The sequence below is a fragment of the Salvia splendens genome, chromosome 6 (assembly GCF_004379255.2).
Source record: "Salvia splendens isolate huo1 chromosome 6, SspV2, whole genome shotgun sequence".
NCBI lineage: Eukaryota > Viridiplantae > Streptophyta > Magnoliopsida > Lamiales > Lamiaceae > Salvia > Salvia splendens.
Genome location: NC_056037.1, coordinates 24,712,682 through 24,784,770, shown reverse-complemented (window position 1 = coordinate 24,784,770; position 72,089 = coordinate 24,712,682). Strand labels below are relative to the sequence as shown.

The window sequence follows — 72,089 nt, the reverse complement described above, 5'->3', positions numbered from 1 at the left end:
AGATGACATTCTTCTAATTGGAAACAATAAAAAGATGTTGTCATCAGTTCGAACATGGTTAATAAACCAGTTCGAGATGAAGGATATGGGAGACGCGGGACACATCCTCAGGATCAAGGTTCTTCGGAATCGAGAGAAGAAGATGTTGTGCTTATCTCAAGAACCTTACATCGAAACAGTACTTAGTCGTTTTAGCATGTAGGACGCCAAGAAAGGTTTCTTACCTTTTAGACATGGCATCCATTTATCTCAAGAGATGTGCCCTAAAACGCCGTCTGAGATACAAACAATGAGAAGGATTCCATATGCTTCGGCAGTTGGAAATCTCATGTATGCTATGCTTTGTACTAGACCAGATATTTGCTTTGCTATTGGCATGGTGGCAAGATATCAGTCGAATCCAGGCCAAGGACATTGGACTGCCGTAAAGAACATACTCAAGTACCTTAAACGGACTAAGGACTATGCTCTGGTTTACAATGCAGCCGAGCTCTGTCCTTTGGGATATACTGACTCAGACTTTCAAGCTGATCAGGACTCGAGAAAATCTACTTCAGGATATGTGTTCACCTTAGGAGGTGGAGCCATAATTTGGAAGAGTGTGAAGCAGAAATGCATCGCGGACTCGACCATGGGAGCCGGGTATGTGGCCGCTTCGGAGGCTGCAAAAGAGGCTGTATGGTTCAAGAACTTCCTTATGGATTTAGGTGTGGTTTCGAATCTGCCCAAGAGCATCACCATTTATTGTGACAATTCTGGTGCTGTGGCAAACTCGAAAGAACCAAGAGCTCACAAAGCGAGCAAACACATAGAGCGGAAGTATCATATCATTAGAGATATAGTGCAGAGAGGAGACATAAAAGTGGTCAAGATTGCATCAGAGAACAACCTGGCAGATCCTTTTACAAAGGCTTTGGCGGTAAAACCGTTCGATTGCCATGTTGAAGGGATGGGAGTTCGACTCATTCAAGATCTCAACTCGCTTTCAGTATAAGTGGAAGAAATTTAGACGTGTGCACTACTATTTTGTATACTCGAAAGCTGTTTTGAGTATAAGTGGGAGATTGTTAGAGTTTTGTATACTAGAAATCACCTTTCGAGTGATTGGATACTGTAAAACTCTAATGGTTATTTTCCAATAAATGCAACATATTATTTTTGTCATAATGTGGTTATGTTTTACATTTAATGGTTGTTTATTACATATTTAAATGTATGAGCAAACGGAACAAAGTCTAAGTCTTTGTTTTAGTAGACCGGTTGTGGGCGTCGTCCAATTTAAGGTAATACGGTCAGTTCTAAACAAAAAATAAGAATTTCACTACCTAGATAGACCTAGACTACCTATCGCGAAAGGTTGCAATGTCAGTCCTATTATTTCTAAACCTTATTGAAAAAAGATGACGTTGGTGTGGTATAGCACTGAATGGATCTAACAGCAAGACGAGTCTTTATGCGATCTACTGAAAGACGAGGTCTTGAAAATTAATTTCTTAATCAATGTACGTTAGCATTGAGCATACGATATTGTGGATCCACTACTTTGACATACCAAAGGTGCGGGTTTTTCGTAACCCAATGATCCAGGTATATTGGGTAGTGGTGATCATTATCTAGAGGTGCTAGGATTGCTATTATGTTGAAACGTGCGCGAGAAGAGTCTCGTTTGATAACATCCACAAGAGGAGCTCGAAACGAGGTTTTATTATTCGGAACCTAGCTAGTGGGAGTTTGATTACTCTATGAATAATAAATAAGAGTTTCTTGCTAAGTCCACTCTTTGAATTCGAAATATGTTAATTAATTAAGTCTATAGCAGACATTAATTGATTAATGGATGTTTCCATCTTAAGCGCGGGAAATGAATCAAATGCAATTAAAGGAAATCCGGAATACTTGTAATTTCGGATTTGGAAGGCAGTGCAATATTACTTCTGTAGTGGCTGCTCGTAATATTCCAATATAAGCTTAATTAAATTGTGGGTTCAATTTAATTAGTAAAAATCTAATTGGGTGAGGCATGTTCCAAATTCTTCCTTAGATCCCTGACTGGGCCCAATATGTGACTTATATAAATAGGAGAATAAAGGAGACATAAAATAGAACAATTTATTATCAAAATTTTCGTCCCCCTCTAAAGAGAGAGCTTGAAATTTGTGCCTCCTCCGTGAGCTGAGTTCTGTCTTCCATTATTTGAGTCCTAGTACGTTGGTGAGATTTGCCCACACAAATATCAGCGTATAGTCCGGGACACCGGTCAGAAGATCCGACGGGGTCTTGTATTGAAGATCTTCATGTGGAGACAGAGCAAGCCATCATCAATTCTTGATTGAATCAACGAGGTTAATTAGCTAATTCCGTAGTAAGCATGTTTTAGGGATTTTATGTGCTAAAGCATGTTTTAATTCAAGTTATGAGCATGATACATGTGATAATTATGCGAATAGATTTTGTCTAAATAATCTGCTAAATAGATCAAATTCATGTGATCCGTTTTGAACGCACGCTTCCGCTGCCAGCCCCTTCACACACTTGTATTTATAGGCAGAGAGAGGACACCCCCCTAATTCTAAAACATTAATGCCCTTTCCATCAAAGTGGCTATTAAAATAATTAGTATAGACGTTCCTTATTGATCAAGAATATAATCTTCCATCAATTGATACTACTAATGGATCACAATCAATTCTAATCAAATCATAATAATATGTACGCACGTGTCTTTCCTTGATAGACAAGGGAATGAAATATTCATTCCATAAAGACTGTGTAATCAATCTTTGCCAATTAATGGCAATCAACGGCGCACATATACATTCACATATATTCCCTTAGATATTAGTCAGTCTTATAATAACTAATGAATTTGGAGAAATATAACATGATTATTTAATTAATTGACAAGTGACAATAATTAATTGATAGTCAATTAATTAGGGTAAAATGTGTCGTATTTGGAATGTGTCTTATATCAAATATATGTATTATACTAAAACCCAATTCTATTTAGGATTCTATCACACGTCACATATGTGGGACACAAAACTTACATTCTCCTACTTGGCGAACACGTGGGACACAAAGTTTTCGATTCTCCCACTTGTCACACTTGATAGAGCCATAATAAAATAGACATAATAAACATAAGGCGCGCATAATATTGGATTTTATAAATACTTTCATCATTGGCAAACATAAGTATTAAATTAGAGAGACTACTAATGTGGGTCATGGCGGGCATATATCATTCGATCGATATAGTTCATTCCATGTACCACATAACTAATAACCACTCCAATATAATCTATAAATGACACAATGTCCATAATTGTCTTATTTCAAGACCTCCAGCATTAAAACTATAACATATATACTCATAAAATAATAAGCTTAAGCAGGAAAAGTAGAAACAACATTTATTGGATTCAAAATATCTATAACATAAGTGTCTGGACCAACATGGATGCATAAAGATTAGACATTTCCATACCCAATACCCATTATGTTAACTTGTTCCATAAGGCGGTAATGCCTTAGTTGATGGATCAGCAACCATAAGTTGTGTGCTTATGTGTTCTATAGATATTCTTTGTTCCCAAACTTCATCTTTGACAAAAACAAACTTTAATTCCATGTGTTTATCTCATTTTGAATACTTGTCATTCTTAGAGAAAAACACGGCTGCACTATTATCACAATACAATTTCAAGGGCTTGGATATTGAGAAGACAACACCAAGTGCTGAAATAAAATTTCACAACCATGTAGTTTGAATAGATGCTTTAAAGCAAGCTATAAATTCATCTTCCATGGTGGATGTCGAAATAGAACCTTGCTTGAACCCTGCTTTGCACTCTTCCATGATATGGCTCCTCCAGCCATAAGAAAAATGTAACCAAAGGTTGATTTTCTAGAGTCAACATATCCAGCATAATCTGAATCAGAATATCCAATCACTTCTAATTGATCAGATTTTCTAAATGTGAGCATAAAATCTTTTGTCCCCTTTAAGTATCTCATTGTCTTATTTGCAGCTCTCCAATGTTCAACGCCAGGGTTACTTTGGTAACGACCTAACATTCCAACTGCAAAGCTGATGTCTGGTCTAGTACAAAGTTGAGCATACATCAAACTTCCCATAATAGATGCATAAGGAATATTTTCAATCTCTTTAAGTTCCAATTCGGTTTTTGGACATTGATCCAAGCTGAATTTGTCACCTTTATGAATTGGAACAACACTTGGAGAACATACACTCATCCCATATCTCTCTAAAATCCGATATATGTAGCTTTTCTGAGACAATCCTAACATTCCACGTGATCGATCACGTGATATTTCTATTCCAATCACGTAGGATGCCTCACCCATATCATTCATGTCGAAGTTTTTGGAGAGATAATTCTTAGTATCATATAGTAATCCAAGGTCACTACTAGCAAGCAATATGTCATCAACATACATAACCAAAAATATGAACTTGCTCCCACTAACCTTGAGGTATATACACCAATCAACGGTGTTTTCTTTAAAACCAAAAGCAGTAATAGTGTCATGGAATTTAAAATACCATTGTCGAGAAGCTTTTTTCAGTCCATATTGATTTCTTAAGTTTGCAGGCAGGTTGTTCCATGTAGACTTTTTCTTCCAAATCACCATTCAGAAAAATAGTTTTCACATCCATTTGATGTAGTTCTAAGTCAAAATGGGCTACAAGTGCCGAAATAATTCTAAGTGAGTCTTTCTTTGATATAGGAGATAAGGTCTTTTTATAATCAACACCATCTTTCTGAGTGTAACCTTTGGCAAAAAGTCTGGCTTTACACCTAATGCACTTGTGTCCATCAGGCAATGCGACAAGGTCCCAGACATTCGTGACCCAAATCATACATCATATGGCATAATTACATATTTTATTATATATTAGTTATGCAAATGTGTATGTGTGCTTAATACTAAGTGTCTTGTGCATGGAAAATGTGTGCATGGGATTTATAGTAATATGTAGTGAGAATATGGAAAGAAAAGAAAGTAACTCTTTGTATTAGTTTAGCTTCTGAGGTAAGCTTCGTATTTAGCTTCTGAGGTAAGCTTCGTATTTAGCTTCTGAGGTAAGCTTCGTATTTAGCTTCTGAGGTAAGCTTCGGTTTAGCTTCTGAAGTAAGCTTCGTCATATATATAAAGGAGTTGAAAGAGGTTAAAAAAAAGGGAAGAATGGGGAAAAAGAGAGAGAAATTCTACACTTATGAATTTTTGAGAGGATCAAGGAACGTAGATCGGGAATCAAGAGCTAGTGTTCGACCAGGTTATCTATCCTAATCAGGTGTGTATAAATCACACTTTTAGTTTTACATGTGTTATGTGGTTGATTGTTATATGTTGAATTGGAGTGAATTATGTGATTATACGATGTGAAGTTGATATGATTATGAATTATTTGATATTGATGGTCGAATATGATATGAATATTTGATTGCTGAAATGGACATGTTTGTTTAGATATATTGGATAATTTGATGGAATATGGTATGAATATGTTATTGGTGCAAATGATATGTTTATGATACTTATGATGTGAATCATTGGATTGAAAAGGATCTGTGACGCTTTTGCCCTGGATCTGAAATTACAGTGGATATATTGGGACCTTCGGGTCAACATATTGGGACCTTCCGGTCAAATCATAGTGGGACCTTCGGGTCAACATATTGGGACCTTCGGGTCAAATCATATTGGGACCTTCAGGTCAATCATATTGGGACCTTTGGGTCAAACATATTGGGACCTTCGGGTCATATTACAGTGGGACCTTCGGGTCAAATCATAATGGGACCTACGGGTCAATTATATTGGAAATCCCGGCCAGATACCAGGCTTGACTGTCACAGAATAATAAATTGATCAGAGAGGCATATGCATATGAATATGAAATGGTTTGTTTTTAAAGTATGATATGTATTGTTTCTGATTATATGTTTCGATAAAAGAGTATGCTTGATATTGTATCATGTGAGAATAAAGTGTTATCAGGTTTGGCGGCTGACGCATATTGGCAACTTTCTCCTCCTCATCAGTTTCGCATGTAGATAAATGTATAGTATATAGAGTTGTGAGAGGGTTCCACTATTTTACAGGATGTTTTGAAATATGTGCTGGATGAATGTTGAATTTTAGAGTTATATAATATGTGTGTTCTATGAATTAGACACGTGTATCGATTGCTTTTATGATAAGAAATTTATTTATAGTAAGTGCATACATCAGAGGGGTTGAGGTGTCACACTTCGGCATCATCATTAAGTGGTTGGTCATTCAAGTGTTCAATATTGTTGGGTTGTTCAACTATATTTGGCACACTTGATTCTTGAGGAATTAAGGGAAGAGGGAATTCTACCCTTATTTCACTAATGACCGCATTACGAGTGTTAGAACTCCCACTGATCTCACTATTCTCGAAGAATCTTGCTTTCCAGTTTCAACAATTCTCATGCTATGATCAGGACAATAAAACCTATACCCTTTGGATTTTTCTGGGTAACCAATAAAGTAGTCACTAACTGTTCTGAAAAACTATAGACAAGTCTCTTGCAGGAAAACTTAAGAAGGATCTCATGAGCATGCGATATGATGGTTCACAGACCATGTACAAGCATGTGATGGACGTGAACAACATCGCTTCCAAGCTGGGAAAGTTAGAATTACCGGTGGACGAGGGTTTCCTTGCCCAATTCATTCTAACTTGCCTACCTCCTCAGTATGGGCCATTCCAAATTCATTACAACACTATAAAGGATAAGTGGACTCTAAATGAATTGGGAAATATGTTGGTCCAGAAGGAGCAAAGGCTGAAGAAGTATGGAATGAGTGCATCTCATGGTCATATTGCAACTGAAGGAGCATCTAAGAAATTTGGGAATGTGCCGGACAAAGGCAAGAAACGTGCACCTCCCAAAAGGAATGTAAACTCTCAACCAAGATTAAGAAGAAGGGCAAATAACAAGTGCCGTTTCTATGGAAAGGATGGACACTTTCAGAAGGACTGCGACAGACGTCGTCAGTGGTTCGAAAAGAAAGGTGAATTTTTAGGATTCACAAGCTTTTTTGAATCAAATATGATTGTTGTTCCATCTAATACTTGGTTGATTGATTCTAGTGCTAATGTTCATGTTTCGAATTCCTTGTTGGGATTCCTTATGACCCAAACCACAAGACCAAATGTGAACTTCTTGCTTATGGGAAATCGGAATAAGGCTCTAGTTGAAGCTATTGGGACATACCGATTAGTTTTAGATAATGGTTGCCTCCCAACAAGCGCTTATTTTTCGCCTTTAGCTTGACGTTCTTTGAAGTTCATGAGTTATCCCCCATCGTGGGAATTTCTTTGGGATGCCTTTGTACCAACACTCTTAGTCTCTGTCACCGTAAATGGGATAACTTTCTGAGAACTTTCTTCCACCACTTATACTTCCCGTTCGAGGCTTTGATCATGTAGACCTCGGAGTCGACTAGAAGATGAGGAGGCTTCTTCTTCTTGGTTCGTTCCTACAAATGAGGCTTATCAAGCTTAGGCTAGCCCTTTTTGGGAGCTTGAGGTAAAGGGTTAACAATAAAAATTGAAGGTTGAGAAAGATCCTCCCCTTCTAATGGCCTAAAAGGCTTTGACTTGTCACACATCATGATCACCCTGCATTCATACTCCAACTTGACTCTTTGCGCCTCTTCATACTTAGGAATTTCACTCTCGATTCGGTAGGTGTACTTACTGTAGTTGTCAATAATTGTAATCTCGCCCCTACCTACATCAATGAGAGTATTGCAAGTGGCTAGAAAATCTCTACCTAAGATTAGAGGTACATTTTTTTCTACTTTCATGTCATGTATAATAAAATCGGCAGGGAAAATAAAATCATCAAGCTTCACCAAGATATCTTTAATCATTCCCACTGTTTTGATCGCCGAGTTGTTGGCCAACCTTATGATCACATCCGACTTCTTGAGTGGTCCGATGTTTAGCTTATCATAGTACTTTTGTGGCATGATGTTGACGCTTGCTCCTAAGTCGAAAAGGGCTTTGTCCACCTCGCCATTCCCAATAGAGCACCTAATGATGAACTTATCAGGATCTCTTTGCTTCACGACCCTCTCCTTTTGAATGATCTCGCTGAGAAGAAAAGGAAACTTGAGGTCGGCCTTTGTGAGCTTTTTCTTCTTCGTCACGGTCTCCCTTAGTAGCTTAGAATATTGGCGGGCCTAACGATCGCGGTCTTTTTCTCTTGGATTCAATTTATATGGAAGAGATAACTGAACCGGATGGATCAATTAGCAAATGTCGTTGCCACTTGATCAAGTTGATCTCGCTATCGCATGCCACCAATGTAATTTATAAACTCTCAATTTTGCACTACTTTAACAGTAAATCGGCAAGTTGGGGTCGATCCCACAGAGAAGCTAGTGTATCAAGTGTGTGAGTAGTGAACAGGGGGTTGGTTGCTGCCACGCTTTAATTTGGGAGTTTTTAATTACTGATTTTTACTGTAGACAGAATTTAAGTCACTAACTTGATCAAGGAAATTTTAACTACTGGGTCAAGTGAATTTCATACTGGAAAGAAAATTAACTACGTGAAACAGTAAACACCATGATGAAAATGAAAACAGCTTTGATTAAAACTAAAACTCAGAACAGTACAGCGTGAAATTTAAAGTAAGCTAACACTTTGGAAATATGAAAGAAAGTAAAACCGGGGAGATCCTCGGCGGGAAACTTAAGAATACGCCGACAGATATCAAGTATTCTGCAGCGCTCCTTCGATCGCCCTTTCTAACTAAGCGTTACTTTATCTAAGCTATCTAGAGAACTGAACTAGACTAGAGAGCTAAACTAAACTAAACTAAAGACGGAAAGTAAAGGATCAGATTTTTTTGTGTGATGGCGCATCCTCTATTTATAGGCTCAGCACGACTTCCAGTTGGATAACGATCTTGGCAGGAAATATTCACTCATGTTGAGAGTGAGCGACTCATTGATTGCTACGTGCTTTCCTTCTTGAATGACGATGCTTTTCTGTAACAAATTTGTGACTCAGCTTCGTCCTTGCGTCTCATATATCAACACATGTCCCCTTGTAGAACGTTGTCCTTGATAACAGAATACTGCGCACCATCCAGCTTATAGCCTCACGTGTCCTTCTTCTGGAAGCCTGTGGTCCCCTCCTTGCCTGCTTGATCAACTCCCCTTGATCAACTCCCCTGCTTTCTGGCCTTTTTCGCCTATTGTACTTGCTTGATCAGTCTGGCCTTGTTGCCTTGGTCAAGTGGCATTTCTGCACATTTAACACTTGTTTTGCTCGATAAAACCGATAAAGTAGCGTACATTTTACCCCCAAACCGATGTATGAAATGAACCTTATCAAACTGCTCACACTTAAAACATACTTGTTCCCAAGTATAAGAAAAAAGAAAAGAAAAAGATAAGGCAAATTTCAGGCATGGTTTACTCATTAAAAGAAAACGAAAAAAAGAAAACAAGACTCGAAACATTAGATCGAATAAATTTCCAACAATCATACCCGAGGTCGAGGTCAATCCATTTGCCAATAGCTTATGTTTCTTCCTTTTTGCTTTTACTTGATCAAGGTGTCAGTTCATCAAGATTGCTCAATTTAAAAACCACTGTTGGATTCACTCAGTCACTCATTTCTCACCAGAGATGTTAGGACTGTTCACTCGGTATTGCCACAAATTTAATACCTCGAATCGGATAGCACAAGATAGTTCCTTAAGGTCCTTGTTTCGGGTGTAATGAGGCTTAAGGGTAGTGGTGTATCAAGGTAGGGTCCTAGGGGTTCTAAGTTTAAAAATATAAATTGTAAAAAGAAAAAAACACGTGAGTGAAGAAACCAAAGATTTGAACCATTTATTTCGTCACTAGATATCTAACTTGGTCAAGTGGCGACTTCTAGCCTTGAACTTTTGGCTTATTTTTTCTAACTTCCGACTTATCGGGTCAGGTTACAACTTTTCCTGCCCTCTTTTTCTCAAACATTTGTCGATAACAATAATTTTTTTTGACTTGATATCTGACTTGATAAACCTGATTGACTAAATCGCTCAACCCGGCTACCCTTTTATTTTTACTTTCTGTCGTACTACCCCTTTCTTTGAAATGACTCATCTCTCTGACCCCTTTTCCTCACGTATTTATAAAAAGTATATGGATGTGGGTCTCGGTTATCAAAGAAAGGGTAAAAGTGTATGGGCTCAACTTGGTTAACTAAGGGGTGCTTTGCTTGACGAGGCGGGTTCGTGGAGCGAAAGAAGAAAAGACTCAAATTGGTTAAGTCCTAATGCCTTTAGTCCTTACTACTTGTGCAATTTTCATCTAGATATCAAAAATTCAGCCTCTCGTAAAAATATTTTTCTTTTGTAAAATTAGTAGAAAGTGTTCTACTATGGCTTATAACTCACATATAGTGGGGCTTCACAGTAAGTTTAAAAATTGAGCATTTCCATCATACTTACGTCGTTCAAACTGATCAAGTTTTTTTTTGCAATCAAGTTTCTACATGTAAACATGCTGATTTCTTTTTCTAACTCTTCCCAAAGTAATCAAATCTTCCACTTATCCGATTTCATGCATATTGCCTATTTATTACTAACCGATATTTTGTGTTTTCAAAATTTCTAACATGTATGACTTTTATTTTCTGGAACTAACCCTCCCCCTCCCAGTGCATATGAACTCATCCTCGAGGGACTGTATGCAGTGAAAAAAGGGTTAGGCAACGGCACAACAGAAACCAAGGAAAACTTCTCACACTTAGACCAGACACTGGGCTAAGTGTGAGAACGGAAAAGAAAACAACAATTTACAAAAATAAACTAAGTTAAGGGTGATACTACTGTCTTTGAGATGGTTGAACAGGGGATGTTGCAAGCCTTCCTTATTGCCTCCATTTCACAGGCCTTCCTTATTGCTTGCAGGGCATTTGCGTTCATCGGAGCTCCTTATCCTTGGTATCTTTTCCTTTATCTCCTTCGCGTGGAGGGGCATGCTGGGCAGCGTCAGTAAGCCCCATACCTTGACTGGTATGGTGGCCCTTCTTGGGAGGAGGAAGGATACTCTCTTCTCCCTTCCTCTTGCTTTCTTCCTCTGCTCTCACCCGGCTGTCCTCCACAGCCTTGCTTGCTTCTACGGCTGCCCCGGTCCCTCGGGTCGCTTGTCTCTTCTCATTCACCTGCCGCCTCAAAACCTCAGCTTCCTTCAGCAGTTGATCCGTCATCCGGCGGCACGTTCTTCCTGAGACACAGTCATCTTCCATAGTCGAAAAGAGGTTCCATTCTGCCTCCCTTCGTCGTAGTAGGAGATAATTAGGGAGAGGCAAAGAATCTTTCCTCTCAATATTTACCACTGGGGAGACAGAGTCCAGACGCCTTATGTAAGCCGGGTCTACATATTGGAGTGGACCGATGAATCTGGAAAGTGATAATGGGGTTCTGGTGGTCGGTGGGGAAAGGTTAGGGTTATCTGGGTTGGCTGGTGACAAGGATCTCTGATTACGACTGTTGCTACCGGCTCCTGAAGAAAAAGAGGAAGTATTGAGTTGAGTGCTTTCCATTTTTTTTCTGGTGATGATTTGTGGGTGATTCCTTAGGGGGGATTTGAACTTCGAGAGAATTAGATGAGGATGGCACGAATGTTCTGAAGGCAGTTAATGAAAAGTAGGATCAGAGAGACCCCTTTTATATTGAAATCCCGATTGTTGAGATCCCTGCCTGTTGAGATCTCTGCAACCCTTCGCGTACAGGCGTGCCTTTTCAGAATGCCAGATGGCAAAGCTTCTCCGATACGCTTCCTCCTTCTCTCTAAGACGTCCTTTCATTGCGACAGTTGGCGCCGTCTGACACCTCTCTAATGACTGCACACGTCCTATCACCTGCCCTTTTCAACTCAATCACTGTACCACCAATTAAATTCAAATTGCACTAATCAAGTGGACAATTGATCCAGAGGAAAACCCACATAATTTCACTTGATCAGTTTCTTTCCTCCACTTCCGACTTTTAATTCTCTAAGAAAAAAAATACACTAAAAACTATTTACACTAATAAGAACCGGGTTCCCCTGGGATGTCACTTGATCAGTTTAAAAAGATTAAGAATTTAATACTTGATCAAACAGATTACCCATGAGTACCTGATCACTCCTTTTACCTGCTTACTGTCGAGAGTTAGGCATGAGTAGTGGAATGTCGTCCACCACGAATGCCTCCATTCCTTCTCTGTATGGCTTCACCCTGTGACCATTTACTATGAAGGAAGGCAATTCTGGATCGCTCCCCTGGAGTTCGATCGCTCCATTCGTTCGGATGGCGATAATGGTATAAGGGCCTATCCATCTTGACCTAAGCTTCCCTGGCATCAATTTCAGTCTGGATTGGAATATCAGTACCTTCTGGCCCACCTTAAGTTCCTTCTTGCGAAGGTTCTTATCGTGCCACATCTTAGTCTTTTCCTTGTACCACATGGCAGAGTCATAGGCATCCAGACAAAGCTCTTCAGACTCTTGTAGTTGCATTCTCCTTTCTGTAGCTCCAGCCTCGGTATTCATATTCATCTCCTTGACTGCCCAGTAAGCTTGATGCTCCACTCCCACCGGCAGATGGCACATCTTCCCAAATACCAGCCGGTATGGGGACATTCCGATAGGTGTTTTGAATGCTATCCTGTAGGCCAAGAGTGTGTCCTCCAGACGACGGCTCCAGTCTTTCCTCGTGGGATTGACCGTCTTCTCTAAAATAGCCTTGATTTCTCTGTTTGATACTTCGGCTTGGCCATTGGACTGCGGGTGATAGGGTGTGGAGAGGCGGTGGTGGACTCCATATTTTCTCATCAAGGCTTCGATGGTTTTGTTGACAAAGTGAGTTCCCTGGTCCGAGATAATAGCCCGTGGCACCCCATAGTGGGTAAAAATGTTCGACTTTAAGAACTTCGCCACTTCTCTGGACTCACATGTCCTTGTTGCCTTTGCCTCGATCCACTTGGACACATGGTCCACCGCTACTAAGATATAGAGATTGCCTTCAGAAGATGGGAAAGGTCCCATGAAATCCATTCCCCATACATCAAATATTTCACAAACAATAATGGGGACCTGAGGCATCTCATCTCTTGTAGATATCCCTCCAGTAAGCTGGCATCGAGGGCACCTCTTGCAGAACTCATAAGCATCTCTATGGATGGAAGGCCAGTAGAATCCGTTGTCCAGTACTTTCCTTGTTGTTTTCTTTGGTCCGAAGTGACCACCACAAGCCAATGCGTGGCGGTGGACCATCACATCTTCTTGCTCCCAGTCTGGTATACATCATCGGATCACTTGATCTGCTCCCATTTTCCATAGGTAAGAATCATCCCAATAGAAGTATCGGGAGTCTCTTTTAAGTTCTAGCTTCTGTTCCCTTGTAGCTGCATCAATTCCAGGTAGCTTACCTGTCACCAAGTAGTTGGCCATGTCTGCAAACCATGGCTCTTTCCACGTGTGTTGTCCCTTGCTTCCTTGTTCGTCTTGATAAACCTCTTCCACTTGGTTGACCCACGGTCGGTAAGATGTTGACTTGAGCAGGTAGAGGTGCTCCTCAGGGAATGCGTCTGGAATAGCTTCATCGTTACCTTCTTGCAAAATTCAGCTTAAGTGATCCGCCACTTTGTTTTTGCATCCCTTCTTGTCGACTGCCTCCCAGTCGAATTCTTGTAAGAGGAGGACCCATCTGATTAGTCTTGGCTTTGACTCTTTCTTAGCCAACAGGTACTTGATCGCAGCATGGTTGGTATAGACTATCACTTTGGACCTTAGCAGGTATGGCCTGAATTTTTCAAATGCAAAAACCACCGATAGCATCTCCTTCTCGGTCACGTCATAGTTCTTCTGTGCATGATTCAACATTTTTGACGCATAGAAGATGACATAACTCTTTCCCTTGATTTTCTGCCCTAATACTGCCCCCACCGCATAGTCGCTAGCATCGCACATCACCTCAAATGGGTGATTCCAGTCAGCGGCGCATATTATCGGAGAACTTATCAATCTGTCCTTAAGAAATTGGAATGCGGCCTTGCAGGTATCAGAGAAGTCAAACTCCACATCGTTCTGGAGAAGCTTCGTCAGAGGCTGGGCTATTTTTGCGAAATCGTTGATAAACCTTCTATAGAACCCAGCGTGGCCTAAAAAGGCTCTGATCTCCTTCCGATTGGTAGGATACGGCAGCTTTGCAATGAGCGCTACCTTTGCTGGGTCGACCTCTATCTCCCTGCTTTACACTACATGGCCCAGGACTATTCCTTCAGTAACCATAAATTGGCATTTCTCGAAATTCAGTACCAAGTCCTTCTGGCGGCATCTTTCCAATACCCTGTTCAGGCTACGCAGCCCTTGATCAAAGTCGTCCCCATAGACAGTAAAGTCGTCCATGAAGATCTTAATGCAGTCTTCCAACAGGTCAGAGAAAATGCTCATCATGCATCTTTGGAAAGTGCCCGGAGCATTGCAGAGGCCAAATGACATCCTCCTGTAAGCGTAAGTGTCAAAGGGGCAGATAAATGTCGTCTTTTCTTGGTCATCTGGATTTACAGCGATCTGGAAGTAGCCACTATAACCATCCAAGAAGCTGAAGGACTGGTTCCCTGCCAATTTCTCCAACATTTGATCAATTAATGGTCGAGGGAAATGATCCTTCTTCGTAGCTTGGTTCAACTTTCTGTAATCTATGCACATCCTCCACCCCGTGACCGGCCTAGTCGGAATCAACTCATTTTTTTCATTTTTCACGACTTGGATTCCTCCTTTCTTGGGCACCATGTGTATTGGGCTGACCCAGTTACTATCTGGAATGGAGTAGATAATTCCGATTGATACCAACTTGACAATTTCCTTAAGCACTTCTTCCCTCATATTGGGGTTGAGTTTCCGTTGTTGGTCACTGTGTGGCTTGGCTCCTTCTTCCAGTCGGATGTGGTGCATACACAAGTCTGGGCTGATGCCCACCAAATCTGTCAGCTTCCAGCCGATAGCCTTCTGATTATTTCTTAACACTTTCAGCAATCTATCTTCCTGCCCATGGGTCAACTGACTGTTAATGATGACAGGTATTGTTTCTTCCTCCCCCAAGTAGGCGTACTTAAGATGTGCTGGAAGGGGTTTCAACTCCTTCGCGGGCTTTGGTTCTTCAGTAGGTAGAGGATTTTCTGCCACTTCTTTTTCCAGTGGCTTGCCTTGATCAATCCGCTTTCGTCTATCTCTCCGACCTTCATGGTATAATACCACTCTTCTACTTCTTTCTCGACCTCCTCGTCTACAGCGGAGTCAGTGAACTGCCTCTTTAGGAATTCTTCCTCCAAAAATTCCTGTACTAAGGGTTCTGTCACATCTACTGAGTATATGTTATCGTTGTCGGCTGGCCTCTTTATGGCTTCATCGATATTGAACGTGAACTGTTCTCCATTGAAGTCCAAGATTATCGTAATGTTGCTGGCTGTAGACAGGAACGGCCGTGTCCCAGTATGACTCCACTCGACTCCCTTACTGCTGGCTCCGTCATCTTGATTACAAAAAAAATTAGCTGGGTACAAAAAGTTATTCACCTTCACAATAACGTCTTCCAGAATTCCTTCAGGGTGAATACACGATCTGTCGGCCAACTAGATCATTATGTCAGTGTCAACGAGCTTGGCCGCTCCCAGCTTCTCATAGATAGTATATGGCAGCACATTGATGGATGCCCCGAGATCGGGAGAGTGAACACCCCTGGGTCGGTCTTCTTTGAAGGAAGATCACTTCGCTGGATCACGGCAGAGATATTTTCATCTGAAATCATTCTACCTTCCTCATTGACCATCCCTGCCAGGTAGTCTTTAATAAATTTGCTGATCAGGGGCATCTTTAACGCCGTCAAGAGTGGTACCTTCATTTCTACGTCCTTGAACATACTTGCCACATCCATTGTGGCATTCCTCTTTCTTGTCACCATTCCACGGTACGGATATGACTTAATTTTCTCAGTTTCCTCTCTCTGACTTTCCTCTGAGGATTCACCTCCCACTTTTGCCTTGCCCTTTTCACTCCCTTTTGCTTGCTCTGCTCACTTGGATTCTCCTTCTCCTTCATGGCTCAGCCCAGACATAGATGCTGGAGATTCCGCAGGTGGAGTAGGGCCCTGGTAGGCTTTTACTGATCTCAGGGTTACTTTGCTAATGTTTTCTCGACCGGGTGGCTACACAGTGGCTGGAATCCTACCTTCATTTCCTCTCAGCTCGCCCAGTGACATCGCAACTTGCGAAAGTTGCTTTGTTAGCATCTCCCACGCCGTTCGCTGCTCCTTCTGAGCCTCTTGGATTTCCAGCATCGCTTTGTTAGGATGGTGCGGTACTATCATATTCCCCTGACTATCGTTGGGGTGTCGGTTGTATCTTTGATCCGGCGGTCCCCCGCTGTAGTTGGGCTGCGGGTAGTCATATTGCCCCTAATGCTCTTGCTGGTATTGCGGTTGATTGTGCTGTTGATTTCCAGGGTACAGATTTCTCCGTTGGTGTGGTGGAACGTAGCTGACCATCTGGTTGTTTGACTGTCTTCCCTAGTTGTTTGACTGTGGGCCCTGGAGTCTGTATCCCCAGTTCCCGTCCTGTTGTTGGCTTGACCAGTTGGGCTGTCCTCCACTGGACTAGTTTCCTTGGGGTCCATTTGACCAACCTGCCTGACTTCCCTGCATTCTGTTCCCTCCAGTGTTTGCTCTATCCTCAATCCGAGCAGGCCAGTTGGGCTGCCCTTCAGAAGGTTGCATCTGTTGTATCGAGGGTTGTGGTGGCTGGCTTTGATTCTGGTCAGTCCATCGAAAGTTTGGATGATCTCTCCATGGGGCGTCTATTTGCTTTACCTAAATCCAATTGCCATTTGCGTTCCAGTGGCCAACGCATTTATTTGGGGCAGCGGCTCTACCGCAGGGGGAATTCGCAAAAGTAGTAGTGATGCTCTTCTGGCGGAGGCGGTGGCGGTGCATACTGCGTCTCTTTCGGTGTAGCTGGTGGAGGCGGTCTGGCTTTCTCCACTGCCTCAAGCCGAGCCTCTAGCTTTTCGTCATTGCGTGCACCGCACCCCTTCTGTACTGGCCACGGGACGTCTCGTATGAGCGTTTGGCCTCGATAAGCCTTTCCAGGATGTTTTTGGCTTGGCTGAATGGGGTCTTTGAGAAATCTCCTTGGGCTGCGAGGTTTAGATCATTCTTGCTATCGACTGTCAGTCCACCATAGAAGATCGAATAGATCTCCCGCTCCCCCAGCTTGTGGTTGGGGCATGCTTGAAGCAGCCTTTGGAATCTATCCCAATACTGGCCGAGAGGCTCATCGTATGTCATGGCCGACCTTACTAAGGATAACAAGACGGGGAAATCACGACTAAGGGGAGGGACTAAGAAGCAGGGAAGAAATGGGGGGCATTAAAAGTCGACACTTAAAGCAAAAGTTAATTAATTTCCAAAAAAAAACAATTGTCTAGACTACAAAATATTTTAGTTTAAAGAAGGTAAGCAACAGAATTTAAAGTATCCAAGTGTTTTACACAATCAAAACCATACGAAGTAAAGTAAATGCTTATGACATCAGTTTCAAAAAGTAGCAGCGGAAATAAGTTATCAAGAGAGTCATAGGATGATGCCTATGTATGAAGACACAACGCATCCAAATTTCCTAAGCCGACTCAACATCCATCGCAACACCCGGCTCAACCTGCACATAAAGAAAACATATGCAGGGCTGAGTACTTGTTGTACTCAATGGGCTCATGCTGAAAACATTTTATAACAGTTATGTCATCCATACCAGTGAACTCGAGTTTTACATGTATTTAAGAAAAGTCATCTAGAACACAAAAACATTTCATAGTCTGGCCAGACAAACAATCTCCCCACTTTCTCAACAGTCCAACAATCACATCATAATTCCACAGTGTGACGAAAGCGTGGCCACACTATTCGCCCACGAGACCAGCCGACTAGCAAGGACGGCTCCCAATCCCACCAGTGTACGCAGCCTGATAGGGTTTCCGGCCCTACTCAGACCCGAATTCGTTTCACACATAGCCATATAGCCTAACGGAGTAAACTCAGACGAGCTAGGCATCAGACACACAATCTCAATCAAAATAATCCATGGCATGACATAACACTTTAAACCATCCTTATAGCTCCACAATCATACTTTGGAAAAATAAAAGAGTTTTAGTAAATAAAGCCCACCTCACTTGCTTAGACAACACAATACAGAACTCAAAAGCAACCCTCGTTCCTTGTGCCCACGTAGGCACAACAACCCTTGTCAACACCACAATACAATCATCCTTTCATCACAACAATTATCATGCATGCCCTAACTTCCTTTCATCGTCTCCTTAACTTACCCATCCCAAACGTTCACCAACATAAAGAAACACACCATAGCATACATCAACGTACAACATATCACTACATCATAGGATAGGTTCCTTAACATATATGCATCATATATATCATTCAAAACTTAACAACGAAGATTATTTTTGTATGATAGAAATCTGGCAGAACAACGCAGTCGTTTTGTAAGAATCATTAAGCATTTGTCCGACCTCCGTTGGGGCTGAAATTTTACTACAATACAGTAGACAGATAAAAGATCATTCAGTTAAAATTTCACATCAAAATCACATCTTTAGTCGGTCAAATAAAAAATGAAACTCACTGGACGAGAATACAAATTCTGGCAGAACTACGCAGTCAACTTCAAAAATTCATTAAATATTCCTCTTTTGTCCAAAAAGGCTGAAATTTACACACAACACAGAAGACATCCCAAAATTTACTCAGTTAAAAATTCGAACTAAAATAAGATCGTTTGGTCAGTCAAACACATGTCGGAATCTACTGTCCGAACACCACAATTTTCATGTTTCACAATTTCGAATTAGGGGTTATCAATCATTCATCCAAACACATATATTCATTCTTCCAACACATAATCACGCTTCAAAAAGATCTCACAATTATTTTTTCATATATTCACATAGCATTCACCACAAATCATCCACAAGTTCATTCATTCACATCAATAAACACACTCTTATATTTTCTCATGCAACCACCAATTCCACCCGATTAATTCTTAGATCTACGATCCCTACACTCACTATATGCATGAGGGAATAAAAAACAAGGATTCAATGGAAAGGATGAGGAAAAGAAATTCAATTATACCTTCCTTGATAAAAAACAATCGGTAGAAGTGATAGTGGATGCTATTCTTCGGTGAATCTTGAAGTTCCAACTCCAAATTAATGCAAGAAAAAAGAGTTTGTGAAGGATTTTTGGAGAGGATGAAGAGAGGGGGAAGGAGGCGTGTGAAGGAGAAAATGAGTGAGGGGAGGCGTGTGAAATTAGGAGGCTAGGGTTAAGGTTTAGTTTAATATATGCATTAGGTTTAATTCACACCCAATTAAAATAATTAAATGGTGGGAGAATAAAATAAAATCCCACAATTTAGAAGAACAAATAGGCGTGTGATTGAGGGAAGAGAAATTCAAAAATTGCCATTTAATTAGCACTGAGTTGATTTGGTATTTACTTGGAGAGAAATATATTCACAACTTAGGGAATAAAACAATGAGTATTTCATAAATAAGGGAACAAAATAAATTAAACCTCCAAGTAGGAAATAAAAAGGGGGCATCTATTTTTGAAGCATGGAAGGAAAAAGAATATTTAAATCCTCAATTAAATGGGAATATGATTTAAATTTGGTAATTTTTTTTTATTTTATAGGAAAAGACTCCCATAAGATAGGTAACAATTAAATTAATTTCCACAAGGCAAATAAAGGCATATGGGCGTGTAGGATGGAGAACAAAATAAAACGAAAATATTCACATCCCCAATGGATTAGCCATAGGTATTAATTTGGCACTTATTTGAATAGAAGGAATTCCACAAAATAGGAAACAAATATATTTTCCTCCACAATAAGGGAGGGCCGAAAATTGGCTTTAATCTCCACAAGGAAATAATTCAAATCTTGATTTAATTAGGGTGAGGAGACAAAATGTGGCATGATTTAATTGGATTTGGAATAAAAGAAGGGAATCAACAAAGCACCAATTAAATCAAGGAAAAGAATTCATCCTCCTAATTAGAATAGGGGATTTTCGAAAACTCACAAGATTAGGCTATGATTCGAATTTCAGGTAGCACAAATTAGAGGTAATTCGATTTGGATTTAATTTGGATAAATATCCCAACACAATTAATTAAATCCAAGAAGAAAATATTTATTCCAATAATTGAAGGGGTCGAAAATTCCCAATGAATTTGGCTAGAACAAAATGCATGATCTCATTTAATTATTTCCCCACATTGGAAAATATAAAGTATATAACATTTCATTCCACATCACTCAAGACAATTTATTTCACATAATCAACTCAATCACATAGGAACAACTAAATTCCATAAAGAAAAAATTTCCACTCGACATCCATATTAAAACAAAAAGTCGCAGGAATTTTTGGGATGCTACATCGTACTCCTGTCTGGCTTCTGTAATCTCCCGCTTGAGGGCACTAGTTTTTTACGTTGGAAAGAAGTGATCAAGGAATATCATTCGGAACTCAGCCCATGTTTTGATGGACCCTTCTGGCAGTCTCGACAGTCATACTCCAGCATCACCCTGCAAGACGAAGGGGATGGCCTTCAACTTATAGTCCTCAGACGTAGATCCAGCCGGTACAGGCTGTATATCACAGTATCGGCAAAACTCCTCCAGGAAGGCGTACGGACATTCTTTTGAAAAGCTGTAAAAATGGGACAAAACGACCAGTACTCCTGACTTGATCGTGATAGTCCGCATCCCAGGAGTAACGGCGATGGCGTGTGTGGGCTCCTTCTCATCATGAGCGTGCAGAGAGTTCCTGAGTCGTCGGCGATGAGGGCCATCTCTGCTTCTGCTTCTGCTTGTTCAAGTGGTGGTGGTTTAGGTTGCGCGTTCTGTTCTCCTTCTTCTTCGTTGGTCAGTTGATCAGCGGCTATTGCTACTGCTAGCGTGGCTCTGTAACGAGTGGTAACTACGCCGGCTTCCTAGACTCTCCAACGCGCGTTAGTTTCTCTGTATAAAAAGGGATATTCCAGTGTCCACCGCGTTGGTACCTTCTCATCAACAGAAGAAAAAAACAAATGAGAAAAGAAGGAAACAAAATTATATACACCTATGCGCTACACACAAACATAAAATAACACCATGCTTCCCCGGCAACGGCGCCATTTTGGCAGGCCTAAATATCGCGGTCTTTTTCTCTTGGATTCAAGTTATATGGAAGAGATAACTGAACAGGGTGGATCAATTAGCAAATGTCGTTGCCACTTGATCAAGTTGATCTCGCTATCGCACCCCACCAATGTAATTTATAAACTCCCATTTTTGCACTACTTTAACAGTAAAGCGGCAAGTTCGGGGTCGATCCCACAGAGAAGCTAGTGTATCAAGTGTGTGAGTAGTGAACAGGGGGTTGACTACTACCACGCTTTAACTTGAGAGTTTTTAACTACTGATTTTTACTCTAGACAGAATTTAAGTCACTAACTTGATCAAGGAAATTTTAACTACTAGGTCAAGTGAATTTCAGACTGGAATGAAAATTAACTACGTGAAATAGTAAACACCATGAAGAAAACGAAAACAGCTTTGATTAAAACTAAAACTCAGAACAGTACAGCGTGAAATTTAAACTAAGCTAACACTTTGGAAATATGAAAGCAAGTAAAACCGGGGAGATCCTCGGCGGGAAACTTAAGAATACGCCGACTGTAACATCCCAAAAATTTGTGATGTTTATTTAATAAGTTGATTTGAAATTTCAATTATGAAACTTTTGTTTCTATGCGATTAAGTGAATTATGTGAAATAATTGTCTTGGGTTATGTGGAATGAAGTGGTTGACATTTTTTTATTTTCCAATGTGGGGAAATAATTTAATAGGATCATGCATATATTTTTCCGAGCCAATTCATTGGAATTTTTGGCCCTTCCTAATTTTTGGAAATAGTATTACATTTCTTGGATTTAATTAATTGTTTTGAGATATTTATCCAAATTTAATCCAAACCAAATTATCCCTAATTTGTACAACATGGAATCCGAACTCTAACCTATTCTTTTGGAGTTTTCAAAAAATCCCCTATTTAATAGGAGGATGAATTATTTTTCCTTGATTTAATTGGTGTCTCATTGATTCCCTTCTTTTTAATTAAATCCAATTAAATCATGTCACATTTTATTTCTTCACCCAAATTAAATAAAGAGTTGAATTATTCCTTGTGGCTAATTAAGCCAATTTTTGCCCCCCCCTATTTTGTAGAGGAGATTATAATTGTTACCTAATTTATGAAAGTCTTTTCCTATAAAGAAACTACCAAATTTAAATCCTATTCTATTTAATTGAGGATTTAAATAATTTTCTTGTGCACACTCCTTGAATTTTCGACCCCCTCATTATTTTTCCTACTTGGAGATTTAATTTATTTTGTTCCCTTGTTTATGGAATATTCATTGTTTTATTTCCTAAATTGTGGATCTATTTCTCTCCAAGTAAATACCAAATAATTCCTTGTTAATTCCCAGCCATAAATTTCGAAAGTTATGCCTTCTTTTTAATTGTGGAATTTTAATTACTGGCCTCTATTTTATTCCTCCACAATTAATTAATTTTGTGGGATTAAACCTATGACTATATAATCACCTAAACTAAACCCTAGCCCCCATTCCCTCAAAATTTTCGCCACTCTCCTCTCTCCCTCTCTCTCTCACACGCCTCTCCTCTCCCACACACTTTCTCTCCAAAAATCATCCATTCAATCCTTGTTCTTGCATCCGTTGAAGTTAATTTTCAAGAGTCTCCGACGAATCGCGTCAATTCTTGTTTCTACCGATTCGTTTTCATCAAGAAAGGTATATTTGATTCACTTTCCCTCAATCTTTTCATATAATCCTTGTTCTTGAACCCTACATGCATATAATGAGTGTAGGAATGATAGATCGCAAAATTATTCGGTGGAAAAGTGTGTTTGCATGAGAACTTTGATAATTATGCGATTTTGATTGAGTTTATGTGAACTTTGATTTGAATCTTCAGTGAATGATGTGAGTTTATGTGCAAACATGATTATGAGAACCTTTTTGAGCATGATTTTGTGTTATAAGCATGAAAAATTGTATTTGGATGATTGAGGAAGAAACCCTAATTTCGAATTTGTGACCATGAAATCTGTGACGTTCGAATAGCGGTTTCTGATGTGTAATTGACCTATCAAACGATCGAATTTTGATGTGAAAATTTTACTGAGTAAATTTCAATGTGTTTTCGGTGTCTCGTGTGAGTTTCAACCCTTTTGGTCAAAAAAATGGATTTTTAATAAATGTTTGAAGTTCACTGCGCAATTCTGCCAGAAACTTGTGTTCTCGCCCAGAATGTTTCGTATTCTGTTTCGTCTGAGTCATGTAAAATGTTCAGCCTCATTGGACGTCGGATGAGTTTATGGTTAATTTTTCAAATGAACTTCGCAATGCTGCCAGAATTTTTATGTTCCGACCAGAGAGTTATATAAATGTTTTGACTGACCAAATGCCATGATTTGAGTGTGAAACTTTAACCGAATGAACTTGAATGTGTCTACTGTGTTGTGACCAAATTTTAGCTTCATATTAGGTCGGATGAAATTTTGGTGATTTTTACAAACCAACTGCGCAGTTCTGCCAGTTTTGTTGTTATGTGAAAATATCACTTGTTGCTAACTTTGATGAACTATATGATGCATGTATGATTTGGGAAAGTATCCTATGACGTGATTATGTGTGACACGTTGAGAGATATTATGGCATGTTTTTCCTTATGTCGATGAATGATGGTATGGGTTCTATGCAATGCTTTGCAAAAGAAAAAGAAGAATTTCACAACCTAGATAGGCTTTGGCTACCTATCGCGAAAGGTTGCAATGTCAGTCCGATTATTTCTAAGCCTTATTGAAATAAGATGACGTTGGTGTGGTATAGCACTGAATGGATCTAACACCGAGACGTGTCTTTATGCTATCTACTGAAAGGCTAGGTCTTGATAAATATCTATTTCTTAATCAATGTACGTTAGCATTGAGCATACGATATTGAGTATCTACTACTTTGACTTACCAAAGGTGCGGGTTTTTCGTCACCCAACGATCCAGGTATATTGGGTAGTGGTGATCATTATCTAGCGGTGCTAGGATTGCTATTATGTTGAATCGTGCGCGAGGTGAGTCTCGTTTTATAATGTTCTCAAGAGGAGCTTGAACAAGGTTTTATTATTCGGAAACTAGCCAGTTGGAATTTAATTATTCCATGAATAATAAATAAGTGTTTCTTGCTAAGTCCACTCTTGGAATTAATAAGATATTAATTAATTAAGTCCATAGCAGTCTTTAATTAATTAACGGACATTTATATCTTAAACGCGGAAAATAAATAATAAACAAAATGGAAACCCGAATTACTTGTAATTTCGAATTTGGATGGGGAGGTCAATATTACTTCTGTAGTGTAGAGCAAAACGAAAGACTTTATCACGAACGATTCGAAACAAGGCAGCGGAATAAAGGTGTCTAGAGAGTCATAGGAGACGTCTATGTATGAAGACACGACGCATCCGAAATTTCTTAAGGCTCGACTCAACATCCGCCGCAACTTCACCGCTCAAAACAATCTCCCCACTTTCTCCACAATCAATCAATAACATCCGCTTACCATAGTGCGACGAAAGTGTGGCCACACTATTCACCCACGAGACCGAACGACTAGCAAGGACGGCTCCCGATCCCACCTATGTACACAGCCTGATAGGGTTTGGAGCCCTACTCAGACCCGAATTCGTTTCACACATAGCCCTATAGCCTAACAGAGCAAGCTCAAATGAACTAGGCATCAGGCAACAATCTCAACATCAAAACAATCACAGTCCTATAGCCTAACGGAGCAAGCTCAAACGAGCTAGGTATCAGGCAACAATCTCAACATCAAAACATTCACGGCATGACAGAACACTTTAAACCACCCTTATAACTCGGTAATCATATTTTTGAAACGTAAAAGAGTTAAATAAAAGAAAGCCCACCTCGATTGCTTACAAACATGGTTCACAACTTTATTGAAATCCTTGCTCTTCGTACCCACGTACGCACAACAACCCTTATCAACATCATAACCACATAATACAACACAATCAGTTTTCTATCAACACATTACTCATGCATGCCCTATCGTTCCTTTCATCGTTTTATCATATTGCCAATCCCAACGTTCACCATCATAAACGATACGAACCCTTTGGCATATATCAATGTGCAACGCATAATCACATCATAGGATAAGTTCTTACTCACACGTGTATCATGTATTTCATTCAAAACATGCCAACAAGACTATTTCAATCAAGACATGAATCTGGCAGAACAGCGCAGTCGTTTTGTAAAAATCATTTAAACTCCATCCGATATAATTTGAAGCTAAAATATGGTCACCACACAAATGACACATCAAGGTTCATCCAGTTAAAAATCCACACCAAAATCACATCATTGGGTCGGTCAAAAACAAAAACGAAACTCACTGGACGAGAATATAAATTCTCACAGGACTGCGCAGTTCAATTGAAAAATTTGTTAATAATTCATCTTTAGTCAAATGAGGCTGAAAGTTTTACACAACACAGAAGACACTTAAAATTTCACTCAGTTAAAAATTCGTGCCAAAATAAGATCGTTTGGTCGGCTAAACACTCGTTGGAACCTACTGTCCGAACACCACAATTTTCTTGCTCAACATTTACAAACTAGGGTTTTTCTATCATTCATCGACACATACATATTCATGCTTTCAACACATATTCCCGCTTAAAAAACGACATCAAAACCTTGTTCTCTTATTTACACATAGCATTCACAAATGAATCATCCACAAACTCACACACACACATACATACACGCACATACACATACTTTCTCATGCAAACATCCTTCCCAACCGATTAATTTTTAGATCTACGATTTCTACACTCACTATATGCATGAGGGGATCAAGAAACATGGATTCAATGGTAGGAAGGAGAAAGATGAATCAAAGTACACCTTCTTGAAAAACAATCGGTAGGAATGATGAATGCTGCGATTCTTTGATGAATCTTGAATTTCCAACTCCACAATGATTCAAGAACAAGGAATTGGTGAAGAATTGGTGGAGAAGGAGTGGAAGAGAGAGACGTGTGGTATGGAAAGAAGAGGGAGGCAAAAATATGAGGGCTAGGGTTAGGGTTCTTTTAAGCTATTAAAATTGTGGAAGAATAAAATAGAGGTCAATGAATAAATCCAACCATTAAAAAGGAAAATAGGCGTGTAGTATGTGGGGGAGTAATTTTCAAAAATTGCTTTTTAATTAGCATAGATATTTATTAGGTATTTACTTGGAGAGAAAGATACTCACAAAATAGGTAAAAAGATATTGAGTATCTCATAAATAAGGTAACAAAATAATTCAAGCATCTCCAAGTGGGGAAATAAAAAGGGGCGTGTATAATGGGAAAAATCAAGGAAATATACTTAAATCCTCAAATCAAATAGGAATAAGATTTAAATTTGGTAATTTCTTGTAGCAAAAGACCTCCACAAAATAGGTAACAAATAAATTAATCCCACAAGTAATTGAAAGGCATATGGGCGAAAATTATGAGGTTTTAGGGAAAGAAAGAATCAAATCCTAATTAACATAGGATATGGAGAGATTTGACAAGATATGGTAAGATTTAATTGGACTTTAATTCAAGGAAAGAGATAAAAAAGATACCAATTAAATCTACAAAAATAATTCTCTCTCCTAATTAATTGGAGATTTCAAAAATCTCAAGGGATGGCCAAGGGGTCGAAAATCATGTAGAATAGCATAGGGATAATATGGTTTGGATTTAATTTGGATAAATATCCCAAAGCAATTAATTAAATCCAAGAAAGAAAGTATTATTTCCAATAAATAGGAGGGCCGAAAATTTCAAATTAAATGGCTAGAATGGTTATGCATTATCCCATTTAAGTTAATTCACACATTGGAAGCTTAATCACATTAACTCACATAACTCACAACAACTAATTTCACATAATTAAATCAAACACATAGAGACTCAATTTCCACAAAAGAAATTATCATTCAACTTCCACATTAATTAAAATAAAATAAGCCATAAATTAAAATAATTAAAAAAAGTCACAATTTTTCGGGGTGCTACATCCTTCCCTTCTTAACAGAAATTTCATCCCGAAATTTGGTCATTTCACAAAAACAACTCGGGGTACTTTTCTTTCATCCTATCTTCTAACTCCCACGTGGCTTCCTATGTTCACATGCTTACGTCGTAGTACTTTCACACATAACACATACTTATGACATCATGTAATTCATGCTCACGCTACAACATAATAACACCATCACATTGTCATATTGACTCATAACTTTCATACACATGCATACTCTTGCCAAAACATCCCTATCATCACATCATCGATTTCACATTCTTTCAACAATTTAAAACATTCCTCACTTTCTTTTGGTTGAGCGTGATGCTTCGGATGTTGAGCCTTCGTGACACTTCTAGTCTAGAGGTACTAATCTAGACTTAAGCTAAAAGAAGACTCTCGGACCAGAGCGAAAGAACGAAGCTCTGATACCACTTTGTCACGCCCGCCATAACTAAGGATAGTAAAGACGGGGAAATCGTGACTAGGGAAGGGAGGAGCGGGGAAGAAGAAGGGGAAAACAATGAAAGACAACATCTTAAACAAATCTTCAAAAGAAAAGTTTTAATCGATTAAACAATTAAGCAGCGGGTTAATATCTCAAGGTAATTAATGTCATAAAGTAGTGTAGAGCAAAACGAAATACTTTATCACGAACGATTCGAAACAAGGCAGCGGAATAAAGGTGTCTAGAGAGTCATAGGGAGACGCCTATGTATGAAGACACGACGCATCCGGAATTTCTTAAGGCTCGACTCAACATCCGCCGCAACATCACCGCTCAACCTGCACATAAAGAAAACATATGCAGGGCTGAGTACTTGACATACTCAGTGGACACACGCCAAAATATTTGATAAAAGTTATGTCATCCATACCATAGTGAACTCGAGTTTTAACATTTTAGAAAAGAATATCATCGAGTATCACAAAACATTTTCGTAGACTGGCCAGTCAAAACAATCTCCCCACTTTCTCCATAATCAATCAATCACATCCTCTTACCATAGTGCGACGAAAGTGTGGACACACTATTCGCCCACGAGACCGGCCGACTAGCAAGGACGGCTGCCGATCCCACCTGTGTACACAGCCTGATAGGGTTTGGAGCCCTACTCAGACCCGAATTCGTTTCACACATAGCCCTATAGCCTAACGGAGCAAGCTCAAACAAACTAGGCATCAGGTAACAATCTCAACATCAAAACAATCACAGTCCTATAGCCTAACGGAGCAAGCTCAAACGAACTAGGCATCAGGCAACAATCTCAACATCAAAACAATCATGGCATGACATAACACTTTAAATCACCCTTATAACTCCGTAATCATATTTTTGAAACGTAAAAGAGTTTAGTAAAATAAAGCCCACCTCGATTGCTTACAAACACGATTCACAACTTTATTGAAATCCTTGCTCTTCGTACCCACGTACGCACAACAACCCTTATCAACATCATAACCACATAATACAATACAATCAGTTTTCCATCAACACATTACTCATGCATGCCCTATCGTTCCTTTCATCATTTTCTCATATTGTCAATCCCAACGTTCACCATCATAAACGATACGAACCCTTTGGCATACATCAACATGCAACGCATAATCACATCATAGGATAAGTTCTTACTCACACATGTATCATGTATTTCATTCAAAACTTGCCAACAAGACTATTTCAATCAAGACATGAATCTGGTAGAACAGCGCAGTCATTTTGTAAAAATCATTAAAATTCCATCCGATATAATTTGAAGCTAAATTTTGGTCACCACAAAGTAGACACATCAAGGTTCATCCAGTTAAAAATCCACACCAAAATCACATCTTTAGGTCGGTCAAAATCAAAAACGAAACTCACTGGACGAGAATACAAATTCTGACAAGACTGCGAAGTTCAATTGAAAAATTCGTTACAAATTCATCTTTCGTCAAATGGGGCTGAAAGTTTTACACAACACAGAATACACTTAAAATTTCACTCAGTTAAAAATTTGTGCCAAAATAAGATCGTTTGGTCAGCCAAACACTCGTCGGAACCTACTGTCCGAACACCACAGTTTTCATGCTCAACATTTACAAACTAGGGTTTGTTTATCATTCATCCACACATACATATCCATGCTTTCAACACATATTCCCACTTTAAAAACGACATCACAACCATGTTCTCCTATTTACACATAGCATTCACCAATGAATCATCCACAAACTCACACACACACATACATACACGCACATACACATACTTTCTCATGCAAACATCCTTCCCAACCAAATAATTTTTAGATCTATGATTTCTATACTTACTATATGTATGAGGGGATCAAGAAACATGGATTCAATGGTAAGAAGGAGAAAGATGAATCAAAGTACACCTTTCTCTTGAAAAACAATCGGTAGGAATGACGAATGATGCGATTCTTTGATGAATCTTGAATTTCCAACTCCACAATGATGCAAGAAGAAGGAATTGGTAAAGGATTGGTGGAGAAGGAGAGGAAGAGAGAGACGTGTGGTATGGAAAGAAGAGGGAGGTGAAAATATGAGGGCTAGGGTTAGGGCTCGTTTAATGTCACGGCCGCCCTTACTAAGGATAGTGAAGAAGGGGAAAAAGTGACGAGGGGAGGGACTAAGGAGCGGGGGAGAAAAGGGGGAAGCAAATATGAAAAACCCAATTAACTTCAAAAAGAAATATTTTAGTTTATTGAAAAGTTAAGCAACGGATTTTAGCCTCAAAATACTTAATGTCCTAAAACGGTATTAAATAGTGCGGAAGACTTCTAGAAATTTATTTCACACACGGCAACGGAAAAACAAGCATTCAAGAGAGTCAAAGAGAGATGCCTATGTATGAAGACACGATGCATCCGGAATTTCTTAAGGCTCGACTCAACATCCGCCGCAACATCCCGCTCAACCTACACATAAAGAAAACATATGCGGGGCTGAGTACTTGATATACTCAGTGGACACACGCCAAAACACTTGATAAAAGTTATGTCATCCATACCATAGTGAACTCGAGTTTTAACATTTTAGAAAAGAATATCATCGAGTATCACAAAACATTTTCGTAGACTGGCCAGTCAAAACAATCTCCCCACTTTCTCCACAATCAATCAATCACATCCTCTTACCATAGTGCGACGAAAGTGTGGACACACTATTCGCCCACGAGACCGGCCGACTAGCAAGGACGGCTGCCGATCCCACCTGTGTACACAGCCTGATAGGGTTTGGAGCCCTACTCAGACCCGAATTCGTTTCACACATAGCCCTATAGCCTAACGGAGCAAGCTCAAACAAACTAGGCATCAGGTAACAATCTCAACATCAAAACAATCACAGTCCTATAGCCTAACGGAGCAAGCTCAAACGAACTAGGCATCAGGCAACAATCTCAACATCAAAACAATCATGGCATGACATAACACTTTAAATCACCCTTATAACTCTGTAATCATATTTTTGAAACGTAAAAGAGTTTAGTAAAATAAAGCCCACCTCGATTGCTTACAAACACGATTCACAACTTTATTGAAATCCTTGCTCTTCGTACCCACGTACGCACAACAACCCTTATCAACATCATAACCACATAATACAATACAATCAGTTTTCCATCAACACATTACTCATGCATGCCCTATCGTTCCTTTCATCATTTTCTCATATTGTCAATCCCAACGTTCACCATCATAAACGATACGAACCCTTTGGCATACATCAACATGCAACGCATAATCACATCATAGGATAAGTTCTTACTCACACATGTATCATGTATTTCATTCAAAACTTGCCAACAAGACTATTTCAATCAAGACATGAATCTGGTAGAACAGCGCAGTCATTTTGTAAAAATCATTAAAATTCCATCCGATATAATTTGAAGCTAAATTTTGGTCACCACAAAGTAGACACATCAAGGTTCATCCAGTTAAAAATCCACACCAAAATCACATCTTTAGGTCGGTCAAAATCAAAAACGAAACTCACTGGACGAGAATACAAATTCTGACAAGACTGCGAAGTTCAATTGAAAAATTCGTTACAAATTCATCTTTCGTCAAATGGGGCTGAAAGTTTTACACAACACAGAATACACTTAAAATTTCACTCAGTTAAAAATTTGTGCCAAAATAAGATCGTTTGGTCAGCCAAACACTCGTCGGAACCTACTGTCCGAACACCACAGTTTTCATGCTCAACATTTACAAACTAGGGTTTGTTTATCATTCATCCACACATACATATCCATGCTTTCAACACATATTCCCACTTTAAAAACGACATCACAACCATGTTCTCCTATTTACACATAGCATTCACCAATGAATCATCCACAAACTCACACACACACATACATACACGCACATACACATACTTTCTCATGCAAACATCCTTCCCAACCAAATAATTTTTAGATCTATGATTTCTATACTTACTATATGTATGAGGGGATCAAGAAACATGGATTCAATGGTAAGAAGGAGAAAGATGAATCAAAGTACACCTTTCTCTTGAAAAACAATCGGTAGGAATGACGAATGATGCGATTCTTTGATGAATCTTGAATTTCCAACTCCACAATGATGCAAGAAGAAGGAATTGGTAAAGGATTGGTGGAGAAGGAGAGGAAGAGAGAGACGTGTGGTATGGAAAGAAGAGGGAGGTGAAAATATGAGGGCTAGGGTTAGGGCTCGTTTAATGTCACGGCCGCCCTTACTAAGGATAGTGAAGAAGGGGAAAAAGTGACGAGGGGAGGGACTAAGGAGCGGGGGAGAAAAGGGGGAAGCAAATATGAAAAACCCAATTAACTTCAAAAAGAAATATTTTAGTTTATTGAAAAGTTAAGCAACGGATTTTAGCCTCAAAATACTTAATGTCCTAAAACGGTATTAAATAGTGCGGAAGACTTCTAGAAATTTATTTCACACACGGCAACGGAAAAACAAGCATTCAAGAGAGTCAAAGAGAGATGCCTATGTATGAAGACACGATGCATCCGGAATTTCTTAAGGCTCGACTCAACATCCGCCGCAACATCCCGCTCAACCTACACATAAAGAAAACATATGCGGGGCTGAGTACTTGATATACTCAGTGGACACACGCCAAAACACTTGATAAAAGTTATGTCATCCATACCATAGTGAACTCGAGTTTTAACTTGAGAAAATAATCGAGAACACAAAAACATTTTCATAGCCTGGCAGGCAAAACAATCTTCCCACTTTCTCAACAATCAATCATACACATCCTCTTACCATAGTGCGACGAAAGTGTGGCCACACTATTCGCCCACGAGACCGGCCGACTAGCAAGGACGGCTCACGATCCCCTCTGTGTACACATCCTGATAGGGTTTGCGGCCCTACTCAAAACCGAATTCGTTTATCATAGCCCTATTGCCTAATGGAGCGAACTCACAAACTAGGCATCAAGCACAATCTCAACATAGCCCTATACCCTAACGGAGCAAGCTCAAACGAACTAGGCATCAGGCAACAATCTCAACATCAAAACAATCACAGTCCTTATAGCTCCACAATCATACTTTGGAAAAATAAAAGAGTTTAGTTAAAGAAAGCCCACCTCGATTGCTTACAAAACACTGTTCACAACTTTATTGAAACACTTTCTCTTCGTACCCGCGTACGCACAACAACCTTTGTCAATACGATAAATATATAGCACAATCAGCCTTCCATCACAACAATTATCATGCATGCCCTAACGTTCCTTTCATCGTCTCTTTAATTTACCCATCCCAAACGTTCACAACCATAACGAAACAAGACCCTAGCATACATCAACGTATAACACATAACCACGTCATAAGATACATTCATAAATCATACATGCATCATATAATTTACTCAATCTTGGCAACAAGTGATATTTCCACATAACAACAAATCTGGAAGAACTGCGCGGTTGGTTTGAAAAATTCACCAAAAATCCATCCGATGTCCAATGAGGCTGAAATTTTCATGCAACTCAGAATACACTTCAAATTTCATCTAGTTCAAAATTTCACATCAAAAGGAGGCCATTTGGTCGGTCAAATAGAAAACGAAACTTTCTGGGCGAGAATACAAGTTTCTGGCAGAATTGCGCAGTCAACTTCAAAAATTTATTAAAACTTCATCTTTCGTCAAAAGGGGCTGAAATTCACATACAACACAGAAAATACCTTGAAGTTTATTCAGTTAAAATATCGTGTCAAAATTCGATCGTTTGCTCAGTCTAACACACGTCGGAATCCACTGTCCGAACACCACAGTTTTCAGGCTTCACAATTTCGAAATTAGGGTTTCTTCCTCATTCATCCAAACACAAATTTTTCATGGTTCCAACACACAATCATGCTTCAAAAGTTTCTCACAATCAAGTTCTCATATAATCACACATCATTCACAAATGATTCATTCAAACTTCACCCATATTCATTCAAAATCGCATATTCATAATTGTTCTCATACAAACACAAATTTCCACCGATTAATTATGCGATATAATATTCCTACACTCACTGTATGCATGAGGGAATCAATAACAAGGTTTCAATGGAGAAGATGAGGAAAATTTTCAATTATACCTTCTTGGATCGAAAACCAAAAGGTAGAAGCAAAGATTGATGCGATTCGTCGGGAACTCTTGAAAATCAAACTCCAATGGATGCAAGAACAAGGATTGGAAGGAATTTTGGAGAGGATGAAGAGAGGGAGGGAGAAAACGTGTGGGAGGGAGAGAGGGAGGAGGAAGGCGTGTAGAATGAAGTAGGGTTAGGGTTTCTCCCCTTTTATATTCAAGGATTAATCCCACACTTAAATAAAATAATTAAATTATGGAGGAATAAAATAGATGTCAATGAATAAGATTCACAATTAAAAGAAATAGGCAAAAATAGGCGTGTACTTAGGTCGTAAGCAAAGGAATATTTAAATCCACAATTAAAATAGGAATAGGATTTAAATTTGGTAATTTCTTGTAGGAAAAGACTCCCACAAAATAGGTAACAAATAAATTAATCCCACAAGGTAATTGAAAGGTATAAGGGACGAAAATTTAAGGGTCTTAAAGATGGAAGGAATTAAAGTACCAACTAAATCTACAAAGTAATTTATTCTCCCAATTATAAGAGAAATTCAAAAATTCCAAGGAATGGGGCAAAGGTCGAAAATCATGGAAAATAAATTAGGAATATTTTGATTTTGGATTTAATTTGGATAGATATCCTAAAACAATTAATTAAATCCAAGAAAGAAGATATTACTTCCAATAAATAAAGAGGCCGAAAAGAATTCGAATAAAGTGGCTGGCACAAATATGCAAGATCCTATTTAATTAAATCCCCCCATTGAAAAACATATCATATTATTCCACATAACTCTCAACCATTTATTTCACATCGTTAACACAACCACATAAAAATCAATTTCCAAAAATGCATTTCCAAATCAACATCCACATTAATAAAATGAAAATAAGCCATCAAATAAAAAAATAACATAAAAAAAGTCAAAAACTTCCGGGGGTGCTACATTTGATTTATAGTCTAGGATATATCCCACAATAAAGCAATTAAAATTGTGGAAGAATAAAATAGAGGTCAATGAATAAATCCCACCATTAGAAAGGAAAATAGGTGTGTAGTATGTGGGGGAGTAATTTTTTAAAATTGCTATTTAATTAGCATAGATATTTATTTGGTATTTACTTGGAGAGAAAGATACTGACAAAATAGGTAAAAAGATATTGAGTATCTCATAAATAAGGTAACAAAATAATTCAAGCATCTCCAAGTGGGGAAATAAAAAGGGGCATGTATAATGGGCAAAATCAAGGAAATATACTTAAATCCTCAAATCAAATTGGAATAAGATTTAAATTTGGTAATTTCTTATAGCAAAAGACTTCCACAAAATAGGTAACAAATAAATTAATCACACAAGTAATTGAAAGGCATATGAGCAAAAATTATGAGGTTTTAGGGAAAGACAAATCAAATCCTAATTAACATAGAGACTCAATTTCCACAAAAGAAATTCTCATTCAACATCCACATTAATTAAAATAAAATAAGCCATCATATAAAAATAATAATTAAAAATTCACAATTTTCCGGGGTGCTACATCTGTGGTCTAGTATTGAAGATCATCGTGGAGAAGGCACGAGCAATCGACGATTCTTTGGAGAATCAAATTGGTAACTCTAAACCAAAGTATTCATGTTTAGGATTTACATTCTATGAGCATGAATTATTTGCGTTCTAACATGCAATTATATGTTAACATGTGAATAGATTAATCTCATAATCTGTCAAATAGATCCTACATCTTATTTATTTGTTTTGTACAAGTCTTTCGTTGTGCAAGGGGCTACAAACCCCAACAATGCTCACCGAGTTGGGCGAGGCCACTGAAGTACAAAGGGGGCTGCTGGATATCAAGACGGGGAGAGAATAACTAAGGCCCTCTCCTTTATGGAGAGGACGATCATTTTGGTTGAGAAGAACTCCCAGATTTCCTAGCAGTTACTGTCCTCCGCCTCTGCATCGAAGGAGAGCCAGCCCCAAAAGCCACCTCGAACGCCACCCCTGTCAGATTGTTAAGGAAAAGGAAGGATACCACCACCACCACCACCACGACCAACCAACCAACCGCCAAGGAATCAGAGGGGCTTGCACCATCCGCCCTCAAAAGAGTCAAGCTGGAGCGCACCATGGAGCTGACTAGGCAATCTAGCTCCCAAGGGAGCCAACAACAGAATTAAACCCCCCAAAGAACCAAGCAAATTTTAATTTCAGTCTTTTTCTAGTTTTTGCCTTGGAAATAACTTCTGTGTGAATGGATTTCTGCCTTTTGTTTGTTTTGTGTTCTTCTCCCATTTAGCCTACTGCATGGCTTAAATGTTAGAATTTTTATGTATATAGCATATGTTGTTTGGGTGTTGTTACTCATTATGTTCCTTCTCCCATTTAGCCCAATGTTTGGTCTAAGTGTGAGAAGTTTGCATGTCCATATGTGGCTGTATAAATGCTTCTGTGTTATCTTCTCGCACTTAGCTCATTGCTTGGCCTAAGTGTGAGAAGTTTGTGTTTTTTCTGTTCAAACACTAACCACCCCGTTTTCCACTTCATCAAGTTAGCTTGAGGGCAAGCTAAAATGATGTGGGAGGGGGGGAATTTATTATAGTTAGTGTTTTCAGAATCAAATGCTGAGTTAGGACTTATATGTTTTTGGAATGAACTGGTTTAAAGAAATAAGGCATGTTTTCCTTAGTAAGAGTGATTGTAGAGAAGATGCATGTTGATTTGTGAGATTCTCTCCTTTAATAAACCAAAGTCGTTTGGAGGATGTAAGAACGATGAAAATTCATTAATCTAAGTCATCTGTGAAACCCTCTAAAAGCGAGTTAAAAACCTAGAGTAGATGTAACGCCTCACTTTTCAAACCCTAATTTTGGAATACTAAGACGTTGCATTTATTGCTTTGATTGTCACGAATTAAATGATGAACTGTTATGTGATTGATTCGATGACCTAATTTTGATTTGACCTAGTCAATTTCGTTGATTTTATGGCGTGGCTTAAATTAATTGACGTGGAATGAAATATATTGCGGTGAATTATATTTTTAAGGGGAGTGAGATTTAAGATAGAATCATAAATAATTACCTTGTCCTTTTATTGTGGAAATATTGGCCACTACCAAATTATTGGAGAGGAATTCTATTTCTTGGTTTTAATTATTTGTTTTGGGATAATTATCCAAATTAAATCCTAAAGCCTAATTACCTTACTTCCTTCTTGATAAAAATCGGGCCCCTAATATTTTTCTTAAGGGGATTCGAAATCTCCTAATTTTTAGGAGAACGAAATTATTCATTATTTATTTTGATCCCTTAATTATTTCTTTCCATGTTTTAATTGGAATGTCCTAGCAAATCTTTCCCTACTCTATTTTATTAAAGATTTGGAAATTATTCCTTGTGGGAGGAATATTTCACACGCCTACTATCATATTATTTGGGAGGATTTTTATTAATTAATTAAGTCTATAGCAGACATTAATTGATTAATGGATGTTTCCATCTTAAGCGCGGGAAATGAATCAAATGCAATTAAAGGAAACCCGGAATACTTGTAATTTCGGATTTGGAAGGCAGTGCAATATTACTTCTGTAGTGGCTGCTCGTAATATTCCAATATAAGCTTATATTAAATTGTGAGTTCAATTTAATTAGTAAAAAGCTAATTGGGTGAGGCATGTTCCAAATTCTTCCTTAGATCCCTGACTGGGCCCAATATGTGACTTATATAAATAGGAGAATAAAGGAGACAGAAAATAGAACAATTTATTATCAAAATTTTCGTCCCCCTCTAAAGAGAGAGCTCGAAATTTGTGCCTCCTCCGTGAGCTGAGTTCTGTCTTCCATTATTCGAGTCCTAGTACGTTGGTGAGATTTTCCCATACAAATATCAGCGTATAGTCCGGGACACCGGTCAGAAGATCCGAGGTCTTGTATTGAAGATCTTCACGTAGAGACGGAGCAAGCCATCATCAATTCTTGATTGAATCAACGGGGTTAATTAGCTAATTCCGTAGTAAGCATGTTTTAGGGATTTTATGTGCTAAAGCATGTTTTAATTCAAGTTATGAGCATGATACATGTGATAATTACGCGAATAGATTTTGTCTAAATAATCTGCTAAATAGATAAAATTCATGTGATCCGTTTTGAACGCACGCTTCCGCTGCCAGCCCCTTCACACACTTGTATTTATAGGCAGAGAGAGGACATCCCCCTAATTCTAAAACATTAATGCCCTTTCCATTAAAGTGGCTATTAAAATAATTAGTATAGACGTTCCTTATTGATCAAGAATATAATCTTCCATCAATTGATACTACTAATGGATCACAATCAATTCTAATCAAATCATAATAATATGTACGCACGTGTCTTTCCTTGATAGACAAGGGAATGAAATATTCATTCCATAAAGACTGTGTAATCAATCTTTGCCAATTAATGGCAATCAACGACGCACATATACATTCACATATATTCTCTTAGATATTAGTCAATCTTATAATAACTAATGAATTTGGAGAAATATAACATGATTATTTAATTAATTGACAAGTGACAATAATTAATTGATAGTCAATTAATTAGGGTAAAATGTGTCGTATTTGGAATGTGTCTTATACCAAATATATGTATTATACTAAAACCCAATTCTATTTAGGATTCTATCACACGTCACATATGTGTGACACAAAACTTACATTCTCCTACTTGGCGAACACGTGGGACACAAAGTTTTCGATTCTCCCACTTGTCACACTTGATAGAGCCATAATAAAATAGACATAATAAACATAAGGCGCGCATAATATTGGATTTTATAAATACTTTCATCATTGGCAAACATAAGTATTAAATTAGAGAGACTACTAATGTGGGTCATGGCGGGCGTATATCATTCGATCGATATAGTTCATTCCATGTACCACATAACTAATAACCACTCCAATATAATCTATAAATGACACAATGTCCATAATTGTCTTATTTCAAGACCTCCAGCATTAAAACTATAACATATATATGCATAAAATAATAAGCTTAAGCAGGAAAAGTAGAAACAACATTTATTGGATTCAAAATATCTATAACATAAGTGTCTGGACCAACATGGATGCATAAAGATTAGACATTTCCATACCCAAGACCCATTCTGTTAACTTGTTCCATAAGGCGGTAATGCCTTAGTTAATGGATCAGCAACCATAAGTTGTGTGCTTATGTGTTCTATAGATATTCTTTGTTCCCGAACTTCATCTTTGACAAAAAGAAACTTTAATTCCATGTGTTTATCTCATTTTGAATACTTGTCATTCTTAGAGAAAAACACGGCTGCACTATTATCACAATACAATTTCAAGGGCTTGGATATTGAGAAGACAACACCAAGTGCTGAAATAAAATTTCACAACCATGTAGTTTGAATAGATGCTTTAAAGCAAGCTATAAATTCATCTTCCATGGTGGATGTCGAAATAGAACCTTGCTTGAACCCTGCTTTGCACTCTTCCATGATATGGCTCCTCCAGCCATAAGAAAAATGTAACCAAAGGTTGATTTTCTAGAGTCAACATATCTAGCATAATCTGAATCAGAATATCCAATCACTTCTAATTGATCAGATTTTCTAAATGTGAGCATAAAATCTTTTGTCCCCTTTAAGTATCTCATTGTCTTATTTGCAGCTCTTCAATGTTCACGCCAGGGTTACTTTGGTAACGACCTAACATTCCAACTGCAAAGCTGATGTCTGGTCTAGTACAAAGTTGAGCATACATCAAATTTCCCACAATAGATGCATAAAGAATATTTTCCATCTCTTTAAGTTTCAATTCGGTTTTTGGACATTGATCCAAACTGAATTTGTCACCTTTATGAATTGGAACAACACTTGGAGAACATACACTCATCTCATATCTCTCTAAAATCCGATATATGTAGCTTTTTCTGAGACAATCCTAACATTCCACGTGATCGATCACGTGATATTTCTATTCCAATCACGTAGGATGCCTCACCCATATCATTCATGTCGAAGTTTTTGGAGAGATAATTCTTAGTATCATATAGTAATCCAAGGTCACTACTAGCAAGCAATATGTCATCAACATACATAACCAAAAATATGAACTTGCTCCCACTAACCTTGAGGTATATACACCGATCAACAGTGTTTTCTTTAAAACCAAAAGCAGTAATAGTGTCATGGAATTTAAAATACCATTGTCGAGAAGCTTTTTTCAGTCCATATTGATTTCTTAAGTTTGCAGACTAAATGTTCATTACCTTTCTTAATGAAGCCTTCAGGTTGTTCCATGTAGACTTTTTCTTCCAAATCACCATTCAGAAAAATAGTTTTCACATCCATTTGATGTAGTTCTAAGTCAAAATGGGCTACAAGTGCCGAAATAATTCTAAGTGAGTCTTTCTTTGATACAGGAGAGAAGGTCTCTTTATAATCAACACCATCTTTCTGAGTGTAACCTTTGGCAAAAAGTCTGGCTTTACACCCAATGCACTTGTGTCCATCAGGCAATGCGACAAGGTCCCAGACTTCATTAAAATCCATACATTTCAACTCTTCTATCATGGCATCAACCCATTTATTAGAATTATAACTCTTAATGGCTTGTAAATATGAAACTGGATCGTTGTGTATCCCTATATCACATTCATATTCTTGGAGATATACCAAATAGTCATAAAAAATTACCGATCTTCGTTCTCGTTGAGAACGCCTTAGTGGCACTTCTGGAGGTGGCTCGACCACATCTATTTCAATGACTTCGGCATCATCATTAAGTGGTTGGTCATTCAAGTGTTCAATATTGTTGGGTTGTTCAACTATATTTGGCACACTTGATTCTTGAGGAATTAAGGGAAGAGGGAATTCTACCCTTATTTCACTAATGACCGCCTTACGAGTGTTAGAACTCCCACTGATCTCACTATTCTCGAAGAATCTTGCTTTCCAGTTTCAACAATTCTCATGCTATGATCAGGACAATAAAACCTATACCCTTTGGATTTTTCTGGGTAACCAATAAAGTAATCACTAACTGTTCTGAAAAACTATAGACAAGTCTCTTGCAGGAAAACTTAAGAAGGATCTCATGAGCATGCGATATGATGGTTCACAGACCATGTACAAGCATGTGATGGGCGTGAACAACATCGCTTCCAAGCTGGGAAAGTTAGAATTACCGGTGGACGAGGGTTTCCTTGCCCAATTCATTCTAACTTGCCTACCTCCTCAGTATGGGCCATTCCAAATTCATTACAACACTATAAAGGATAAGTGGACTCTAAATGAATTGGGAAATATGTTGGTCCAGGAGGAGCAAAGGCGAGTATGGAATGAGTGCATCTCATGGTCATATTGCAACTGAAGGATCATCTAAGAAATTTGGGAATGTGCCGGACAAAGGCAAGAAACGTGCACCTCCCAAAAGGAATGTAAACTCTCAACCAAGCTTAAGAAGAAGGGCAAATAACAAGTGCCGTTTCTATGGAAAGGATGGACACTTTCAGAAGGACTGCGACAGACGTCGTCAGTGGTTCGAAAAGAAAGGTGAATTTTTAGGATTCACAAGCTTTTTTGAATCAAATATGATTGTTGTTCCATCTAATACTTGGTTGATTGATTCTGGTGCTAATGTTCATGTTTCGAATTCCTTGTTGGGATTCCTTATGACCCAAACCACAAGACCAAATGTGAACTTCTTGCTTATGGGAAATCGGAATAAGGCTCTAGTTGAAGCTATTGGGACATACCGCTTATTTTTCGCCTTTAGCTTGACGTTCTTTGAAGTTCATGAGTTATCCCCCATCGTGGGAATTCCTTTGGGATGCCTTTGTACCAACACTCTTAGTCTCTGTCACCGTAAATGGGATAACTTTCTGAGAACTTTCTTCCACCACTTATACTTCCCGTTCGAGGCTTTGATCACGTAGACCTCGGAGTCGACTAGATGATGAGGAGGCTTCTTCTTCTTGGTTCGTTCCTACAAATGAGGCTTATCAAGCTTAGGCTAGCCCTTTTTGGGAGCTTGAGGTAAAGGGTTAACAATAAAAATTGAAGGTTGAGAAAGATCCTCCCCTTCTAATGGCCTAAAAGGCTTTGACTTGTCACACATCATGATCACCCTGCATTCATACTCCAACTTGACTCTTTGCGCCTCTTCATACTTATGAATTTCACTCTCGATTCGGTAGGTGGACTTACTGTAGTTGTCAATAATTGTAATCTCGCCCCTACCTACATCAATGAGAGCATTGCAAGTGGCTAGAAAATCTCTACCTAAGATTAGAGGTACATTTTTTTCTACTTTCATGTCATGTATAATAAAATCGGCAGGGAAAATAAAATCATCAAGCTTCACCAAGATATCTTTAATCATTCCCACTGTTTTGATCGCCGAGTTGTTGGCCAACCTTATGATCACATCCGACTTCTTGAGTGGTCCGATGTTTAGCTTATCATAGTACTTTTGTGGCATGATGTTGACGCTTGCTCCTAAGTCGAAAAGGGCTTTGTCCACCTCGCCATTCCCAATAGAGCACCTAATGATGAACTGATCAGGATCTCTTTGCTTCACGACCCTCTCCTTTTGAATGATCTCGCTGAAAAGAAAAGGAAACTTGAGGTCGGCCTTTGTGAGCTTTTTCTTCTTTGTCACGGTCTCCCTTAGTAGCTTAGAATATTGGCGGGCCTAACGATCGCGGTCATTTTCTCTTGGATTCAATTTATATGGAAGAGATAACTGAACCAGATGGATCAGTTAGCAAATGTCGTTGCCACTTGATCAAGTTGATCTCGCTATCGCATGCCACCAATGTAATTTATCAACTCTCAATTTTGCACTACTTTAACAGTAAATCGGCAAGTTCGGGGTCGATCCCACAGAGAAGCTAGTGTATCAAGTGTGTGAGTAGTGAACAGGGGGTTGGTTGCTGCCACACTTTAATTTGGGAGTTTTTAATTACTGATTTTTACTGTAGACAGAATTTAAGTCACTAACTTGATCAAGGAAATTTTAACTACTGGGTCAAGTGAATTTCAGACTGGAAAGAAAATTAACTACGTGAAACAGTAAACACCATGATGAAAATGAAAACAGCTTTGATTAAAACTAAAACTCAGAACAGTACAGCGTGAAATTTAAACTAAGCTAACACTTTGGAAATATGAAAGAAAGTAAAACCGGGGAGATCCTCGGCGGGAAACTTAAGAATACGCCGACAGATATCAAGTATTCTGCAGCGCTCCTTCAATCGCCCTTTCTAACTAAGCGTTACTTTATCTAAGCTATCTAGAGAACTGAACTAGACTAGAGAGCTAAACTAAACTAAACTAAAGACGGAAAGTAAAGGATCAGATTTTTTTGTGTGATGGCGCATCCTCTATTTATAGGCTCAGCACGACTTCCAGTTGGATAACTATCTTGGCAGGGAATATTCGCTCATGTTGAGAGTGAGCGACTCATTGATTGCTACGTGCTTTCCTTCTTGAATGACGATGCTTTTCTGTAACAGATTTGTGACTCAGCTCTGTCCTTGCGTCTCATATATCAACACATGTCCTCTTGTAGAACGTTGTCCTTGATAACAGAATACTGCGCACCATCCAGCTCATAGCCTCACGTGTCCTTCTTCTGGAAGCCTGTGGTCCCCTCCTTGCCTGCTTGATCAACTCCCCTTGATCAACTCCCCTGCTTTCTGGCCTTTTTCGCCTATTGTACTTGCTTGATCAGTCTGGCCTTGTTGCCTTGGTCAAGTGGCATTTCTGCACATTTAACACTTGTTTTGCTCGATAAAACCGATAAAGTAGCGTACATTTTACCCCCAAACCGATGTATGAAATGAACCTTATCAAACTGCTCACACTTAAAACATACTTGTTCCCAAGTATAAGAAAAATGAAAAGAAAAAGATAAGGCAAATTTCAGGCATGGTTTACTCATTAAAAGAAAACGAAAAAAAGAAAACAAGACTCGAAATAAAAACACATATTCACATAGATGCATTAGATCGAATAAATTTCCAACAATCATACCCGAGGTCGAGGTCAATCCATTTGCCAATAGCTTATGTTTCTTCCTTTTTGCTTTTACTTGATCAAGGTGTCAGTTCATCAAGATTGCTCAATTTAAAAACCACTGTTGGATTCACTCAGTCACTCATTTCTCACCAGAGATGTTAGGACTGTTCACTCGGTATTGCCACAAATTTAATACCTCGAATCGGATTGCACAAGATAGTTCCTTAAGGTCCTTGTTTCGGGTGTAATGAGGCTTAAGGGTAGTGGTGTATCAAGGTAGGGTCCTAGGGGTTCTAAGTTTAAAAATACAAATTGTAAAAAGAAAAAAACACGTGAGTGAAGAAACCAAAGATTTGAACGATTTATTTCGTCACTAGATATCTTACTTGGTCATGTGGCGAATTCTAGCCTTGAACTTTTGGCTTATTTTTTCTAACTTCCGACTTATCGGGTCAGGTTACAACTTTTCCTGCCCTCTTTTTCTCAAACATTTCTCGATAACAATAATTTTTTTGACTTGATATCTGACTTGATCAACCTGATTGACTAACTCGCTCAACCCGGCTACCCTTTTATTTTTACTTTCTGTCGTACTACCCCTTTCTTTGAAATGACTCATCTCTCTGACCCCTTTTCCTCACGTATTTATAAAAAGTATATGGATGTGGGTCTCGGTTATCAAAGAAAGGGTAAAAGTGTATGGGCTCAACTTGGTTAACTAAGGGGTGCTTTGCTTGACGAGGCGGGTTCGTGGAGCGAAAGAAGAAAAGACTCAAGTCCTTACTACTTGTGCAATTTTCATCTAGATATCAAAAATTCAGCATCTCGTAAAAATATTTTTCTTTTGTAAAATTAGTAGAAAGTGTTCTACTATGGCTTATAACTCACATGTAGTGGGGCTTCACAGTAACTTTAAAAATTGAGCATTTCCATCATACTTACGTCGTTCAAACTGATCAAGTTTTTTTTTGAAATCAAGTTTCTACATGTAAACATACTGATTTCTTTTTCTAACTCTTCCCAAAGTAATCAAACCTTCCACTTATCCGATTTCATGCATATTGCCTATTTATTACTAACTGATATTTTGTGTTTTCAAAATTTCTGACATGTATGACTTTTATTTTCTGGAACTAACCCTCCCCCTCCCAGTGCATATGAACTCGTCCTCGAGGGACTGGATGCAGTGAAAAAAGGGTTAGGCAACGGCACAACAGAAACCAAGGAAAACTTCTCACACTTAGACCAGACGCTGGGCTAAGTGTGAGAACGGAAAAGAAAACAACAATTTACAAAAATAAACTAAGTTAAGGGTGATACTAATGTCTTTGAGATGGTTGAACAGGGGATCTTGCAAGCCTTCCTTATTGCCTCCATTTCACAGGCCTTCCTTATTGCTTGCAGGGCGTTTGCGTTCATCGGAGCTCCTTATCCTTGGTATCTTTTCCTTTATCTCCTTCGCGTGGAGGGGCATGCTGGGCAGCGTCAGTAAGCCCCATACCTTGACTGGTATGGTGGCCCTTCTTGGGAGGAGGAAGGATACTCTCTTCCCCCTTCCTCTTGCTTTCTTCCTCTGCTCTCACCCGGCTGTCCTCCACAGCCTTGCTTGCTTCTACGGCTTCCCCGGTCCCTCGGGTCGCTTGTCTCTTCTCATTCACCTGCCGCCTCAAAACCTCAGCTTCCTTCAGCAATTGATCCGTCATCCGGCGGCGCGTCCTTCCTGAGACAGAGTCATCTTCCATAGTCGAAAAGAGGTTCCATTCTGCCTCCCTTCGTCGTAGTAGGAGATAATTAGGGAGAGGCAAAGAATCTTTCCTCTCAATATTTACCACTGGGGAGACAGAGTCCAGACGCCTTATGTAAGCCGGGTCTACATATTGGAGTGGACCGATGAATCTGGAAAGTGATAATGGGGTTCTGGTGGTCGGTGGGGAAAGGTTAGGGTTATCTGGGTTGGCTGGTGACAAGGATCTCTGATTACGACTGTTGCTACCGGCTCCTGAAGAAAAAGAGGAAGTATTGAGTTGAGTGCTTTCCATTTTTTTTCTGGTGATGATTTGTGGGTGATTCCTTAGGGGGGATTTGAACTTCGAGAGAATTAGATGAGGATGACATGAATGTTCTGAAGGCAGTTAATGAAAAGTAGGATCAGAGAGACCCCTTTTATATTGAAATCCCGATTGTTGAGATCCCTGCCTGTTGAGATCTCTGCAACCCTTCGCGTACAGGCGTGCCTTTTCAGAATGCCAGATGGCAAAGCTTCTCCGATACGCTTCCTCCTTCTCTCTAAGACGTCCTTTCATTGCGACAGTTGGCGCCGCCTGACACCTCTCTAATGACTGCACACGTCCTATCACCTGCCCTTTTCAACTCAATCACTGTACCACCAATTAAATTCAAATTGCACTAATCAAGTGGACAATTGATCCAGATGAAAACTCACATAATTTCACTTGATCAGTTTCTTTCCTCCACTTCCGACTTTTAATTCTCTAAGAAAAAAAATACACTAAAAACTATTTACACTAATAAGAACCGGGTTCCCCTGGGATGTCACTTGATCAGTTTAAAAAGATTAAGAATTTATTACTTGATCAAACAGATTACCCATGAGTACATGATCACTCCTTTTACCTGCTTACTGTCGAGAGTTAGGCATGAGTAGTGGAATGTCGTCCACCACGAATGCCTCCATTCCTTCTCTGTATGGCTTCACCTTGTGACCATTTACTATGAAGGAAGGCAATTCTGGATCGCTCCCCTGGAGTTCGATCGCTCCATTCGTTCGGATGGCGATAATGGTATAAGGGCCTATCCATCTTGACCTAAGCTTCCCTGGCATCAATTTCAGTCTGGATTGGAATATCAGTACCTTCTGGCCCACCTTAAGTTCCTTCTTGCGAAGGTTCTTATCGTGCCACATCTTAGTCTTTTCCTTGTACCACATGGCAGAGTCATAGGCATCCAGACAAAGCTCTTCAGACTCTTGTAGCTGCATTCTCCTTTCTGCAGCTCCAGCCTCGGTATTCATATTCATCTCCTTGACTGCCCAGTAACCTTGATGCTCCACTCCCACCGGCAGATGGCACATCTTCCCAAATACCAGCCGGTATGGGGACATTCCGATAGGTGTTTTGAATGCTATCCTGTAGGCCCAGAGTGCGTCCTCCAGACGACGGCTCCAGTCTTTCCTCGTGGGATTGACCGTCTTCTCTAAAATAGCCTTGATTTGTCTGTTTGATACTTCGGCTTGGCCATTGGACTGCGGGTGATAGGGTGTGGAGAGGCGGTGGTGGACTCCATATTTTCTCATCAAGGCTTCGATGGTTTTGTTGACAAAGTGAGTTCCCTGGTCCGAGATAATAGCCCGTAGCACCCCATAGTGGGTAAAAATGTTCGACTTTAAGAACTTCGCCACTTCTCTGGACTCACATGTCCTTGTTGCCTTTGCCTCGATCCACTTGGACACATGGTCCACCGCTACTAAGATATAGAGATTGCCTTCAGAAGATGGGAAAGGTCCCATGAAATCCATTCCCCATATATCAAATATTTCACAAACAATAATGGGGACCTGAGGCATCTCATCTCTTTTAGATATCACTCCAGTAAGCTGGCATCGAGGGCACCTCTTGCAGAACTCATAAGCATCTCTATGGATGGAAGGCCAGTAGAATCCGTTGTCCAGTACTTTCCTTGTTGTTTTCTTTGGTCCGAAGTGACCACCACAAGCCAATGCGTGGCGGTGGACCATCACATCTTCTTGCTCCCAGTCTGGTATACATCGTCGGATCACTTGATCTGCCCCCATTTTCCATAGGTAAGGATCATCCTAATAGAAGTATCGGGAGTCTCTTTTAAGTTCTAGCTTCTGTTCCCTTGTAGCTGCATCAATTCCAGGTAGCTTACCTGTCACCAAGTAGTTGGCCATGTCTGCAAACCATGGCTCTTTCCACGTGTGTTGTCCCTTGCTTCCTTGTTCGGCTTGATAAACCTCTTCCACTTGGTTGACCCACGGTCGGTAAGATGTTAACTTGAGCAGGTAGAGGTGCTCCTCAGGGAATGCGTCTGGAATAGCTTCATCATTACCTTCTTGAAAAATTCAGCTTAAGTGATCCGCCACTTTGTTCTCGCATCCCTTCTTGTCGACTGCCTCCCAGTCGAATTTTTGTAAGAGGAGGACCCATCTGATTAGTCTTGGCTTTGACTCTTTCTTAGCCAACAGGTACTTGATCGCAGCATGGTTGGTATAGACTATCACTTTGGACCCTAGCAGGTATGGCCTGAATTTTTCAAATGCGAAAACCACCGATAGCATCTCCTTCTCGGTCACGTCATAGTTCTTCTGTGCATGATTCAACGTTTTTGACGCATAGAAGATGACATAACTCTTTCCCTTGATTTTCTGCCCAAATACTGCCCCCACCGCATAGTCGCTAGCATCGCACATCACCTCAAAGGGGTGATTCCAGTCAGCGGCGCATATTATCGGAGAATTTATCAATCTGTCCTTAAGAAATTGGAATGCGGCCTTGCAGGTATCAGAGAAGTCAAACTCCACATCGTTCTGGAGAAGCTTCGTCAGAGGCTGGGCTATTTTTGCGAAATCGTTGATAAACCTTCTATAGAACCCAGCGTGGCCTAAAAAGGCTCTGATCTCCTTCTGATTGGTAGGATACGGCAGCTTTGCAATGAGCGCTACCTTTGCTGGGTCGACCTCTATCTCCCTGCTTTACACTACATGGCCCAGGACTATTCCTTCAGTAACCATAAATTGGCATTTCTCGAAATTCAGTACCAAGTCCTTCTGGCGGCATCTTTCCAATACCCTGTTCAGGCTACGCAGCCCTTGATCAAAGTCGTCCCCATAGACAGTAAAGTCGTCCATGAAGATCTTAATGCAGTCTTCCAACAAGTCAGAGAAAATGCTCATCATGCATCTTTGGAAAGTGCCCGGAGCATTGCAGAGGCCAAATGACATCCTCCTGTAAGCGTAAGTGTCAAAGGGGCAAATAAATGTCATCTTTTCTTGGTCATCTGGATTTACAGCGATCTGGAAGTAGCCACTATAACCATCCAAGAAGCTGAAGGACTGCTTCCCTGCCAATTTCTCCAACATTTGATCAATGAATGGTCGAGGGAAATGATCCTTCTTCGTAGCTTGGTTCAGCTTTCTGTAATCTATGCACATCCTCCACCCCGTGACCGGCCTAGTCGGAATCAACTCATTTTTTTCATTTTTAACGACTTGGATTCCTCCTTTCTTGGGCACCATGTGTACTGGGCTAACCCAGATACTATCTGGAATGGAGTAGATAATTCCGATTGATACCAACTTGACAATTTCCTTAAGCACTTCTTCCCTCATGTTGGGGTTGAGTTTCCGTTGTTGGTCACGGTGTGGCTTGGCTCCTTCTTCCAGTCGGAGCTGATGCCCACCAAATCTGGGCTGATGCCCACCAAATCTGTCAGCTTCCAGCCGATAGCCTTCTGATTATTTCTTAACACTTTCAGCAATCTATCTTCCTGCCCATGGGTCAACTGACTGTTTATGATGACAGGTATTGTTTCTTCCTCCCCCAAGTAGGCGTACTTAAGATGTGTTGGAAGGGGTTTCAACTCCTTCGCGGGCTTTGGTTCTTCAGTAGGTAGAGGATTTTCTGCCACTTCTTTTTCCAGTGGCTTGCCTTGATCAAGCCGCTTTCGTCCATCTCTCTGACCTTCATGGTATAATACCACTCTTCTACTTCTTTCTCGACCTCCTCGTCTACAGCGGAGTCAGTGAACTGCCTCTTTAGGAATTCTTCCTCCAAAAATTCCTGTACTAAGGGTTCTGTCACATCTACTGAGTATATGTTATCGTTGTCGGCTGGCCTCTTTATAGCTTCATCGATATTGAACGTGAACTGTTCTCCATTGAAGTCCAAGATTATCGTCCCATTACGGACGTCTATAATGGTGCTGGCTGTAGACAGGAACGGCCGTGTCCCAGTATGACTCCACTCGACTCCCTTACTGCTGGCTCCGTCATCTTGATTACAAAAAAATTGGCTGGGAACAAAAAGTTATTCACCTTCACAATAACGTCTTCCAGAATTCATTCAGGGTGAATACACGATCTGTCGGCCAACTGGATCATTATGTCAGTGTCAACGAGCTTGGCCGCTCCCAGCTTCTCATAGATAGTATATGGCAGCACATTGATGGATGCCCCGAGATCGCACATCGCGTGCTCTACTTGAATATCTCCGATTGAAATCGGGAGAGTGAACACCCCTGGGTCGGTCTTCTTTGAAGGAAGATCACTCCGCTGGATCACGGCAGAGATATTTTCATCTGAAATCATTCTACCTTCCTCATTGACCTTCCCTGCCAGGTAGTCTTTAATAAATTTGCTGATCAGGGGCATCTTTAACGTCGTCAAGAGTGGTACCTTCATTTCTACGTCCTTGAACATACTTGCCACATCCATTGTGGCATTCCTCTCTCTGACTTTCCTCTGAGGATTCACCTCCCACTTTTGCCTTGCCCTTTTCACTCCCTTTTGCTTGCTCTGCTCACTTGGATTCTCCTTCTCCTTCATGGCTCAGCCCAGACATAGATGCTGGAGATTCCGCAGGTGGAGTAGGGCTCTGGTAGGCTTTTACTGATCTCAGCGTTACTTTGCTAATGTTTTCTCGACCGGGTGGCTGCACAGTGGCTGGAATCCTTCCTTCATTTCCTCTCAGCTCGCCCAGTGACATCGCAACTTGCGAAAGTTGCTTTGTCAGCATCTCCCACGCCGCTCGCTGCTCCTTCTGAGCCTCTTGGATTTCCAGCATCGCTTTATTAGGATGGTGCGGTACTATCATATTCCCCTGACTATCGTTGGGGTGTCGGTTGTATCTTTGATCCGGCGGTCCCCCACTGTAGTTGGGCTGTGGGTAGTCATATTGCCCATAATGCTCTTGCTGGTATTGCGGTTGATTGTGCTGTTGATTTCCAGGGTACAGATTTCTCTGTTGGTGTGGTGGAACGTAGCTGACCATCTGGTTGTTTGACTGTCTTCCCTAGTTGTTTGACTGTGGGCCCTGGAGTCTGTATCCCCAGTTCCCGTCCTATTGTTGGCTTGACCAGTTGGGCTGTCCTCCATTTGACCAACCTGCCTGACTTCCCTGCATTCTGTTCCCTCCAGTGTTTGCTCTATCCTCGATCCGAGCAGGCCAGTTGGGCTGCCCTTCAGAAGGTTGCATCTGTTGTATCGAGGGTTGTGGTGGCTGGCTTTGATTCTGGTCAGTCCATCGAAAGTTTGGATGATCTCTCCATGGGGCGTCTATTTGCTTTCGCTAAATCCAATTGCCATTTGCATTCCAGTGGCCAACGCATTTATTTGGGGCAGCGGCTCTACCGCAGGGGGAATTCACAAAAGTAGTAGTGATGCTCTTCTGGCGGAGGCGGTGGCGGTGCATACTGCGTCTCTTTCGGTGTAGCTGGTGGAGGCGGTCTGGCTTTCTCCACTGCCTCAAGCAGCTTCTTCTCCATCTGCTCAAATCGAGCCTCTAGCTTTTCGTCATTGCGTGCCTCGGCTGCGTGCACCGCACCCCTTCTGTACTGGCCACGGGACGTCTCGTATTTGCATTTGGCCTCGATAAGCCTTTCCAGGATGTTTTTGGCTTGGCTGAATGGGGTCTTTGAGAAATCCCCTTGGGCTGCGAGGTTTAGATCAGGTGGGATCGTAAGTCGTCCTTGCTAGTCGGCCGGTCTCGTGGGCGAATAGTGTGGCCACACTTTAGTCTGGCCAGTCTATGATATTGTTTTGTGTGTTCTCGATTATTTTTCTCAAGTTAAAACTCGAGTTCACTATGGTATGGATGACTTAACTTCTATCAACTGTTTTCGGCATGTGCCCCTGAGTATATTAAGTACTGAGCCCTGCATGTGTTTTCCCTGTGTGCAGGTTGAGTGGTGATGTTGCGGCGGATGTTTAGTCGAGCCTTAATAATTTTCGGATGCGTCGTGTCGTCATACATGGGCGTTATCCCATGACTCTCTAGATACCTTTATTCCGCTGTCTTGTTTTGAATTGTTTATCTAATGTCTTCCGCTTTACCCTAGACTGCTTTTATGACATTAACTACTTTGAGATATTAATTCCGCTGTTTGACTATTTAATAGTGTGAAATATTCCTTTTGAAGTTTAGTTAAGTTTCGAGTTAAATGCTGTCTTTTATTGTTTCCCCCATTTCTTCCCGCTTCTTAGTTCTTCCCCTAGTCACGATTTCCCCGTCTTCACTATCCTTAGTAAGGGTGGCCGTGACACATCTTCCTCATACAACCAAATTGAAAACAGAGTAAATCAGATCTGCAGAGATTTCCATCATAACGAACTTGCATAAAGAAATAAACTTACAAAACAAACGCATGACTCCAAATTAAAGCAGAAAGAAGATGACTACACAAGTAGATAAACTGACCGACTCATAATCATGCAGAAATTATAAATCGACAATCAGATCTACAACTACCGATGCTATCACATCTTCAATCGACGTAAACATACTCAGATCTACTTTACTGTACTCCAATGTACCAGATTTAAACATCCTAGCTCATTCCATTCAACATTTCTTCGCAACCAAGCAGAATTTGTAAGTTAACAACGTAGATCCCACATATCAAACAATAGCAAGAAACTTAATTGGCAGATGCATCATAAATCAGAAATCAAAGATGAATCAGAGAATTCTTGCATGGGAACAGAACATTTCACCATGAGGCAAGATCATAACACCAAATCTATTGCATTATAAACATCTAGAGTTTTGCTACAGCATAAACGTAAACCAAAATGAGACAAAAGCTAAAAACAGAGATTGTTTCATCTTACCTTCTCGGAACGGAATTACAGAACCAATACGAATAAAATGTGAAAACCAATGCCCAACCCTACTAAAACTAAAACTAAATTGAGGAACCAAGCGTGTGTGTGACGGAAACTCAGGTGTTTGGAGTGTTGGGAGCCCTCATTTCAACCCTAGGAGAGAGCTGAAGTCTAATGAGTGCTCCTCCTTCCTCATTCTCTATTTTTATTTATAGGAAGGCATGAGGTCTTGTCACGACTACAACTCCCTAGTCAAAGAAAGTGTAGCTATTTCACGACTAAAACTTACTAAATGGTATCAACTCATCATAAAAGGATAATCAAATCAAGAGAAACACTGTCTAAATGTGAAAGAGAGTACAATCATACTGAATCAGAGTAATTTCTGGGCATTGTCTTTTCTAAATAAAACAAAGACTAGATTCTCGCAGCGGAAGAGTACCAAGACAGTGCAATATGTATGAAGACATACTACATACCATATCTGATCTGTGTGAACCGGGAATGTAGTCACTAAAACTGTTATTTCTATCTAAAAATAAACTGTAGTCATTCTTCTCATGACATACCATATCTGATCTGTGTGAACCGGGAATGTGGCCTCATTCGACGACGGTCACTGGACCGGCCAACGCTAGCGCTAGCACACGATCCCTATGTGTACACTAGTTCGAGTAGGGTTTGCGGCCCTACTGAGACCCGAATTCGATTAAACTGGTTTAGCATAGCCAAACAGATAGGCAATCATAAAACACGCTTGAAAAGAAAAGAAGAGCCCACCTCGTTTGCTTAGCTCTTTCAAACGGGCAATTCCTGACTTGAGACTACTCATCGTGCGACGACGTTCCTTTACAGATATAATAAACTTGAATTAGGCTTTAAGTAATTATTTATCTTGCATGTATGCATACCTAAGTGTGTGCTTACTAATTTATTTCTTTATTTCTAAATTTAGAAATCTTAAATCCTTAATTAAATCGGCGATTTAATTTATTCGAAAATTGGCCGAACTGTTCGGGTATAATAGACTTCCCGATTTATCTTACGTATTTTAAAATACTTCTTGTGACTAAAGAAATTCTCATCTATTCATTTACTGGGTACTATTTCAACACGACTAAATAATTCTTTTCTTTCGTGGCTTAGGGAAATTAAATTCCATTGATTTAATTTGTTCATGGGCAGTGGCCCTAGTAATTAAATCCTAGGCCCGATTAATTAAATCCTAGGCCCAAAGTGAGGAATAGTGGAATTGGCCCAAATGATTAATATACTCTTTCTCTCCACCGTCGACTTCTTTCTCCCATTCCATCTTCAAAATTTTTCTCCCAATTCAGGAAACCCTAGGTTCCTTTCCTCACAAAATCGGCGGTCTAATGCCCCCTTCCTCACCACCACCGTTCGCCGCCGCCAAACTCCACTCTCCATCGAGTTCCGTCAGACGGCATCGTCGCCTTCTGCTCCTCGTCTCACCACGGCTCGCGGCTACCCGGCTAGGACGGTGTTGTCCGTGTTCGTCGCTGGCTTCCTATCGACGGCACAGCTTCTCCGATCGGTTCTTCCTCCGTAAGCGCCGGGCGGAGCTGGTTTAACCCCTGTCGATACCTCCTTCTATCGCTTCCTTTGATCCGAAGGTAAGTCTCCTTCCTTCCCCCTCAAGTTCTCCAATTCAAATTTCTATCGTTGGAATCAGACGCAGCAACTTCAACTCTCGTCCCTCACCATTCTTTCTCTGTCAGATCAGAGGTGCCTATAAGGCATTTGGACAGAACTCTAATCGATTTTTGGGGCTACTGGTTGTTACTATTATTAGTTTCTACCGTTATGGATTCTACTTGAAGTTGCTATATATGATGCTTTCTAAATGATGCAAAGGGTGATAGCTTAACCTCTTGGAAGTGAACTTGTGGTGCTGTCCTTAGGCTGTGAAACTCGGCCTCTCACGGTGAGGAATAGCTTGTAGAGTCCTTGCAACAAGCTTCACTAGGATCCTCTCATTCCAACTCAAAGGGAGACTGATAATGAATGTGCTGATGGGATAATTTGTTATGCGTAGAGGCTGCCTATATAGGAGAACTTATGTACTTGTGAGAGCTCTGATTGGCCTGCAGTGGCATTGGTTTTTCTTATTGGCTGCCCTCTAACTGCAGTTGGCGTTTTCTTGAGTGCTTAGTACTTAATCCATTTATGAAGTTTGTATGTTTATGGCAGGTGCACAACATTTGACCGCTTTTCATTGGCAATGGCAGGTATAAATGGAGTACAGGATGCAGGGATTCAGCCTTGCATAATGCAGCTACTGAGGTGCAAATTCTGTTGGCTAGACTTGCTCTTTTCGGCCCAACTCTTTCTCACTTTTCTGAAAAGTTAAGTCACTCTTCTCTTTTCAATATATGATGTTAGTTTGCATTTTATTCCATGCATTTCAACCCCTTTTCGTGCGCTTCTGGCTGGCTACCGAGGCTGCCCTTCCTCGTGGTCTCACCCTCTCGGGCTTGTCTGAAATTATGGGGCCGAGACGGCCCGGTGATAAAGGTCGACATAGTTGCTAGGGGTCTCGAGTTGTAATAGCGTAGTTAGACTTAACTTTCTTTCCAACATGTACGCAAAACTCGTTTAATAGTTGGTGTATTTCTTTCTAGCATTTGTAACTCATTGGCTTGGATTTCTTTATATTGTATTTATTGATTTTTATTTAAGAAATAAAAATACTCTTTCATTATTCATCAAATTTCTAGTATTTATTTCAAAATTCTCAAGAATCTAGGTCTCGGCTATTACATTCTACCCCCCTTAACAAAAATTTCATCCCGAAATTTTGTCTTGGTCAGGCAAAAAGCTCTGGGCCACGTTGCCTCCTTGCGGTCGTGGTGCTTCCATAGGACTTTCACTGTTACAATAACTTTATTTCTCAATTCTTTTACTTTTCTGTCCAGAATTGTTTTTGACTTTTCTTCATAGCTCAAATCCGGTTCTAACACCATTTCTTCTTGGTGTAATATGTGTTTAGGGTCGAACACATATTTCCCCAACTGTGATACAAGAAACACATTGTGCACATTCCCGAAACTTGGAGGAAGTGCTAATCTGTACGCCACAGGGCCGACTATTTCTAGGATTTCATAGGATCCGATGAAACGCGGTTTTAGCTTACCCTTGATGCCAAATCTAATTATCCCTTTCGACGGGGATACTTTCAGAAAGACTTTGTCTCCCGCTTTGAACTGTAAATCGGTTCTGCAAGCATCTGCGTAAGATTTCTGTCTATCTTGAGCATCTTTGATCCTCTCTCGGATCTGTGGGACAATTTCTATCATTTCCTCTACAGAGTCCGGTCCGAGAATCCTTCTCTCACCAACTTCATCCCAGTAAAGCGGTGATCTACACTTCTTCCCATAAAGCGCTTCATATGGAGCCATATTTATAGTTGCCTGGTAACTGTTGTTGTAGGCAAACTCTATAAGTGGAAGTACTGGCTCCCAGCTTACTCCACGGTCGAGCACTACGGCTCTCAACATATCCTCTAATTTCTGAATCGTCCTTTCGGACTATCCGTCCGTCTGTGGATGGAATGCTATGCTGAAATTCAGTTGAGTGCCTAGCTCTCGCTGCAAGCTTATCCAAAATCTAGAAGTAAATTTTGAATCTCGATCCGAAGTGATCATTACTGGTACGCCATGCAAGCGTATGTTCTCTGATCCGTACGTGATACGAATTGGTATAAATTGAGCACTCTTGGTGAGACGATCTATAATCACCTAGATGGCAGTATTTCCTCGCTGGGATTTTGGCAATCCTGTCACAAAATCCATTGCAATGTGCTCCCATTTCCATTCTGGAATCCCGAGAGGTTGCAATTTCCCATAGGGTCGTTGATGTAAAGCCTTCACTTGCTGGCAAGCTAGACATCTTTCTACAAACGACGCTCTGTTTCTCTTCATGCCATCCCACCAGAATTGCTTCTTTAAATCTTGATACATCTCCGTACTTTCTGGATGGACAATTTAGGGCGTCTCATGAGCTTCACTCATGATCTCGTTCCTGAGTGCCTCATCATTGGGTACGCACAGTCTTCCTTCGAAAGTGAGAGCATTATCCGCCTCTTCGCAGTAACTGTCCCCTTTTCCGGTCCTCGCTTTAAGACGAATTTTTTTCTAATGCCTCATCGCATCTCTGGGCATCGATGATTCTGGCTCTTAAGTCTGGTTCTATGACTAAGGTGGAAATTCTGCTGTCAACCGTCTCCGGGGCTCTTACTATCTCCAATCGCATCTTGGCAAATTTTACGGAGGAGCTCTTCCTCTTGTGTGAGGAAAGTAGCCACTTGGGGTGCAGTCTTTCTGCTCAAGGCATCTGCTACCACGTTGGCTTTGCCTGGGTGGTAATTTATACCGCAGTTGTAGTCCTTGACTAATTCTAGCCATCTGCGTTGTCTCATATTCAGATCCTTCTGCTCAAAGAAATATTTGAGGCTCTTATGATGTAACATCCCAAAAAATTTTGAGACTTTTGTTTTAATATGGATGTCGAGTGGAAAATTTTCTTTTATAAAATTATTCGTTCCTATGTGATTGAGTTGATTATGTGAAATAATTGTCATGAGTGATGTGGAATGAAATGTTATATACATTATATTTTACAATGTGGGGAATTAATTAAATGAGATCATGCATTTTGTTCTAGCCAAATTCATTGGGAATTTTCGGCCCCTTCAATTATTGGAAATATTTTCTTCTTGGATTTAATTGATTGTTGATAAGTCGTATTCTAGTCCTTGGTTATTGGTCAGTATAATGTGCATAATTGGAATATATCTGCAAAACAGTTGCTAAAGTGTGCAGAGAAAGTGTTCTAGCCAGTATGAGAATGTTCGGATAATTCAGGTGAAAAGGGCGTCAGTAGGGTGCAATACTGACCAGGATGCATGCCAAAAAGGCTCGAGATGGAGAAGAAGGATAGCTGGGAAAATCAGCCGCAAGCAAGGCGCAAAAGAGTCATTCATTGAAGAGAGTCTACCCTAAAATTCAAGGGAGGCTTCCCTATAAAAGGAAGCCACTTGGAGAGAGAATCATCATCAATTAGTTCATCAACTCCTACGCTTAGTTAGAAATCTCTCTTCGGTAGATCAACCCTTCAATATTATCCTTCATATTCTCATTCCTCGCCATAGCCATGGTCACCTGAAGCTCATCAGTTCGCCGGAGTTCCCCATCCTCTCGTTCCAGTCAGTGTGTTTCGTAGTGTTAACAGTTTCATCGCCCGGAGTGGCAAAACAATCTTTACTTGCTTTCTTAGTTAATCGCACTTTGTTTTCTTACGTTGGATCTGTTGCACGTTCAACATTTGCTTACTTTGAAGTCTTAGTTGCGATCCAAACGATTTTATGAAACGAAGCTGTTTTTCTGCATCGGTTCTTGTTTGATTTCGTTCTTTTCTGCCTAGATAGCTTAGTTCCAGTTGTTACGGTAATTTCCAGTTGTTGAGAGCGTGTTTTCATTTCCGAATTGATAGATCTAAGTTTATGAGTTCAGTTTGCTATTAGATTTTAGATCTGAAATGGTTAAGTGTGAAGGCCTAGTTTACGTAGTTTCTGCCACCTTGCATGTCACCCAGTAAGTTTAGTTACAGTTTCGGTGTTCAAACTTTGATTTGAAGTTTTAATTGTAGATCTGTGTTCATGAAGTTGTTAATCTGTGTTTTTATGGTGATAAGTCTGGATTTGCTGATCTGAATTGATTCATGTTGAAGAAGAATACATCTCCATCCAATTTGGGACCACTTTTGCTTTTTAACCACTTTTACTTTTGTACTTTACTTTTCAGCTGTTACTTTTCAGATCTGTAGGCGTAGTCACCTAACTACCTCTTTTCCTCTGATATTCCGTTTAGCCTTTTATAGTAAACTCGTACTTTCCATATGTTTATGAAACATCATGCTCCCCACTCTCACGTACACAACCGCCTGTCTAACATCTCTCCCACCTCTTAGTCAGTAGAGTACCATCTTAAATTCCAGCCTAGATTAAGTCTCAACCCAAAGCGTGGTAGCTAACCAAACCTTCCAGAATATCACCACGATACCAAAACGCATCATCTCTGTGGGATTCGACCCTTACGTCCACTATACTAGTCAGTAGAAGTGGGTTGAGGAATTTTTGATACCAGGTTCAGGCTTAGCTGGGATTTCCATCCTGATCAGTAGGATCCATCCTTTGCTCGAAACGACACCTGACACAAACCTTCTCTTTCAAATGGCGCCGTTGCCGGGGATGAATGGCGTTATTAGCTGTTATTGTGTGTGATACTTTGGCGTATATATTGTTCATAATTTTTTCTCTTTCTTTATCTTTTAGTTTATGAGAAGCAGTTCGGCTCCTGACCATCGGAGACCGAAGATACTTCAGCGAGGATCTATACTCGTAGCCACTCGATCTGGCTTGTTAACAGCTCTGTCCTACATAGGCACGAGTAGTGACGAGGAGCAAGACACCATAGAAGGACGAATACCAGAACAGGTACTACAGTTGGAGGGTTACCCAAGGAGAATGGCAAACCACAATGATGACGATCCAAAGATCGGGACACTGAACGCGCATACCGAAGGAGAACCACCGCAAGCTATAGTAGTCACCCTGGGGCAGACAGCTTGTGATGTGAAGCCCATGTTATTGCAATCCTGCCCACGTACTTTGGAAAGAGCTATGAAGGCCCTTATGAATTCCTTCATGAGTTCTGTAAGATTTGTAGGGCACAGAGAAGACCAGCAGGGGCGGCCGAGGATGACTACAGATTGAAGGCTTTGCCGTTCGTTCTAAAAGGGGAGGGTAACACCTGGTTCATGCGACTACCCCCCAATTCCATTGAGAGCTGGGCAGATTTCAAGTCGGAATTCTTAGGGGAATTCTTCCCGTCATTGAAGACGAGAGCATTGAAGAGAGAGATAACCACTGTGAAGCAAGGGTATGATGAACCCTTGAGTGATTATTGGGCGAAGTATATGAGTCTTTTGGATGCATGTCTGAATCATCGTATGGCCGATATAGAAATACATCATACCTTTTATGAGGGGATGAACAAGGCAACGAAAGACTTGGCAAACTCTTCGTCAGGAGGAAGTTTCACGCAGTTAAGGGTCAGCGAAGCTAAAAGGGTCCTAGGGAAGTTATTGAGTGCAAAGAAGGAGTACGACAATTCTAGGGTTGGCTACAGCAGAAAAAGAATTGCTAGTGCCTTGTCTACTGACCAGGAGCATAAGATAGAGCAGAAGATGGATTTGAAGATGGACGAATTGAAGAAGACACTCCTGAGCGCGATCGAGAAGAACGCACCACCCCCTTCCCCAACTGGGAGCTACAAAGGTGCAGAGAAGGGAATTCAAGGGCCGGGCTATGATCAGCCTAATGATTTCGTCAATATGGAGCATGTTAATGCTGCCGGGTACTACAATTCTAGTGGGCATTGGATCCAGGGAAGGCAGCGGGACGCACCATGGAGAGACCATCCAAATTTTCGATGGGAAGATGGGAACCAAAATCAAAACCAAGGTCCAGGTCAAAATCAATACCATCCTCACCCAAACCAAAATTTCAACCGTGGCCCGGAAAATCCCAACAACCAGTTTAACTGGTCAGGAAGGAACCAACAACCCCATAGTCAACAACCTCAAAACCAACCCCCACAAAACCAGAACCCAAACCATGTTTATGTACCACCCCACCAGAGAAACTTCCAAAATTATCAGAGTCAGCTTAATCAAGGTTCCCAACATCAGCAGAACCAAAACCAGTTCCAAAGCCAGAACCATTTCCAAGGCCAGAACCAGAATCAACATCATCAAGACCAGTACAACCCTTATGGCCATTATAACCACTACCCATCTAACTAGAACCAGCAAAACTTCTAAAATTACCAACCCAACCAAAACCCCCAGTATAACCATCACCAAGGACCAAATCAGTCCCAATATCCTAACAGGTCGAGGAGATCTATGGAGGACATGATGGGAGAATTGCTCGCTTCGCAGCAAAGTATCAAGCGTGAGTTGTAGTCCAATAATGAAGTAGTGCAGGGGATGCAGAGTGCCCAGAAGGAACATAAGGCGAATATTGATATGATGAACATGCAGTTGGCCCAGCTGGCTAGTTCGATGGGTGAAATGAAAGGGAATTCCGGGAAACTCCCATCTACAGTCCATGTACCTGAAAAGGCAAATGTGAGCAAGGTCACATTACGGTCCGGTACAACCTATAAGGGACCCCAACCGAAGAAGTCGAACGGAGAGCCTGGTGGGACGAATATATTGAAGGATGTCGTCTCGGAGGGAGAGCTCAACAGACCTCTACCTCAGATGTAGGATCCATTCTTTTTGGATAAAGCACCATTGGAAAAGAATGAAACAAGAGGCGTACTGCCCAGGAGAGACCCTCCTAAGGAAACGGAACCCACGAAGGAGGCTCCAACCCAGATTGTACCCAAGGAAAACTCCGGGAATGCTGTTGAAGGACCGACTGAAGAGGTAAAAGAAAAAAAACCATCCCCTTACCGGTTCGTGACCAAGAGGAAGGAGGATAACCCTGTGGATTACATGTCAATTTTTGGGAAGCTGGATATCACCATACCATTCCTACAAGCCGTGAAGCTACCCCTCTTGGAAAATTTATCAAAGAATTCATAGCCGGGAAAGCCCAGAAGGCTGGAAAGATCATGGTGGAAGGAATAGTGTCAGCAATTGTGCAAGAAAAGCTACCGCCCAAGAGAGCAGACCCAGGTATGTTCACTTTGCCCATAACTATAGGAGATGTAAAAATTGAGCATGCAATGTGTGATCTGGGAGCTTCTATAAATGTTATGCCATTGTCAGTTTATAATCGGCTGAAGGGAGTAACGTTATCAAACACTAGGGTATTAATCCAACTGGCTGATTGGTCATGTATAAGTCCTGAGGGTGTGTTAGAGAATGTGTTGGTGAGAGTACATGATTTTACTTATCCTGCTGACTTTTACGTGATCAAGATGGGTGAGTCTGAAACTAGGGAGTCTAGGGGTATATTGTTGGGAAGGCCATTTCTTAGGACAGCCAAGACGATTGTAGATATGGCTGAGGGAACAATTTGCATTGATTTTCATGGAGAAAAGTTTACCTTCGATATCAATGAGGCCATGAAAAAACCTATCGATTCTGAGAATCTATGCTATGTGGATGTAATTGACCCCCTAGTCTAAGATTTTCTTGAGACTGAATTATTGCAGGAAAAGCTACAAGCATTGGATGTATATGGGCAGTCTGATGTAGAGGCAGCTGCATGGTATGACCTGATCAGTAGCCAAGGGTTATTTGATGAAGAGATAGAAGGAGCTATTAAGGACTTCTGCCAGAAATCAGAATTTATTGGAGCCGCAGGGGCTAAGCTACCAGTCAGTCCAGATGAATTTTCAGATGGAGACTTAGAAAAGGAAGGGGATGCTGCAAGGAACCCTCTACCAGCAGACACACTTCTCCCACAAGTTGAATTGAAGAAGTTACCAGCAACCCTGAAGTATGCCTTTCTCGGGGAGGAAAATTCATATCCGGTGATCATAAGCAGCAGCCTGACAAAGAATCAAGAAGCAAGGCTACTAACCGTCCTAGGCAGGAACAAGAAAGCAATTGGATGGAGCCTTACAGATTTGGTGGGAATAAGCCCCGACGTCTGCATGCATCATATTAGGCTAGAAGAGGGGGCGAAAGCACATCGTGACTCGCAGAGAAAGGTGAATCCCAACATGTAGGAGGAAATATTGAAGGAAATCTTAAAGCTGCTGTCATTGGGGATTATCTACTCGGTGCCCGTTAGCGAGTGGGTCAGCCCTGTGCACATGGTTCCCTAGAAGTCCGGGATTCAGGTGGTTCAAAATGATAGGAATGAGCTGATACTGACAAGGCTAGTCACTGGTTGGCGGATGTGCATAGATTACCGCTAGCTGAACGCCGTGACCAGGAAAGAACACTTCCCTCTACCGTTCATCGACCAGATGTTGGAGCGACTGGCTGGGAAGAAGTACTTTTGTTTTTTGGATGGGTACAGCGGTTATTTTCAGATCTACGTGGATCCTGAAGACCAGGATAAAACTACCTTCACCTGCCCATTTGGAACATATGCGTACAGACGCATGCCGTTCGGTTCTTGCAATACTCCGGTAACATTTGAGCGATGCATGATGAGCATATTCTCCGACCTAATTGTGGAGTGCATAGAGATATTCATGGATGACTTCACAGTCTACGGGGACTCTTTCGACTCATGCCTTCATCATTTGGATATAGTCTTGGAGAGGTGTCAAGCGAAAAGCCTAGTCTTGAATTTTGAGAAGTGACATTTCATGGTCACAGAGGGTATCATCGTGGGGCACGTGGTGTCAGAGAGAGGGATCCAGGTGGATCAAGCCAAAGTGGATGTCATTACCAAACTACATTTCCCTACTGACCGAAGGAAATAAAGGGTTTTCTCGGACATGTAGGATTTTATCGACGATTTATAAAAGACTTCGCCAAAATCGCCCAGCCCCTTACCAGACTTCTTCAAAACGAAGTGGAATTCAATTTTGATGAACAGTGCAAGACTGCTTTCAACCTTCTCAAAGAGAAGCTGGTATCTGCACCAATTATTCAGTCTCCTGACTGGGATCATCCGTTCGAAGTGATGTGTGATGCCAACGATTACGTGGTGGGAGCTGTTCTGGGTCAGAAGATCGACGGGAAAAGGTATGTAATTTTCTACGCGTGGGAGAAGTTTCGACAGTACTTATTGGGATCCAAGGTCATCGTTTATACTGACCATGCGGCCATTTATTACTTGATTACCAAGAAAGAATCCAAACCCCGTTTGATCCGATGGGTACTCCTGTTACAAGAGTTCGATTGGGAGGTAGAAGACAAGTAAGGGGTCGAAAACAAAGTTGCGGATCATATGAGCAGGAAAGTGCAAGATGGGAATAGCGATGAGGTGCGAGATCGATTTCCTGAGGAACACTTGTGTGAAGTGATTTTCGCCGCTAGAAAAATTGACTGGGAAGGAGTGATGAAGCTTACTCGCCAGAAGTGCCCAATGTCACCAAAGCTGAAAGAATGAAGATCAAGAGTGAAGCGAAATACTACTTTTGGGATGACCCGTACCTTTGGAAAGTAGGAGCCGATCAAGTGATTAGAAGATGCGTTCCTGACTTGGAGCAGAGGGACGTATTGACGCATTGCCACTCTTTGGCATGTGGAGGACACTTCGGTCCCAGGAAAACGGCAAGAAAGATTCTGGATAGCGGATTTTATTGGCCAACCCTCAACAAAGATGCCTACGAATTCTGTAGAGGTTGTGAGCGTTGTCAACTGACCGGTGGAATATCAGCACGAGATGAAATGCCACAAGTCCCGATCATTGTTTGTGAGTTGTTCGACATATGGGGGATGGATTTCATGGGGCCTTTTCCCTCGTCATATGGGAACTTGTATATCTTAGTAGCAGTTGAATACGTCTCCAAATGGGTAGAAGCCAAGGCCACAAGTACGTGTGAAGCAAGAGAGGTAGCCAAGTTCCTCAAAAGTAACATTTTCAGTCAGTTCGGAGTACCAAGGGCCATAATATCCGATCAAGGCACCCACTTCTGTAACCGCACCATCGAAGCCTTGATGAAGAAGTACGGTGTGCACCACAGATTATACAGCCCCTACCATCCGCAAGCAAACGGTCAAGCCGAGATCTCTAATCGAGAGATAAAGAAGATTCTGGAAAAAACCGTCAATCCTTCTAGGAAAGACTGGAGCGTGAGGTTAGAGGATGCTCTATGGGCATATCGGACAGCCTATAAAACTCCCATAGGAGTGTCCCCATACAGAATTGTTTTCGGAAAGATGTGCCACTTACCCGTCGGGATTGAGCACCGAGCATACTGGGCAGTACAACAAGTAAATGTGGATACTACAGCCTGTGAAGAGGAAAGGAAGCTGCAGTTGCAGGGGCTAGAGGAACTTAGATTGGAGTCGTTCGACTCAGCCATGTGGTACAAAGAGAGAACCAAGTTGTGGCACGACAGGAATCTGAGGACCAAGGATCTCCATGTTGGGCAGAAAGTACTACTTTTCCAGTCGAGACTGAAGCTCATGCCTGGGAAGCTCAAGTCGAAGTGGACAGGGCCTTATGTCATCACCGCACTCTGTTCTAATGGAGCAGTGGAGATTTCAGGGAGTCTTCCTAACTCTGAACCTTTTATTGTGAATGGGCATAGGCTAAAGGTATTTAGGGACAATAGTGATATGGATGTGGTGGATGAGATTCCACTGCAACCACATACTCAGGTTTCATACTGACCAGTAGGATAGGGATTGGAATTCCACTGGGCTAGCTCCTTTTAGCGTAATTTACATATGCTGGCAAAGTAGAATTCCAATTTTCCTATGGGAGATGTAAATAGTGTATATACGTAGTAGTTAATTTAATCTTTGCCTGTTAGTTAATTTTAAGAAAACCCAAAAATATCTTCGGACCTCAACTATTAATTTGGAGTATATACTGACCATCAGAATCCCATTTTGGTGAAACTCCCAATTTTATTTAAATGTCCTTTTTTTACTTTGTTTCTAATCTAGGAAAATATAAGGGGAAATCATTAAAGGGCCAAATTTGAATTGGGACTTTGTTGCAGCTTTTGCAGGGTGACAGTGGCTGGCAAGGCGCGTGAGCAGAGAAACGAGAGGCAACGTCCAATCAGAGACCAGCATTACCAATCGTCTCTCACTCGAATCGACGCAACCTGAAAACCGACTGCAGCCAGTTACAACCCACAACTGCCTATTCCAACTCCATAACCACATCGTTTCTCCCATTTCATTTCAAAACCCTCACCTGCAATTTCTCTCTGCAAAATTTCTCACCATCTCTCCGCAAACACCAAACCCCTACATTACACACAGAAAATCACAGATCTAAGCCATGGGAAAGAAAGCATGGGCAAAGAAAATCAAACCCACTTCAACCCGCAGGGAAGAAATCCAGAATCACCACCACCGAGGGAAGGACGGCCGCCGAGCCCACAACCAGAACCGCAACTACCGGAGCTGACTCCTCAGGCGCCAACAATGGTCTCCTTAGATGCAATGGCGGAATTCATTCGACAGCAGGACCCTAATAGAGATTGGGCGGCGGCGCTGGCCGGTTTTAGTCAAATTGGGGGAAAATGGAGCATGACCGGAGAAACCCCATCTAAACCGATTATGCAATCCACGGTACAACCACCCAGCTCCATTCCGAGTTCCTCTGAAATTCCACCAGGAAGAGAATCTCCCTCAATTATCGTACCACCTGAGTCTGCGGAACCCTCCCAAACTCCACAACAGAGTGATTCGATGGAGGTTGACCCCATCTCCGCCCATTACGATTCAGACGCAGAAGAACGTGAAGCGAGAAGAAGAGAGGAGGAAAGGGCCAGAAGGGAGGCGATGAACCAGAGAAAATGCCAACAGCGGAACCCATTCCTCAAGAAGCAGCAAGGGAAGAGATAGATTTGAATGAGACGGCCAAGAAACAAGGCTTAATGACTGATGACGAATTTCAGGCAATTTTGATGGAGCAAATCAGAGGGAATATGATACTGCCACGATGGTTGAGGATTTGGACCTCACATCTAGGGCAGTAGGAGAGGAAGAGCCAGAGTTAGAAACTCCCTAGACAGAGGTGGGGGAGAGTGATGAGCATATTGAGGAAGAGTCAGTACCAAGAGCGGAGGTACCAGAACCAGTAGCACCTCCGGTGACGAAACCAAAGGCAGTCAAGAGGAAGTTGGTGTTGAAGCACTCTCCGAGGGAAGAGACAACACTCTCCGAGGGAAGAGAGGCCGAAGCCAGAGAGGGTATCACAAAGATGTCTCGGAAAGTGGGAATCTAGCAAGGCGCAGATCCGGTGGAGATCTTGAGTGATGAGGAAAGGGCTACTCCCACAAAACCTGGGGGGGAGTTTTTACCTACTACTGACTTAGAGAATACTGCAAGGGAAAACGAGGCGGTCTCTCCAACACAAAATGGCCAAGGTGAATAGGCTGACGGGATGGCTGGGGGTCTGGACCTCGCATCCAGGTCAGTAGGCCTCAAGGAGACTAGTCCAACTGCCCAGGATCAATTTTCAACACAAGCTGAGAAGGAACCCGAAGAAGAGAAAGACGAGGATGATGGAGAGGAAGCTAGATATCAAGAAGAAAGCAAGTGAAAAGGGAAAGCTCCTATGAAGAAGAAGCCCAGCAACAAGAAGCCACGTACAGTGAACACTGGCATAGTCATTACTGAGTCAGTTCAACGAGCCCAGGAACACCGGAGGGAACAAAGTGATAGCGAATACGCTGTCAGTGAAGAGTCAGAATCGGACAATGATATTTCCTTGGAAAATGAGGAGTACAGTGAGCAACAGCTTCCCCACAATCATCGGGAGCTAGTACATCCCCCGGTAGAGAGACTGAGGTACCGGCGCTGGACAGTGGACCTTACTGATGATCTGGTGGAGGAAATGAAGTTATTCAACCCTAAGAAGCTACAAAAGGTCTTCGATGGCAAGGATGAAGGGAGTAAGCAGGTTAAAAGCGGAAAGGTACTTCATATTCCCTCTTTGGATGAATTGGGAGCCCGCGAGCAGTTTCTCTCTTATTTGCATGCGTTAGGATTCGAATGGTTGTTGGAGAATGGGAATCCGAACATCAGTGTTAGGTTAGCAAAGGAGTTATTTACCACATTCCGATTTAGGGTCACAACAGATTTGGATGAGGTTTCTATAAGTTTCCGGTTGTTTGGAGGGTAAATAAGTATGAATCTGATTGAGTGGACAGTAAGGTTGGGGATGTGCAGTCTAGAGGAGGCGATAGGATCGGAGTGGCGGAGCAGGGAACGGGGAATTCCCCGTAGGTACGTAGATTTCGAACCCCAGGAGGCGTAGGAAGAGTTAACTCACCCAGCCTTCGAGGAATTTGCATCCACTCTCTCTCGCTCAATCCATTTCAATAACCAAATCCTACGCCTAGTCCAGCTTCACTTGGACTTCAATTTGTTGGGGCAGTCGAACTCCGCGGTAAGAACATCAATGACAGAATTATACCTTCTGTGGTGCGCGAAGCGCGGAAGGAAATTACATCTAGGATTCTGGACAGCGTACCAATGCCATCTAATTGCCACCCACCCAGCGAGAAACCTCACTCTCTGCCATATCTTGGGAGTGTTCGTCAGCAACAACATCATCATCACAGAGGCTGAAGGATTATCTCCCCAGATCATGGTAGACCCCCCCGGGTTGTTTGACACCCCATTTTTCTTCCGAACGAATGCTGTGTACATGAGACAAGGAGTACCGCGTTTTTACGCGATGGGTGAGGAGGCTATACCAACTGGGAGATCTGCAGTAATCCGGGGACACAAGATCAAGAGCAGAGACAGGAGAGGCTAGAGAAGGCAGTGGAAGAGTTGGCGGAAGAAAATCGACAAGCTAGGGCAGAGTTGCCTCGCCTGACTAACATGATGAAAGGAATCTTGAAGGAGGTAGGAACGGGGAAGCTAGTGAGAGAAGCCGTACAGAGTGGCCACGGAGGCCGGACTAATGAACCACGAGTATCAGAGGAGGTAGTACCCGAGATGGAAGAAGCAGAGCAGAAAGAAGAAGCGGAACAAGAGGAATCTAAGGAAGAACCATCTGGAAACGAGGAAGAGGATTTGGAGGAACCACCTGCACCAGTCCCTGCACCGAGGAGGAGCAGGAGAAACGCGTGACCACCACCCGACCTGACAAGTTAGTTTTTCTTAAGTTTTAGTTTTTCGTTTTTTGTTTTTATATGTGTTTTTTAGGTAATATAATCTGTGTAGTATGTGAGCAAACCCCTTTCATAACACTTAGCCTATATAATAGTCTAAGTATGAGAAGTAAAGGGTTTGCTATTTTGGCGCATGTGTTCGTGTTTTCTTTGTTTTGTTTTCGTGTGCATGTTGCTCACACTTAGCCTACTGCGTAGTCTAAGTGTGAGGAGTTTGGTATATATGTGTTATGTTTGTTGGGTTCTGTTTAGGTTTTAAATTCACCTACTTAGCCTATTATATAGTCAAAGTGTGAGAAGTTTTTAGTAGACGCATGTGTTTTGCTTGTTTGGTGTGTCTGTGTGTCAGCCATACTGGCCATTTCCTTTTTTCCATTTCACAGCTCTATCTGAGGGCAGACACTTGTGAAGTGGGAGGGGGGATGCAATAGCCAGTATGACATGTGTACATATGTGTTTTCATTGTTTAGTGTTTGTGTTAGTTTCTTTCTAGGTCTAGTTTTTTTTCAGGTCTGTTATAGGTGTTGATTGGGCTTAAAACTCAACTGTCTCGAGCTGACAGTGAGGGAAATTGAGCGAGATAAGACATGCTGGAAAATGGAAACCACCCCCTTTAGTATCTCCTAGTCAGTATAGATGATGCGAGTATAAGAGAAAGCCTATCCTTAGAGCCAAACACAAAAGCCCTCTTAAAATGTGAGTTAAAAGCCTAAAGTGGAACCACTTTCCACTAATTCAGAAAAGAAAAGAGTGGCTGCCACATGATGTCTAGGGTAAGGTGACCGCGTGTAGCAAAACACTGAAGGCAGTAGGAACCCCCCCTCCCAAAAAAATAAACACCCTGTAGAACCCCACTTTCTAGCCGTATATACCCAGATATAACCCCAAGCCATTGGGACTGTTGTGTGCAAGGCATGAGGCAAGGAGGCCACTGGCCAGAAGGACATACAAGAAAGAAACCAATTGGAGCAAGAAATTGAGAGGCAAGGAGAAAATCGACCAGGAAATCATTCAAGATCTTAAAAAAACAAGAAGGAATAAGGGTGGCGAAGCCACGAAAAGAAGAAAAAAATGTGAAGAAAATGGTCGAAAATACTTGACCACAAAAAAATAAAAAAATGAGAAGGAACAAGGGTGGCAAAGCCCCAAGACGCTACTGACCAGTTGGAAAGCAACTTCAGAAAAGGTCCAGCCAAGCAGAAGTGACAGCCAAGAGCCTGAACGCACACAGTTCCCCCGCATCAGAATAAAGTAATGGTTTTTGAACCTTAGAGCCTTAGGAACAACCACCCAAACACTACAAGCCAACAGCCTCGTTACAAGCTTTAAAAACCTTCAGTAGCCGCACGTGAGATCTAAGTCCAAAGCATCTATGGTTAAGCATTATGAGAGAATACAGTCCTAACATCCCGGTGAGGAATGAGTGACTGAGCGAATCTGGTGTTTGGCCGAGAGTTTGGGTGATCTTGACGAGTGGATATACCGACTGGGAAGGAAAATGGGGGAGGCGGAAGTTCAAGGCTGTCTATGGCTGGATAACACCTAATCCCAAGGGGAGGGATGGTTGAAAATATACCCCGATTGATGCGTTAATGTGTTTAAGTGTTTTTTTTCTTTTGTTTTTTATGTGTGTTTGTCTTTGTTTTAGTGTTTTTCTTTGCGTCATAGTTTAGGGTCTAGGTTAGGATAGAGTCGGTCAGGGGTGTAACCAGGCTAGAATTCGACTTACTTCTTTTGTTTGTTCTTCACGCTTGAGGACAAGCATGGGGTAAGTGTGAGCAGTTTGATAAGTCGTATTCTAGGACTTGGTTACTGGTCAGTATAATGTGCATAATTGGAATATATCTGCAAAACAGTTGCTAAAGTGTGTAGGGAAAGTGTTCTAGCCAGTATGGGAATGTTCGGATAATTCAGGTGAAAAGGGCATCAGTAGGGTGCAATACTGACCAGGATGCATGCCAAAAAGGCTCGAGATGGAGAAGAAGGATAGCTGGGAAAATCAACCGCAAGCAAAGGGCAAAAGAGTCATTTAATGAAGAGAGTCTACCCTAAAAATCAAGGGAGGCCTCCCTATAAAAGGAAGCCACTTGGAGAGACAATCATAATCAATTAGTTCATCAACTCCTACGCTTAGTTAGAAATCTATCTTCGGTAGATCAACCCTTCAGCATTATCCTTCATATTCTCATTCCTCGCCACAGCCATGGTCACCTGAAGCTCATCAGTTCGCCGGAGTTCCCCATCCTCTCGTTCCAGTCAGCGTGTTTCGTAGTGTTAACAGTTTCATCGCTCGGAGTGGCAAAACAATCTTTACTTGCTTTCTTAGTTAATCGCACTTTGTTTCTTACGTTGGATCTGTTGCACGTTCAATATTTGCTTACTTTAAAGTCTTAGTTGCGATCCAAATGATTTTATGATCGGAGTTGTTTTTCTTCATCGGTTCTTGTTTGATTTCGCTCTTTTCTGCCTAGATAGCTTAGATCTAGTTGTTACGGTAATTTCCAGTTGTTGCGAGCATGTTTTCATTTCCGAATTGATAGATCTAAGTTTATGAGTTCAGTTTGCTGTTAGATTTTAGATATGAAATGGTTAAGTGTAAAGGCCCAGTTTACGTAGTTTCTGCCACCTTGCATGTCACCCAGTAAGTTTAGTTACAGTTTCGGTGTTCAAACTTTGATTTGAAGTTTTAATTGTAGATCTGTGTTCATGAAGTTGTTAATCTGTGTTTCTATGGTGATAAGTTTGAATTTGCTGATCTGAATTGATTCTTGTTGAAGAAGAATACATCTCCATCCACTTTGGGACCACTTTTGCTTTTTAGCCACTTTTACTTTTGTACTTTACTTTTCAGCTATTACTTTTCAGATCTGTAGGCCTAGTCACCTAACTACCTCTTTTCCTCTGATATTTCATTTAGCCTTTTATAGTAAACTCGTACTTTTATATTTCATTTAGCTATTACTTTTCAGATCTGTAGGCCTAGAAACATCAGGTTCCCCACTCTCACGTACACAGCCGCCTGTCAAACATCTCTCCCACCTCTTAGTCAGTAGAGTACCGTATTAAATTCCAGCCTAGATTAAGTCTCAACCCAAAGCGTGGTAGCTAACTAAACCTTCCAGAATATCACCACAATACCAAAACGCATCATCTCTGTATTCGACCCTTACATCCACTATACTAGTATGTAGAAGTGGGTTGAGGAATTTTTGATACCAGGTTCAGGCTTAGCTGGGATTTCCATCCTGATCAGTAGGATTCATCCTTTGCTCGAAACGACACCTGACACAAACCTGCTCTTTCAATTGTTTTGGGATATTTATCCAAATTAAATCCAAATCGAATTATCCATAATTTGTGCTACATGAATTATTTTCTTTGATTTAATTGGTGCCTTG

The 72,089-nt window shown here is 40.9% G+C and overlaps 1 protein-coding gene and 1 long non-coding RNA gene across 3 annotated transcripts; one reads left to right on the top strand and one right to left on the bottom strand.

The window, feature by feature from the left end:
* Positions 1 to 12,216: 12,216 nt before the first annotated feature.
* LOC121809007 lies at positions 12,217 to 12,669 on the bottom strand. Its single transcript, XM_042209558.1, has one exon. The coding sequence runs from the start codon at positions 12,667 to 12,669 to the stop codon at positions 12,217 to 12,219; it is 453 nt and encodes a 150-aa protein (XP_042065492.1).
* Positions 12,670 to 54,191: 41,522 nt separating this feature from the next.
* LOC121809529 lies at positions 54,192 to 55,613 on the top strand. Of its 2 annotated transcripts, none has more exons than XR_006052277.1 (2): positions 54,192 to 54,516; positions 55,132 to 55,613. It is a non-coding gene; the product is annotated as an uncharacterized LOC121809529 (long non-coding RNA). The 2 variants fall into 2 exon arrangements; XR_006052278.1 differs by having other exon boundaries at positions 54,622 to 55,613.
* Positions 55,614 to 72,089: the final 16,476 nt, after the last annotated feature.

What these genes read in the sequence shown, in the direction of transcription:
- LOC121809007 (XM_042209558.1), bottom strand. Translation starts at nt 12,669, where the DNA reads ATGTGCCATCTGCCGGTGGGAGTGGAGCATCAAGCTTACTGGGCAGTC.